This window comes from Mesocricetus auratus, unplaced genomic scaffold (genome assembly GCF_017639785.1).
Source record: "Mesocricetus auratus isolate SY011 unplaced genomic scaffold, BCM_Maur_2.0 Super-Scaffold_100011, whole genome shotgun sequence".
NCBI classification, from domain to species: domain Eukaryota; kingdom Metazoa; phylum Chordata; class Mammalia; order Rodentia; family Cricetidae; genus Mesocricetus; species Mesocricetus auratus.
In genome coordinates this window covers 46,277,280-46,349,368 of record NW_024429195.1, presented here as the reverse complement: position 1 = coordinate 46,349,368, position 72,089 = coordinate 46,277,280, and the positions used below count along the sequence as shown (strand labels likewise).

At 37.7% G+C, this 72,089-nt stretch overlaps 1 long non-coding RNA gene across 4 annotated transcripts; it reads left to right on the top strand.

Annotated features, from left to right (window-relative positions):
- Positions 1 to 21,478: 21,478 nt before the first annotated feature.
- LOC121143264 lies at positions 21,479 to 68,703 on the top strand. Of its 4 annotated transcripts, none has more exons than XR_005880458.1 (8): positions 21,479 to 21,532; positions 24,528 to 24,661; positions 57,349 to 57,467; positions 58,105 to 58,195; positions 59,237 to 59,426; positions 65,557 to 65,692; positions 66,548 to 66,657; positions 68,236 to 68,703. It is a non-coding gene; the product is annotated as an uncharacterized LOC121143264 (long non-coding RNA). The 4 variants fall into 4 exon arrangements; XR_005880459.1 differs by having other exon boundaries at positions 59,216 to 59,426; XR_005880460.1 differs by lacking the exon at positions 58,105 to 58,195.
- The last annotated feature ends 3,386 nt before the right edge of the window (positions 68,704 to 72,089 follow it).

Here is a 72,089-nt window from a genome sequence, read left to right as displayed (position 1 = left end):
GAGACATATGAGAAAGTGATCAACATCCTTAGCCATCAGGGAAATGCAAATCAAAACAACTCTGAGATACCATCTTACTCCTGTCAGAATGGCTAAAATCAAAAACACCGAAGACAATTTATGCTGGAGAGGATGTGGAGAGAGGGAGAACACTCCTCCACTGCTGGTGGGAGTGCCAACTTGTACACCCCCTTTGGAAATCAGTATGGAGATTCCTCAGGAAAATGGCAATCAATCTACCACAAGGCCCAGCAATTCCACTCTTAGGCATATATCTGAAAGATGCATATTCTTACAAGAACATTTTTTCCACTATGTTCATAGTAGCATTATTTGTAATAGCCAGAACCTGGAAGCAACCTAGATGCCCCTCAACTGAACAGTGGATAGAGAAAATGTGGTACATTTACACAATGGTGTATTACTCAGCAGAAAAAAACAATTGAGTCTTGAAATTCGCAGGGAAATGGATAGCACTGGAAGAAACCATCTTAAGTGAGGTAACCCAGTCACAAAAAGACAAACATGGTATGTACTCACTCATATATGGATTTTAGACATGGATTGGGATAGTGCCAATCTGCAATTTCACTGACAGAGAGTCTGGGAATCAAGAAAGAACCTAGGAAAGATATGCAAACTACCCCAGAGAAGAGGAATGAGGCAAGATTTCCTAAACAGATTGGGAACATGGCAGGAGTTGGCGGGGGAGTGGGAGCTGGGAAGAATAGAGGAGGAGAAGAGGAGGAGAGAGTAAGTCATGGGGGAGCAGGAAGGTTGAGTGGGGAATAGAATAGGGGGAGAACAGGATGAGAAATACGATAATAGAGGGAGTCATAGGTTTGAAGAGAGATCTGGCACCAGTGAGACCTCTAGTGATCTACAAGGATGACACCAACTGACAAGCTAAGCAATAGTGTAAAGACTACCTTAAATGCCCATTCCTGATAATGAACTTGATCTCTACCTTGTATGCCATCCTAGAAACTTCATACAGTGACTGATGGAAGCAGTGGCAAACACCCACAGTTAAACACTGAACTGAACTCATGGAACCCAATGACAGAGAGATAGGAGCAATGAGCAAATTGTCAAAGAATGGGCTGGCGAAACTAGCAGAGACAGCTGATCTGAACAAGGGGGAGCTCTTGGACCCCAGACTGACAGCTGGTAGGCCAGCATGGGACTGATCTAGAACCCCTGAGTGTGAAAGTCAGTAAGGAGGCCTGGGCAACCTATGGGGCCCTGGGCAGTAGATCAGTATTTATCCCTGGCATACAAATGAACTTTATGTGTCCATAACACAAAGAGGGATGTTCTCTCAGCCTGGACACTTAGGGGAGTGACTGGACCCTGCCCTAAGTGAAATGACAGACTCTAGATATCCCCTATGTGGAAGGAAGTGGGGATAGGGTAGGAGGGGGAAGGGGTATGGTGGGAAGGTGAGGGAGGAGGGGAGGGATATTGATCTGGGATTGTCATGTGAAGCAAGATATTAAAAAAAAAAAGATCTCATTTCCGAAGGCTCTATCCAGAGATTTCTACCTACATTACAACATGCAGGAGGGCATCATGAAGCATGTATGCCAGAGGGATGACAATAACTGAAGGAAGCTGGGGGACAGTTGTACCTGGGGCTCCTTTTTGTGGCAATGCTCCAGTGACCAAAGTACTTTTCCAAAGCACTACTGCTGCAACACTGCCACGTAGGGGACCAAGCTACTAACAAAAAAAAAATCCTTTGGGACACACTCTCAAATCCTGTCTTTCTAGTTCTTTCCCTCTCTGCACCACTTCCTCTAGCTAAATACTATACAGTATTACATAATATGTGTAATACATTGAATAGTATTACTAGAAGCAGCAGAAGTGATAATGGGGGCCGGGTGGTGGTGGCGCACACCTTTAATCCCAGCACTCGGGAGGCAGAGGCAGGCGGGTCTCTGTGAGTTCGAGGCCAGGCTGGACTGACAGCCTCCAAAACAATACAGAGAAACCCTGTCTCGTAAAAACCAAAAAAAAAAAGTGATAATGGGTTTCATTCTAGTGTCCATTAGGAAACCATGTATATTGTCAGTATAAAGAATCAAATAGTATATTTGATTTCTTTTTGGTTTTGTTGTTGGTATTTGTTTCTTATTTTAGATTTCAGTTCCTGTCTTCAAGGGAAGCTATGTTTCCCAGAATTCTTCTCATAGGATTTTCAGCTCAGCTATAAAAGTTGTAGCCAACAGGCAACCTCAAGATAGCTTCAACTTCAACTTCTGCTTCTGCTAAAAGGGAATTGTGTGTTCTGATAGCAGCTTCTTCCTACTACTGCTGCATCAGGTGACCAACTCACTGTGCCCAGTGTGAAACACTGCAGACAGGGTGATTTCTGTAATACATGCTCGCTGGTTTTGACTTTTCATGCTGTTAGAGCAATTTGACTTACTCATTGGCCCAATTCTGCTAATTCTACTTTCTCTTCTTAAGATATCAACTCCTAGATTTCTTGGTGAGAGCTATTTCTACTAAGCTATGTGCCCAGATCCTAGGTACCAGTGCCTAATAACTACTGTATGCAAACTTCTCTTAAGAATCTACATCAGTTCATCTCAGGAAGAATGTGTGGGCTTTGGAGCTAAACTAGTTACCAATGACTGACAATGAAGGCAACCATTTTCTGAACAATGTGGTGGCCCATTCATTAAAGCTGTTCCACAGTATTGGGAGAAAATGTTAGTGAAAACATGCATTATCATAAAAGAAATGCCAGGCTGTTTACATGTGTTCAAAAATAAGATAACAATGAGAACTTGGACTCCAGTGCAACAATGGATCTGGGGAAAGGATACCTGTGTGATAGGATTATGCACTCTAAGGGTGCTTAGTTAGAGAGATCAAGACAAAATTGGATATTGACAATAACTCTGAAAGTAGCTTCTACTAAAATCTAGGAACCACCAATCAGTAGAGAATGACTCAGTTACCAGGCAGTATCACTACAATGGCAGATTCTCATCCTACTTAAGTTACAGGAAGTCAAATGCCTGCCATCAGCTTTCCCCGGTAGCAGGCATCTAGACACTGACAAAGGGCAAAGCAGGCAGATTTACCTTAAGGAGGTGGGGGTGGTGGCAAGTCTGAAACATAAAGGGCATGCATCAGTGTGGAAACTGAGGGTAGAAAGGACAGATGTTGCAATCCAGAACCTCTGGAGATTTGAACCAGACTTTTGTCTTCCTCAAGAGTCTTGCATCAAGACAACTCTGTTTAATCTTCTAAAATTGTCAGTTGATTGGATTAGATCCCAGCCTTGTTTTCGAGGGTATCTCCTTTAGTCAAAGTCTACTGGTTAAATGGATTATCATTTTTACAAAAGATACCTTAACAGGGAATATTTGTTGTAATTTAAAAATAGCAGCTTGAGAAAGACACCATGTGACAGGATTCAAGCAGAGGGTTTTTTTTCTTTTTTTTTAATTAGGGAAAGGGATCATAAAAAGGGAAAAAGGAAGGGAGGAGACCAGCCTCCAGGGACATGATGGGCAGGAGAGAGGAGAGAAGGAAGAGAGAGACAGAGAGAGACAGAGAGACAGAGGGAGAGAGACAGAAAGAGAGATGGGAGGTAGGCAGGACCCTTTTAAAAGGGAGTGGGAATGTGCACAGGTGGTGTTCATAGTGGCTCTACAAAGAAATGACACTGCATATGAGTGGTTCTCAATCTTCCTTTTTTTTTTTTTTGGTTTTTTTTCGAGACAGGGTTTCTCTGTATTGTTTTCGAGGCTGTCGGTCCAGCCTGGCCTCGAACTCACAGAGATCTGCCTGCCTCTGCCTCCCGAGTGCTGGGATTAAAGGCGTGCACCACCACCGCAATCTTCTTAACGTTGTGACCCTTTAACACAGTTCCTCATGTGGTGATGACCCCAACCATAAGATTATCATCATTGCTACCCATGGTGTTCTGGTGGGAAGGGAGCTTCTACCACTGAAATATTCTCAGTAGCTCTCCTAAGTATAGGAGGAAAAGTTGTTACAGACAAACATTGCCTCCTTAGAACTTTCTGGGCCAATTGTGGTGGTTTGAAAGAAAATGGCCCCAATGGGAATGGCACTATTAGGAATGTGGCCTTGTTGGAGGAAGTGTGTCAATGCGAGGGTAGACTCTGAGGTCTCTTTTGCTCAAGCTTCACTTGTGTCAGTTGACTCCATGTTGCCTACAAGATGTAGGACTCTCAGCTATTCCTCCAGTATTATGTCTGCCTGCATGCCACCATGCTCCCAATCCTGATGATAATGGACTGAACCTCTGAAACAGTAAGTGAGCAACCTCAGTTAAACATGTTTTCTTCATAAGAGTTGCCTGGTCATGGTGTTTCTTCACAGGAATAAGAACCCTAACTAAGATGCCAAGGTAATTCAGATAATAGCGCTGAGATCAGGATATTGCAACTGTTGTCAAGCCCATGCTGTTTGGAAATCAAGGAGATGATTAATTTACCATGTCATGCCAAAAAAAAAAGTTAACAGGAAGCTGAAGAGTATATTCCTAACACTGAAGCAGCAAAAGAAATCAGAGTTGGGTTAATGTAAGGCAAAGATGTATGTGGCTAACCCTCACATTTGTATACGAAAATGTCACAAGGAAACCTATATATTGTATGTCAAGATAATTTTATAAAACTGTGTAATATAAATGTTAATTCTAACACTTAGAAACTCTCACCATTTCCACCTACAGCCAGGTTTGAGAACTGGAGCACTGGTGACTGGCTGCCAGGAGCAACAATTCTGCAAGACCAGGACAGTTATTCTCAAGTGAATTTTACAATCTTTCTCTGAAGTTACCTATGCCCACGTGTTAGGAGAAAGGAAACTCATATAACAAATAGACCGAGAAAGTGTACAAACTGACATGGGACCTAGAAATCCAGCGATTTGTCATTTGCCTATGTTGCCTTTGGGTATCTTGGTTCTAAACATTGTGGTACAATCAAAGTCCATCTCAGTAAGTTGTCTTTCTCTTTTGATCACTCATTCAGTGGCCATAATTCTATGAGATTAACATGCAGATGTCTTGGGTTGCTCAGGCTGCTGTGGTGGAATATAATAGATTGCGTGGGTTACACAATACACATTTATTTCTGACAAAAATGCAGAAGTAGGGGGCTACCGGCCAGGTACTTGATAAGAGACCGAATTGTGTTCAGATGGCCAGTTTGTAGTTGTGTCTCTACAAAGAGCTTGCTGGCAATCTCTGTGTTTTCCTAGAGGGCACTAACTCTCATCAACTTCATGGCCTCATCTACATTAAATTACCTTCCTATAGCTTTAGCTCCAAATAAGCCTCACCAGTGTGAGATAGAGTATCAGTTCATAGATTTTGAAAAGATACCTACATGCAGTAATCCCAGCTAGAAATAAAAGCAACTCCCATACTGAATCATTGTTATTTGTGTGTGTGAGGGGGTGAGTCATCATAGTTAGAAAGGCCAAAAATGAAGTCTCCGAACCTAGCTCACCCTCCTGAGTAAAGTTGATAAAGCTAAACAGTACCACATGGGGATGGGGGCTGCGGAGAGCTAAGGAGACCAGGGCCACTCTAATTGGTTTAAAGGAGGCAGGGGTGGTGATCTCAGGATAATAAATGTCAGTTCACTGAACTGGCTCCTAAAGAAAATGGATCATTTTTGAGGAACTATTATAAGCTACTACAAGCTCAACTGAAAGCAATAGCCCTTGGTACTGCTGCCATGAGGAATGGTGTCAGTAGATTAGCTCAGCTATGACTGTGCAGCTTACAGTCAGTGTTTGGAAGAATCAATTATTTTCTCTATCATTCAGAAGAGAATACAAGAGCCAGCTGACAGTCCTATCTAAAGGACAAAACTAAGTGTCTGGAATTTTTTCAAGACCATGCTAACCTTTTAATCCTCTTTAACTTATAATGAGTCATGAGGAAATGTATCTATATGAACATTTCACAAAACTGCATGCTGATCCAAGACATCAATAACGTGATACTACCAGGTTTGTTGAAGAGCATGTACATTTTATACCTGTACATTTTACCACATGCACATTTTTTACCTGACGAGCCAAGTGCACAATTTACAGGGCCCTCTCTCCTTCTAGACTCTTATTCATCTAACACTCATCTAATGTCAAGTAGACTCTACCTTTTTGTTGATTAAGTCACTCATGCATATGTGCTGTTTTTATTTTTACTTACAATAGTATGCTCACCTTTCTAAGTGAATCATGAAGGATTTTTGAAGTATGACCTCCTACCAAAATAATTCAAATATTTTAAGTGCATCCATTTGAGTTTTGGTAAACATGCTCATTACCTGTGACCAGTATTAAAATCATCCATCAGCTCTAGTTCCACCTCCAGATTTTGGCAACTACTGATTTAGGTTTTCATTTTGTTTTTATATTTTTCTAATCTTAAAAGAAAAAAATATCTCTTGTAGCTTTGTTTCTTTCTCTTGATAAATTATTCCATTACATGAGCATGCTTCCAATTCAGAGGCATCCCAGCAGCCCTTAGGAAAGTCTCAGGACAGTTCTAGAGGCTCTGACATTCACCTGAGAAGTTTCCACTGCGGCTCAACATAATGTGTTCATCCAGCTCACATGCTGCTATGCTCAGGGGGTTAAATTCTGCCATTTCCAATCAGTCAGGCTAGCTCCTTCTTTCTCCAAGGTTGCTGCTCCATGGTTCTCAGTCCTTCCCCTTTGCACTGAGTGATCACAATGAGGCTCTAGGATTCATGAGCGCAAATGAATTTATATTTCAACTCTAGTACCTCCAAGTGTATGGCCTGCTTTCTCCCTGTAACTGTTATATTTCGATGGCTAACTGCTTCATTAACTTCTAAGTCCATTTAGCAGGAAACACTTTCACTACTAGAATTTGCAGTAAGAAATGGTTAACAATAGAAAAGTTTATTTCCAGACAGTTTGAATTAATCCCAATTCAAACCCTAATCGGGCATCCCTGGGATGATTAAAATGTTCTTCTAAATGATCCCCGTGCATACAATCTTATTCCTCCCACAGAATTTCATTCTTTGTGAGGGCATGGTATTACATTTCTTCTGGGAAGCTTTCCTGGCAAAAGTGAAGGCCTGCAAGCAAAGACTGAGAAACACTCCGCTGTGTCTCTAACCCACATCACTATCCTATCACTATGATGGGATACAGCTCAGTTGTAAGACCTGGTTGTTTGTAACAATGGGGAAGGAAGTAGAAAACATCATTCTAAGTCAAGCAATCAGGTAAAAGCATCCCCGACTCCACTCATCAAATCTAAAAATGTTGACCTCATGGGAAGGACACTAGTGATCTTGAGAGAATAGGGTTGTTATGAAGATATTGCTCAAAAGATTAAAAGAAAATAAAAACACACAGGAGGAAGAAATTCAAGGAATCTGTTATATAGAATGATGACTATAGCTAATGACACTGAGGAACACTAAGTGACTAAATGTTATAGATTCTTACTATAGCAACCCATTATATATATATATATATACATATATGTATATAGGTATATATGTATGTTTCAAGACACCATGTTATACAGTAAATGCTGTTTTATTCACAAATTTTGTTTTAATTTTTTATTACTTTAATTTTAAGTAGCTTGTTTTACATGTCAATCCCAGTTCCCTCTCCCTCCCCTCCTCTTGCAACCCCCCATCCCCCCTATTGCCAATTCCTTCCACATAGAGGATTTCTAGAGTCTGTTGTTTCACTCAGTGTAGGGGCCAGGCACTCCCCTAAGAGTCCAGGCTGAGAGAGCATCCCTCTTTGTGTTATGGACACATGATGTCTGTTAGTATTCGAGGGATAAACACTGATCCACTGCTCAGGACCCCATAGGTTTCCCAGGTCTCCTCACTGCCTTTCACATTCAGGGGGTCTGGACCAATCCCATGCTGGCCTCCCAGCTGTTGGTCTGGGGTCCAAGAGCTCTCCCCTGTTCAGATCAGCTGTCTCTACTGGTTTTGCCAGCCCATTCTTTGCCAACTTGCTCATCGCTCCTCTCTCTCTGTCGCTGGGTTCTTGGGTTCAGTTCAGTGTTTAACTGTGGGTGTTTGCTTCTGCTTCCATCAGTCACTGGATGAAGGCTGTAGGATGGTTATAGACATCACGTTCATTATCAGGAATGGGCATCCGAGGTGGTCTCTACATTATTGCTTAGCTTGCCAATTGGTGTCATCCCTTTAGATCACTAGAGGTCACAATGGTGCCTGATCTGTCTTCTAACCTATGAGTCCCTCTTCCCCCTATTCTACCCTCCCCTCAACCTTCCTGTTCCCCCATGACCTACTCTCTCTTCCTCTTCTCCCCAGCTCTATTTCCCAGCTCCCCCCCCCACTTGCCGTGTTCCCCATCTGTTCAGAGAATCTTGCCTCATTTCTCTTCTCTTGGGTACCATGCATATCTTTTATGTTCTTTCCTGTTTCCCAGACTCTCTGTCAGTGGAAGTGCAGACTGCCACTCTCCTGATCCATATCTAAAATCCATATATGAGTGAGTACATACCATGTTTGTCTTTTTGTGACTGGGTTACCTCACTCAGGATGGCTTCTTCCAGTGCTATCCATTTACCTTCGAATGTCAAGATTCCATTGTATTTTTCTGCTGAGTAATACTCCATTGTGTAAATGTACCACATTTTCTCTATCCACTGTTCAGTTGAGGGGCATCTAGGTTGCTTCTAGGTTCTGGCTATTACAAATAATGCTGCTAAGAACATAGTGGAGCAGATGCCCTTGTTGTATGAATTTGCCTCTTTTGGATAAATGCCTAAGAGTGGAATTGCTGGGTTTTGTGGTAGATTGATTCCCATTTTCCTGAGGAATCTCCATACTGATTTCCAAAGGGGGTGTACAAGTTGGCACTCCCACCAGCAGTGGAGGAGTGTTCCCCCTCTCTCCACATCCTCTCCAGCATAAATTGTCTTCGGTGTTTTTGATTTTAGCCATTCTGACAGGAGTAAGATGGTATCTCAGAGTTGTTTTGATTTGCATTTCCCTGATGGCTAAGGATGTTGATCACTTTCTCATAAGTCTCTCAGCCATTTTAGACTCCCCTATTGAGAATTCTCTATTTAGTTCTGTACCCCAATTTTTAATTGAATCATTTGGTGTTTTGGAGACTTGCTTCTTGAGTTCTTTGTAAATTTTGGAGATCAGCCCTCTGTCAGATGTGGGGTTAGTGATTATCTTTTCCCATTCTGTGGACTGCCTTTTTGTCTTGTTGACTGTGTCCTTTGCCTTACAGAAGCTTCTTAGTTTCATGAGGTCCCATTTGTTAATTATCGATCTCAGGGTCTGTGCCACTGGTGTTATGTAGAGGAAGTAGTCTTCTGTACCAACTCGTTGAAGAGTATCTCCCACTTTCTCTTCTAAAAGTTTCAGTGTGGCTGGATTTATGTTGAGATCTTTGATCCATTTGGACTTAAGTTTTGTACAAGGCGATAAACATGAATCTATCTGCAGTCTTCTGCATACCAGTACCCAATTATGCCAGCACCATTTGTTGAAGATGCTTTCTTTTTTCCATTGTATAGTTTTAGTTTCTTTGTCAAAAATCAAGTGTTCACAGGTGTGTGGATTAAAATCAGGGTTTTCAATTAAGTTCCATTGGTCTACCTGTCTATTTTTGTGCCAGTACCAAGCTGGTTCAGGACTATAGCTCTACAATAGAGTTTGATGTCATGTATGGTGATGCCTCCTGAAGTTACTTTATTGTATAGGGTTGTTTTGGCTATCCTGGGCCTTTTGTTTTTCCATATAATGTTGATTAATGTTCTTTCCTGGTCTGTGAAGAATTGTGCCGGAATTTTGATAGGGATTACATTGAATCTGTAGACTGCTTTTGGCAAGATTACCATTTTTATTATGTTGATCCTACCAATCCAAGAGCATGGGAGATCTTTCCAATTTCTCGCATCCTCTTTGATTTCTTTCTTTAAAGACTCAAAGTTCTTGATATACAGGTCTTTCACTTCCTTGGTTAACATTGTCCCCAGATATTTGTTGCTGTTTATGGCTATTATAAAGGGTGAGGTTTCTCTGATTTCTTTCTCAGTCACTTCATCATCTGTATATAATAGGGCCACTGATTTTTTTGAGTTTACCTTGTATCCTGCCACATTGCTGAAGGTGTTTATCAGCTCTAGAAGTTCCCTTGCAGAGTTTTGTGGGTCACTTATATAAACTATCATATCGTCTGCAAATAGGGAAAGCTTGACTTCTTCTTTTCCTATTTGTATCCCCTTAATCTCCTTTTATTGTCTTATTGCTGTAGCTAGAACATCAAGTACAATATTGAAGACATATGGAGAGAGTGGACAGCCTTGTCTTGTTCCTGATTTTAGAGGAATTGCTTTGAGTTTCTCTCCATTTAGTTTGATGTTTGCTGTTGCTTTACTGTATATTGCTTTTATTATATTCAGGTATGTTCCTGTTATCCCTGATCTCTCTAGGACCTTTATCATGAAGGGGTGCTGGATTTTGTCAAAGGCTTTTTCAGCATCTAGTGAGATGATCATGTGGTTTTTCTTTTCCAGTTTGTTTATATGGTGGATTACATTGATAGATTTTCTAATGTTGAACCATCCCTGCATTCCTGGGATGAAGCCTACTTGATCATGGTGGATGATTTTTCCGATGTGTTCTTGAATCCGGTTTGCTAGTATTTTATTGAGCATTTTTGCATCGATGTTCATGAGGGAAATTGGTCTATAGTTCTGTTTTTTAGTTGTGTCTTTGTGTAGCTTGAGTATCAAAGTGATTTTAGCCTTGTAAAAAGAGTTTGGCAGTGAGCCTCCTGCTTCTATTGTGTGGAATACTTTGAGTAGTATTGGAATTAGCTCTTCTTTGAATTTCTGTTAGAATTCTGCACTGAAGCCATCTGGGCCTGGGCTTTATTTGTTTGGGAGACTTTTGATGACTGCTTCTATTTCATTAAGTGTTATAGGTCTGTTTAGATTGTTTATCTGCTCTTGATTTAGTTTTGGCAAGTGATATTTATACAGGCAATTGTCCATTTCCTTTAAATTTTCCCCTATTGTGGAATGCAGGTTTTCAAAGTATGCCCTGATGATTCTCTGGATTTCCTCAGAGTCTGTTGTTATGTCCTCTTTTTCATTTCTGATTTTGTTAATTAGCATGCCCTCTCTGTCTTTTGGTTAGTTTGGACAGATGTTTGTCTATTTTGTTCATTTTCTCAAAGAACCAACTCTTTGTTTCATTGATTCTTCTCAATGTTTACCTGGTTTCTACTTCATTGATTTCAGCCCTCAATTTGATTATTTCCTGGTGTCTGCTCCTCCTGGGTGAGTTTGCTTCTTTTTGTTCTAGAACATTCAGCTGTGCTATTAATTCTCTCGTATGACTGTTCTTCAGTTTCTTCATGTGGGCACTTAGTGCTATGAACTTTCCTCTTAGCACTGCTTTCAAAGTGTCCCATAAGTTTGCGTGTCCTCATTCTCATTGAATTCCAGGAAGTCTTTAATTTCTTTTTGTTTCTTCCTTTACCCAGGGATGATGCAATTTTGCATTGTTAAGTTTCCATGAGTTTGTAGGGTTTTTGTGATTTGTGTTATTGTTGAATTTTAATTTTAATGCATGGTGGTCTGATAAGATACAGGGGGTTATTCCAATTTTTTTGCATCTGTGGAGATTTGCTCTGTTTCCTATTATATGGTCAATTTTAGAGAAGGTTCCATGTGGTGCCGAGAAGAAGGTATATCCCTTTGTGTTTGGGTGGAATGTTCTATAGATGTCTGTTAAACCCAGTTAGGTCATAACTTCTATTAGCTCTTTTGTTTCTTTGTAAAGTTTCTGTCTGGAGGTCCTGTCTAGCAGTTAGAGCAGGGTGTTGAAGTCTCCTACTATTAGCGTGTGAGATTTTATGTGCAATTTGAGCTTTAGTAATGTTCCTTTCACAAATGTAGGTGCCTTTGTATTTGGGACATAGATGTTTAAAATTGAGACTTCATCTTGATGGACTTTTCCTTTGATGAATATGAAATTACCTTCTTCATCTCTTTTGACTGATTTTAATTTGAAGTCTAGTTTGTTAGATATTAGGATTGCTACACCCGCTTGTTTCTTGGGTCCGTTTGATTGGAAAATATTTTCCGAACCCTTTACTCTGAGATAACGTCTGTCTTTGATGTTGAGATGTGTTTCTTGTATGCAGCAGAAGGATGGGTTCTGTCTTCACATCCATTCTGCTAGTCTGTGTCTTTTTATCGGCAAGTTGAGGCCGTTGACATTGAGGGATATTAATGACCATTGATTGATGATTCTTGTTTGTGCTTGATTTATTGGTAATGAAGTTATTTTGTGTAGTTTCTCCTCCCTTTTTCTTTTGGTGTTTTGTAAAGTTGGATTATATATTGCCTGTGTCTTTGTGAGTGTAGCTATCTTCCTTGGATCTAGGTTTTCCTTCTAGCACTTTATGTAGAGCCTGATTAATGGATACGTATTGTTTAAATCTGGCTTTGTCATGGAATATTTTGTTTTCTCCATCTATGGTAATTGAAAGCTTTGCTGGATATAGCATTCTGGACTGGCATCCTTGTTCCCTTAGCGTTTGTAGGACATCTGTCCAGGATCTTCTGGCTTTCATCGTTTCCATTGAGAAATCAGGTGTAATTCGGAAAGGTCTGCCTTTATATGTTACTTGGCCGTTTTCTTTAGCTGCTCTTAATATTTTCTCTTTATTCTGCAGGTTTGATGTTTTGATTATTATATAGTGAGGTGACTTCTATTTCTGGTCCAGTCTATTTGGTGTTCTGTAAGATTCTTGTATTTCCATAGGCATGTCTTTCTTTAGGTTAGGGGATTTTTCTTCTATGATTTTGTTGAATATGTTTTCTATACATTTGAGTGGTATTTCTTCGTCTACTTTTATACCTATTATTCTCAGGTTTGGCTTCTTCACGGTGTCCCATATTCCTGGATATTCTGTGTTAGGGATTTGTTGGTTTTGAGATTTTTTTGGTTGACGACTGTATATCCTCTAATGAGTTTTCAGCACCTGAGATTCTCTCTTCTATCTTTTGTATTCTATTGGTGATACTTGCATCTGTAGTTCCTGATCGTTTACCCAGCTTTTCCATTTCCAGCATCCCCTGGTTCTGTGTTTTCTTTATTGTTTCTATTTCAGCTTTCAATCCTTCAACTGTTTGAGTTGTTTCCTTCATTTGTTTGGTTGTTTTTTTCTTGGTACTCTTTAGAGTCTTTGAGAGATTTGTTTATTTCTTGAATTTTTCCCCCATTTCATGGATTTTTTGTTTGTTTTTTCCTCTATTTCGTTAAGGGATTTCCTCGTTTCTACTTTGAGGGTCTCTATCATCTTCATAAAATGATTTTTAAGGTCTGTCTCCTCTGCTTCATCTAGGTAGTACTTTTCAGGTCTTGCTGGTGTTGGTTCCCTAGATTCTTGTGGAGTCATGTTGGTCTTTTGATTGCTGAGTGAGCTCTTATTCTGTCTTCTTCCCATCTCTTCTTCCAGTGGGTGCTGGTGGGGTCTTTCTGTCTCCACTGGTCTCCTTCCTTCCTGAAGCTGAAGCTGGGATCACCGGAGTTTTGGGCCTGGAAGGGCTGATGCCTTTCCTGTATGGGTGGGTCTTGTGAATGCCAGTTGTGGCTCCGGAAGATCGAGGGGATTTGTGTCAGGCAGAGGATAGGGAGTGTCCCCCTGAGACCCAAGCTCACATGGCTGTGGTTGCTGGAGTTTGGGGCCTGGAAGGGCTGATGTCTTTCCTGTGTGGGCAGGTCCTCTGGATGCCAGTTGCAGCTCTGGAAATCAGAGGGGATGGGTGTTGGGTGGAGGATGGGGAGTGCCCCCCCCAGACCCAAGCTCACCTGGCTGGGATCGCTGGAGTTTGGGGCCTGGAAAGTTATTCACAAATTTAAATTGTATGTACAAATTGGTATTACAAAGAAAGAGAAGGCTAAGTAGAAGCCACATGTTAAAAGTGGGGATGGGGTTTAAAAAGCACATATGTGTTTAAAGCAATGCCTTCTCTCACCTCCTGGAACACCATAGCTCTCAGTCTGGAAAACACCTTTATGTAAGAAATGAACATATACAGTGTTTGCTTTGAGATGATGACCGCTGTGTAGCTCAGGGAAGAGTTCACAGTCTAGCCAGTGTTGTAATAGCAAAGAGTGATTTTTGAGCTTTAGCTCAAAGTAGGTGAGACAGATATTACAGCTTTCCATAGTCTGCAAAAGGAGAGTCACATGTTCCTTATCTTCTGCCTGGAGTCAGAACATTCTTCATTAAAAGTCTCCTTAGGAGATTGCAGAGAGAATAAAGCACAGAGTTGGATGGAATTATTTTCTATGATTTCTTAGCAAAGAAAACTGTTTCTATTAAGAACAATAAAACACTCATAAAATAATTAGTTCTCAGTCCCAATTGATCTTATTAGATATTTATTCTTAATATTTCTCTTTTTAATTTCCTATCTTATAAATGTAATTAGCCTTAATGAGGGGGGTTGAGTTATTTTTCATTGTACAGATGGAAATACTGTAATATTATGGGTAAACTTTCAAATAAAGCTGAACTGAGTTCCTTCTGTATCTGCTGTTATGTGAGAATTTATGAGTATCCTTTGTATGTATAAGACTAATATGTCAGATAAAAGTAAAACTCGTTTCTTTACAAGTTCAGACTTGAAATATATGATTAATTACACAATATACACGAAGGTAAAAATTCTTGATTATAATTACATTTTATGTTTGTAGTCTATGACTTTAACTAGATGTAGCTCCTTCATGCTTTCCACCGGACACATTCATATGTATTCTCAATGACTAAATCAATTGTTTACAAATACTTACGAGCAGTTTATTATTCTCAGCCAGTAATAGAAGCAGTAGACACCCAGTATGTATCAGGACTTCCATTAAAATCAGTCTTCATAATAAATACAAAGATGTTCTTCCATTTTTCATGAGAAGCAAGTTTTACGTTCACTCAACGTAGACTTCAGGGTTTGTGGTGGTTTTAAACCTGCTGCAGGGAGACACTTAGATTGTAGTTCCACAGAGGAATGAGAAGGAGCTGTCTTTGCTTGAAAATACTTTGCAAAGTGGGGATTTTCAAGTTAGAACATCCATGTAGGCAATTATAGACCAAAACAATGAGATAGCTCATGTGGACATTCAGATCAAGTGGGTTAGCAACTCAGATGAGACAACAATTCAGTGATTTCTTTCTGAGGAAGGGAGCAAGGATAGCTTCTTGTAGAGCAGAAATGAATCTGAGGGCAGTGCTGAAGAGCACTGTGTAGCTGGATTTGAAACCTATTTCTGAAATTTAGGAACTAGAACACTGAGCCTGAACCTGGACCTAATTTATTTATCTATAAATTGAATATAATAATATTAACTGCCATGTATCTGTGAAACAGGTATGGTCATGCCAGCACATATCATGAATTGTTGGTTTACTCTTAAAGAAAAAAAGCAATTGACTTTAAAAGACAAAGGCATGAAATGCTTTTACATGGATAAATGTGAGATAAGAAATGAAGAGGGTTGACATCTTTTGTGGATGTATTAGATCCTCCAAGTCGCTATGGAAATGCAATGATGACATAAGTTTAAAGATTTTGTGATCCAGAGAAGAACAGTGTGAAAAATTAAAACAAAACACCTGTAATGTACCGAATTTGGGATTCACAAGTTCACCTTGATATTTCCCATACTCATCACTATCTTCACCTATTTCTCTTCTCACATCTAATGAGTCTCTTTATTCTGACACTCATGCCCTCATAATCACTCCAGAACCCATCTTCTCCTCTCATTCCTAAATGGTTTATTTTTATTAACAATAAAAAATTACTCCTTTAATTGATTTTCATAAGCCTCAAATTCTCTCTGTCTCTCTGTCTTTCTCTCTCTCTCTCGTGTGTGTGTGTGTGTGTGTGTGTGTGTGTGTGTGGTTTTGTTCCCCTCATTGACATTTAAAAGAACAGATTTGGACCTAATACTTTGCTGACCATATATATCTAAAAGCCTCACAAAATCATCCATGTAAAAAGCTAATTCTGCACAGACTGGCTCCTAAAGCAAATCACTCAACTTTGCATTTCTTGCCAGCTCAGAAGCATTGGTTGCACCTTCTTTCTGCATAATCGTTGGTTGCACCTTCTTTGTGAGGTCCACCCAGCCTCTCCTTTCAATGCTTTGAAATATGATCTAAAGGACATTCCTGCCAGTATTCATATTGTAGCTAAAGGAACTGAAACACTTATGAACGTCTGGCTACAAAATGGTTTAAAATAAAAAAGGAGGAGCTTCAGTGAGTGACCAGAATCTTAAGACTAGAAATAGAAAGTTAACGGGAAGGTTCCTTATGGGATTTTGGGAAACTAGAAGCCAATGCGATCTCTTCCTCTAGGGACCTTTCAATCAAAGAGTATGAAAGATTGGGGTAGTCTCCTAAGGATGGTGTAAAATAGATTCACTAATGTGTGCCTCTCAAATGCTTTCTGTGGCTGAGACTCGCCTGTGTTGTCTTCTGTCACAGCACACCCCTGCTTGCCTTCCTTCTTTGTTACACAAGCATTTTCAATTTTATTGAAATGGCATCTTCAATGACTATGGGTGATAAGATTTCATTTATTTTTTGTTTTTAAAGTAGGGTTTCATTATGTACCTGAGCTGCCCTCAAATTCATGAGCTGCCCTCAAATTCATGATCCTCTTATTATGAACCCCACCTGGTTGCTGGGTTTAGAAATGTGCACTGTCCCATCTGACTGGACTTTTACATCTTCATCCTGGATCACCATTCTCATTATTTCCTGTATTTCTTTAGCTTTATCACTTTTATCTGCAAGTCTATATGCTAACTGCTGTTTGACTTATGAGTATGGCCTTAACAACCTATATTCCATTTAAGGGGAATAGTTGAACTGGAAGGATTAAATGGATTAGAGGATGGGTGGGCAGAGAAGAGCATGTGGAGATGGATGACCAGTACTATAGGCCTTTTGAGAAGTCCATATAGGAATCTACCTCAGTAGATGGCTTCCTAAAATATACATATGTACATATTTAAAAGGAGTTCACAGCCAGTAACAGAGAGGGAGGACTGATGACCAAAGGAGTTAAGACTGGGCTGTTTTAACCCCAGAAACAGCTGACCTGACAAGGGTTAACTCTTGAATCCCAGGCTGATGCCTAGAAATCCAACATGGGACTGATCAAGACCCCCTGAATGGGCGTGTCAGTGAGGAGGCCTAGGTAATCTATTGAGCCTTGGGCAGTAGATCAGTATTCATTCCAAGTATACACATGGACTTTGGACTCCCATCCAACAATGTGAGATGAACTTTTACCCTGAACTCTTGGGGGGAGGGTCTAGGCCCTGTACTGGATGAAATGACAGTCTATGGACACCCCCATGGAGGGCCTCACCCTCCCTGGGGAAATGAGGGGATAATGGGGGAGTTGGGGGAGGGCACGGGAGGAGGGGAGGGAAACGGAGAGGGATGTGGGACTGACTTGTGAACCAACCATGTTTCTAATCTAAATTTAAACTTAAAAATAAAAAAAATTAATAACAAAAAAGGAGTTCACATGAAGTTACCCAAAAATGAGGGCTCAATACTCCTCAAAGATATCACATATTAGAAAACACAAATTCTAGCATCCCAAATGAGCTACCTTTAAAAAAATTGTTGGTCAGTGGGGTTGCATGGACCCTAAACATTACAAGCCATCACCATTGCTCTTGGTTACCCTACAAAAGTTAGTGATGAAATAATACTGGTCCTGAACTGAAACTCCCATTCCATGTAGTTAGCTTTCACATCACTGGTAGGTGCTATGCATGCTACCAGAAGGAAAAAGTCAGCATCAGTCTTACTCAGCTGTGATTCAATGAACTAGAATAATGCCTGTCATGGCAAGACATGTCCACTGGTACATTAGTGGGCACAGTGTATCTAAAGCCTCTTTCATGACACTTGTAGTGGTTTGATTGAGAATGGCCCTACATAGACTTATATATTTGAATACATGGTCTCCAGTTGGTAGAACTATTTGAGTGTTTGGGGAGTATGGCCCCCAAGGGGGGGAGGAGGTGTGTCACTGGGTTGGGTTTTGAAATTTCAAAAGACTTGCCACCATGTCCTTGTTCTACCATCATGGATCCTAATCCTCTCAAATTTTAATCCCATTTTTTTAAATGCTTTCTTTTACAAGTTGCCTTGGTCATGGTGCCGTATTGCAGCAATAGAAAAGTAACCAAGAAAGATTTAAGACTCCTGGCACCATTATCTGGCCAAGAACTCATGGATAGACAGGTGAGGGTCCTATTATTATTATTCTGCTGTGTGCGTACAGATTACAATAATTTCTGGTGGCTCATTGCTCCTCCCATGTGTCAATGCATCTCAAAAACCACCATCAGGGAAACTTCTTTCTACAGCGGATAGAGATCTGCCACTGAGCAACACTGAGAGGACACAGAATGTTCAGCCCTAAATGAGACATTTATACCACACCTCTTTCACCAAGGCTACTGGAACATTACATGCTGCAAACACAAAGAAAATATAAGTGCCCAAGGTAGCAGATTTATCAGATGTGTTTATCTGATTGTTAAATATCACAGGCAGGTATCAAAGTGTCAGCACTATAGGACAAAAAAAGGTGGAAGGTCTGTATGTTCTGAAGAGAAACCAGAGTATGTACACTGTACCGTAATAAATATGTACAAAGATTATATATGATTTTCTAAAAGAAAGGTCACTCTTACACATAACTTTTCTGAAAATGGGTCAAAAGACACTCATAGTCTTGCCCCATATCCAGAAGGAAGGAACTTCATATAAAGTGTCAACCAGAAAACATGGAAGCATGGGGAGGCGGGCACTGCTGAGCATCCTCAGTTTATTGCTATTCTATCTCACTTCTCTCAATTCACTGTGACCACACAAATACCCACATCCCTCGTCAGACCTGACACAAAAGTCAGCTCTCTTTGACTCTGGGTTCTCATTTCTAGAGCTTTCTTTGTTGTACAAAACTAATTAATTTGTCCTTTTACTAATGTGACTTTGGTTTTGTTTTTGTTACAGGACTGTTAGCCTTGATACATGGAATGAGTGCAGAAAACATACCAATTTTTCTTCCTTAATTTACAAAGTTAGAGATACAAAAATAAAATACATCTATTATTCTATGAGACTAGGCCAGGAACTCATGCTATATTACTTTTTTCTTTTCCTTTGTTTTTGAGTATAGAAAATTAAATATCATATTTTCACATATACATTCTATATATTGACGTAGTTTAGGTTCAACAAAAATGTTTTAATAGGCTTAAGTATGTGGGTTAAGAAAAAAGAGAGATGGGACTAAAGAGACGGCTCAGTGGTTAAGAGCACTGGCTGCTCTTCCAGAGGTCCTGAGTTCAAATCCCAGAAACCACATGGTAGCTCACAACCATATGTAATGATATCTGGTGCCCTCTTCTGGCCTGCAGACATACATGCAGGCAGGACACTATATACATAATAAAAACTATATACATAATAAAAAGGACACTATATACATAATAAAAAAGAAAAATAGAGACATTAAAAAAAGTAAGAGACACTGGAGAATAGGTCTGGGCTTTCTTCTAAGAGAGAAGTGCATGGAATTGTTTTTGATATAAGTTAATACTTTGTATTCTGTGGGAAGATCAAACTCTCAATCCTCTCACCAGCTGAGAGCTGGAATTGTGGGAGGGTGCTTTGGCAACAGGCTAAACATTTATCTTTTTAAATCGTTAATTAGTTTGGCATGTGATCTTAACTACCAAGCATTGTTCCTAATTATGATCATGATTTTAGCCTACCTACTTTTAGAATTTCAAATGATAATACATTCAATATGGGCCACTTCTAATTGTGAAATAGGCAACATTCACTATTGGCTATTATTAGGTGTTTCTAATTATATTAAACCTGAATTATTCCAGGACACTAGGGTATTCATTTACCCAGTAACTCAAGTACTATGTGGTTTTCCCAATTTGCCTCTTGACACCTCCCCAGCACTCACCGTAGTTCATTGGCTGTCATTCGTGACTTACCACTGCCCGCTGCCTTGGACGGTACCGAGTTCTTTCACATCTTCAGTTTATGCTGCCTTTCTTCTGTTTTGTGCCTGTCCCCAGAGATGCCATATTTCAACCAAAATGTCATTCCATTAATGTTAAGGATGCATGCCAGATTAGGTCTTCCTGTTACACACTAAGAATCTTTTCCTATATAGTGTTTATAACACATGTCACATTGAATTATATTTTTTGTCTTGATTTAATTAAAATCTTCCTTCTGCTACTTTCCACTGACATTGCTTGTCAATTCATTTTAGAGTCAATAAAGAACACAGAAATCTGTGTATCTGGATGATTCAAATGAAAAATATTTAAAGAACTGTACATGGTATCTTCTATAAGTTACTATATGCCTTCATATTTTCCCATGGCTTTTGAAAAAAGTCTGTGTTTTATTGTGTATATCTGTGTCCTCTGCACTATTCTTTGTTTTATCTGTGGCAAGAAGGGTAGATTCAGCAGTAGCTTGTTACTGGTCACTGGTAAACAGGTTCATACAAAATGCTTACTAAAACTAACCTACATTTATACTGAAATTTGTTCAAGAACAGAAAGGTTGAAAGTAATTCTGTAGGCTATGCATAATAACATCAAAGTTGAATATACTAAGAAGTTAACTAAATTTGCAAATCTATAAACAGGTTTCTAAAGTAAAATTACAGGAGGTTTCGATTTTGGGGTGATCTCCTTTATAAGATCCAACTAAAATGGAGTCATTTGGGCTCAGTCACAAGCTAGAAAATTGAAATGTCAAGGAAGGTACAAAATCGCCAAGGAACCCACATTTTACCAGAAATGTGAGATTCATATACACGAGTGAGAAAGACCCCAGCTATTCTGGGAACATTAACCCTTACAGGGAAGGTAACCCGACTATAACCAACATCACTTTCTACATCATTGCTTCCTTTGTCTGCTCAAGATTCCTTCAAAACCAACTCTCTCATTATGTGTACTGAGAGTTCCTTCTACTTTGAGAGGGAATCTGTCACATTCAGGAATTAGATAATGAAAGCCAAATGGATCAGTAACTTAAGATTATTTGAATTCTTTAATGGTTCCACTGAAAGAGATTCTATGTGATAAACATCAGGTTTGGCAATCAGTTTTCACCCAGGTGGGATTGGTAATACTTCCCTGAATTATTTAAGTAGGTATATTGTTTTTTTTTTTTATTGTTTCATCATTTTTTTCTCATAGTCTTCCTGGGTATCTTGAATTTTTTTTTGTTACTTGTTGGGGAAGTCTTATGCTAATAAAGCACTGTCTGGCCAATAGGAATCTAGATAGGTGGGGCTAGGAATCCAGGAGGATTCTGGGTAGGAGAAACACAGGAGAGTCGACATGTAATGCCGGGTAGGAGCCCGGAAACTTCTCCGGTAAGAGACATACTTAGATTAACAATTATGGGGTAATTACTTAAAGCAGAGCTAGCCAGTAAGAGACAAGCAAGGCCAACAGCTTCATAATTAATATAGCCTCCTGTGTGTTTATTTGGGACTATTGCGGATATAGAACCAGGCTGGCACGGCAGAGCCCAGGTGACTGGCGGGGGATAAACCAAAGTGGCTAGCAAAAGAAAAAGCTTCTCTTAACAGAATGGTGTCAGAAGTGGGATCATGAATTTCCACGCAAAATAACAAAAGCTTTAAAGGAATTTTAGAACAGAAGAACAGAGAGAAGCACAGGTTATTGGTAGCAGCATTTTTCTCAGGTGTGCTCTGTTTTGCTATCAACAAGCCGAGATTCACGTGGCTCGTTTACCGGAGTCTTCCTGACTCAGCATAAAAAGAAAAAAAAAAAACAGCAAGGTTGTTTTAAGAGACTCTGCTAACGATTGAAAAGTGTGTACGTACAGCTGGAAGTGGCAGCTTTTGCTGGATGTCAGCATGGACTGAGGCGGTAAGCTGAAATCACGCTTACGCCCGCCATCTTGAAACGGCAGTTTAAAACAGCCACGGTTTTACAGATAAGACACGTGGCCAGAAAAATGTAAAGATTTACAGTAAAGTCAGACTTGGATAAAGGAAAGCCTCTAAAGGTTTACAGTGTGTTTAAAAATATACTTGAGATTGAGAGAGAAAATGAAACGACAAAGTGGTATATAAATACAAAAGCCGCCGTTGTGGTGTCGCACGCTGGTAGGATTTACTCCAGAGGCAGAGGCAGGCAGATTTCCAAACAGAAATCCTGTCTCAAAGAAAAATAAATAAAGTAATAATAGATAAATAAATAAGCCACGTAAAGATGGAAAATACACAGAGAGTCTGGATACTGTACGCTATTGCGTTTTCCAGTTTTTTGCTTGCTCAGGAAGGAACTGCTACTAAAGTACACTTGATTATAAATGCTGCTAAATTAATACAACTTATATCTTTTGAAAATACCTTGACTTCAAAATTTAAGCATAAGGATATGTTACTCGGAAAAGGAATTTTTATTTATGTTTCTACAGAAAATGAAAAGCTAAGGATTCCTTCCAGGCTTTTGTGGTTTGACGAACCAAGACCCCTGGAAGCAGTGGACCAGGTGTTCCAATAATCGAAACAGCGAAGATGATGCAGTCTTACAGACCCCGAAAATATGGACTTATACAGGTTTCTGAGTTTTGTCATGATCCCCATGGTATAAACAGCGCCCCCTTCCAGCAGGAAGCAGTTTGGAATGAGCGACGTCCCAATTCCCATCTTGTTTATAAATCTTTGTTTTCATTTAAATGGGATTGTTTATAATTGGCTAGTGATCACAGCCAATCTTTTTTAATGGTAAAAAGGGGAATTATGGTATGGGTATTGTTTTTCATTTATTGAGACAAAATCAAGGTCAATTTTGTGATGCTTATATTTCTCCTCTTGATTAAGTATTGTGCTTATACTGATTTTTTACAACATAATGTATAATTGAATACAGACTATAGATAGTTACTTATAATAGAATTTCTAGTTACATAAGTTAGGTTTCTAGATATACAGAAATATATTTGAGATGGACAGTCTTCAAACCTCTCAAAGACCTTCAGAACATGGCATTTAAAATGGTTTAGGGTTTGTCTTGACAATGAGAAATGTCTGCTCCTGGCAGCACCAATTACGTCTGAGAGGAAGATGGGCATCAAAGAAACTCGTTATAAAGCTTGCTTTCAACATGGCAAGATTAGCCATTTGGGCAAGAAACTGCTCTTGCCTAGATTGTTTGACTGTTGTTGTATCATCTGAACATGCAGGACCCACAGGAAAATGACTACTGAACTCAGTCTTACAGGGTTCCTGCTTGATGAAGAGTCTACGAGACTTTCTGCAGGACAAAGAAAAATGACTGACAGACTGCCAACGCAGATGGACAGTTTGAAATTTCCTGCTTTGCTGAGAAGTGTTCCAGACACATTGTGGCCTATGGGCTGAATATGGATGCCCCAACGTTACAGAGGAACTTCGGGTGACTGTCCAGGCAGTAAGATGTCTCTGTCAATCCTAGTGTTTATATATTATCCTTCTGTGGTCTTTGATGGAGTTGAAGACAGATAGTTATAATTATAGTTTTACTTAGTTATGATAAAAGATAAGCTGCATATAGGACTTTGGACTCACAAGGATGGGATGGATGATATTTTCTTTAAATCTTGCTAAAATATTGTAACTATGTTCTTATTTGATAACTGTTCTGTTATATACAATTTGACTGTGTTAAAGTTAAGACCTTTCTTTTTGTTTAAACAGAAAAGAGGAGATGTTGGGGAAGTCTTATGCTAATAAAGCACTGTCTGGCCAATAGGAATCTAGATAGGTGGGGCTAGGAATCCAGGAGGATTCTGGGTAGGAGAAACACAGGAGAGTCGACATGTAATGCCGGGTAGGAGCCCGGAAACTTCTCCGGTAAGAGACATACTTAGATTAACAATTATGGGGTAATTACTTAAAGCAGAGCTAGCCAGTAAGAGATAAGCAAGGCCAACAGCTTCATAATTAATATAGCCTCCTGTGTGTTTATTTGGGACTATTGCGGATATAGAACCAGGCTGGCGCGGCAGAGCCCAGGTGACTGGCAGGGGATAAACCAAAGCGGCTATCAAAAGAAAAAGCTTCTCTTAACAGTTACTTTTTCTGGATGCTCATAAGAGTAGCCTTGGTAAGGCTCTGGTTGTTCATTAACTATTTTACAAGAGAAGGTTCTTATCATGTAACCTAATGGACTCTTACTTCTACTGTCCAAGTGTTCTTGAACTCTTAGAACATAAATTCTTATCATGGAACCTTAATTCTATATTTTACTCTCCTTGGGTTGTCTCTTTGTTTAATCACTAAGTTAAATTCCTTAACTATTTCTACTGTTAATTTTTACATTAAACCCCGCTTCCTTTTTCCCTTGCTCCTTTAGTAACACCACATACCCCCACAAGCTTTGGAGACCTCTTCATTACCTCCTACAGTCACCAGAGCTGTTTCTCAGACAGAAGGATCATAATGAATCTCCCAATGGGCATTTTGTTCACTTTGTTTTCACAGTAAAAGGTAAAGTGGATTATTTATTCCTCTTTGTTTCAAGGAACAAAACTGAGTACAAAAGAGTTCTGAAGAAAACTGCTGTGCTGGATATTTTTACTAAAATATTCAATAATTATTGTTTAGTTACATGACTTTATGTGTGAGTAAAGATTATTCTTACTGTGGATAATAGCTACTATATTAATAGGAACCAACAGTTGCTATTTTGTGAGCTTAAATAGTTTAAATATCTTTAAGAGTTTAAATTTGTGAATAATCTATGATTTTTTGTTATCAAGGTTACAGGTTAGACTATAATTTTCTGGTTTAAAAACAATGCTAACTTTAGCCACAGTTAACAGAGAAAGCCAATCCATGGGCTCTATCCATGGATCACAAGTTAATAATTCCTTCTTTTAAGCATAATGGGTCTACAGCAAGCAGCCATGCAAATAATGCATTCATCCTATAAATATTTATTGTACATGGTAATGTACTGAGGATTGAAGCTTGTGATTGGTTCTTGAGAAATTTGTATTCGAGTGAAGATATACATGCAAATAAAGCATGAAACCAGATCTTATAGCTGGGTTTTTTATATGCTGTTAAGTATTAAACATTGCTTAAGTGACAGGGAAAAAAATACAGAGAAGAAGAGAATGTTAAGTAGGCATCTGGGTTGTATATTCAGGCTTGCCTTTTCAGCGGGGAACACTGGCAGAATTACAGAGAACCAAATCATTTGGAGACTAATAAAGATAATAAGAATTATGATAATGATGATGATGATGAGTATTTAGAAGAGGAGAAGATGGGAAATGTTGCTGATAGAGGATAAGGAACTAAGAAAAATTTTCCAGGTTCTACTTGGGCTAATGCATGGACAGTAACATGGTTTGTCGAACTCAAGCATGTAGGAAATTCTGGCAGCATGGAAAAGTAATATATTAGATTTTGTAAGTGGAAATTTGAAGCATTAGATGGAAGTGTTCAGAAACTGACTGAAATGACAGAAATGAATATGGACAGTGTAGGAGTTCATGTTATCTATTTCATTTTAATCACTAGAGAGGGTGAGGTTATTGAGTAGAGAAAATAGAAAAGAACAGAGAACCAAGGGCGGGGCTGGAGAATGCAGTGGCGTTTAAGGAGTAGCAGGGGGAACAGGAAACCGTGAAACCAGCCAGTGATAAGGGTAGGAGGTAGACAAGAGCTGGGTATCAGCAGTGATTTTCACTTTGTCCCTTCGCTATTATTTCTACCACTACCCCACTCCTTTCACCCGTATTCAGTGTCCACACTTGAAATTGTGAAAGTTCCTATCGGGTATATTTACAAACAACCACTATCAAAGAAATCGGCAGAGATTTCCCATAGCAGCCTACATTCTTAGCTTGTAAACATGTGATATGTGTGCACAAAACACTACTATTTGATTTGTGAAAAACGAAAACAACAAAACAGGAAAATAAAGCCATGATGTAGATGGCATTATTCTCTTGTGCATGTTCTTTTGGCCACCATATTCTACCTTCTGTGATTAGTTTTGCAGATAGCTTTTGGACATTTATGATTTAACATTTTCCTACCAAGTGCTATTTCGTCATGAAGACACAATTTCTTATTATTTCCCATTTGCATTGATAAGTAAAAATAGTATTGGCATCACACTCTCTTGTGGTTGCAGCTGTTTATTATTACCTTGTTCAGCTTCTCAGTCATCATTCCTCATACTAGGAGACAAATTACTTTTCTGTGCACACTCAGAAATAGATGCTGGAGGTCTCTGCATATGATATTTCTTTTCACAGATGTTGGTATGGACATGAATCAGATTTGACAAGACATCAAAATGGCAACCTGCTAAGTCCTTTTCAATTGCATATGGTATTTAAAATAGACTTTAAATGTTCTATTTATGTAAGGTATTGGTTTGTCTTTGCTGGTCTATCAGTCTTCTCTGAGTCATTTGTTTAGTTTTATTTTTAAAGTCTTTATAACATTTTGATGATTTTTGTATATTAATCTCTCTTTCAGAGTTTTTTCTAATAAGATTAAGTTTATGTAAGTAGAAGTATAGACATATCATAGATATATATAGCCTCACAGTCTTAGGACATGAAGAATAAATTATCTACATCATGAAAATATGGTGAGTTCACAAAATTTCTAATTTTCCCTCTTCTATTACTCAAATTCCTTTATTTATGTACAGCCAAATATATTCCTAAACAAAGTAAAACAGATTTAGCTTTTAAAATTTTTATGAAAAATTAAATATTTCTAATGAGATTTTATTTTCAGGGTTAGTCTCTGCTGTTTACTAGTTCTTTATGTATCCAGTGATATATCAGGCCTATTCATGCTTTCCATGTATTTTACTCCATTGTACAAATGAATCAAGACACATGAATCTGCTTTATCATTGATGGAATTTTATTTTTCTCCTGCTGTGTTGTTATTGACATTTGTGATCCACTTCCTAACATACACACTCTGTATGAATAATTTCCATAGTTAATATATAGATTAGGAATAGATTCAGTCTCCTGAGGTCCTGTGTATTTTCCACTTCAATAGATCACACCAGGAATTTTTCTATAGTAGTTTTACCAGTTCATTATCCTACAGGCATTGAAGAAGTCCTGCTAATTTACATTCTAACATAAGATGTCATCAAACATTTCTAGAATTGAACACTTTATTAACTCCTGCTTAGCAAGATTTCATATAGAGCCCATAAGAACTGACTCGGCTCAATGGTCTACTTTTTCATGTGCACAGTGGCCAGCTACAGATTTGTGTTAGGAAAGGTGCAGTTCTTCATTTTCCCACTTTTTATTTTGTGATTTCCAGGGATTATATTATTTAAATAGTTTCCCCTCCCACATCTCCCAGATCCTACCAACCTCCTCTCCACCCATCCAGGTTGATTTCTTTTTCTCCTGTTTTATAAACAAAACAGACAAATATTTTTAAAAAAGAAGTAAAACAACACTACAAAAAATCATAAGAAACACCCACACCACAAAAATAAAAAAATTGTAAACTATAATATACAAGCAAAGACAAGTAAGATTTAAAATTATGTTCAATCAAAGTGTTAGGAGACAAAAAAAAATCTTCAAAACACTATTGGGTTAATTTTTGCTGCCTATCTACTGCTGGGCACAAGGTCCACCTTGTTTTATTTTTTTTTATTTTATTATAAATAGCTTGTTTTACATGTCAATCCCAGTTCCCTCTACCTCCCCTCCTCCTGCACCCCCCACCATCTCCTCCATCCTCCCACCCTATTGTCAATTCCTTCCACATAGGGGATATCTAGAGTCTGTCATTTCACTCAGGGTAGGGTCCAGGCACTGCCCTAAGAGTCCAGGCAGAGAGAGCAACCCTCTTTGTGTTATGGGCACACGATGTCTGTTAGTATTCGAGGGATAAACACTGATCCACTGCTCAGGACCCCATAGGTAGCCCAGGCCTCCTCACTGACTCTCACATTCAGGGGGTCTGGACCAGTCCCATGCTGGCCTCCCAGCTGTCGGTCTGGGGTCCAAGAGCTCTCCCCTGTTCAGATCAGCTGTCTCTGCTGGTTTTGCCAGCCCATTCTTTGCCAATTTGCTCATCGCTCCTCTCTCTCTGTTGCTGGGTTCCTTGGGTTCTGTTCAGTATTTAACTGTGTGTGTTTGCCTCTGCTTCCATCAGTCACTGGATGAAGGCTGCAGGATGGTTATAGACATCAAGTTCACTATCAGGAATGGGCATTCGAGGTGGTCTCTACACTATTGCTTAGCTTGCCAATTGGTGTCATCCCTTTAGATCACTAGAGGTCACAATGGTGCCTGATCTGTCTTCTAACCTATGATTCCCTCTTCCCCCTATCCTACCCCCCCAGTCAACCCGTGGAGGAACAGGTCCACCTTGTTTTATATGCCCTGAATATAAACCTTCGGTCAACCGCACACTATAAAAATCCTCTGCCATTCTTATACTTGCAATGAAGCTTTTGATAAATGAGAGTCTTAACATTAGTCAAGCTTTCACATTTATTTTACTATTTATTATCATGTCTTGTCCACGATGGTATTCTATTGCAGTATCTTTATTCCTTCTCACATTTAGTTCTACACACTTTAGAAGTGTGAAGTAGGTTTTGATATCATTTGTCCAAATGAACAACTTCGCAGTTGTACTATGACTGTTTACTGTTGTTGTTTTAAAGAGCTCAAGATTCACATAGGCACTTGTATTTGCTAAGCAAGTGCAAATCACTACACTTCAAGCACTCGGGACCATTTATTGATACTCTGCAAGGCAGTCAGCTTTGTCATATGACAAATGTTATGTCACAGGGCTTGTAATTGGATCATCTGTTGTAGTCCTTGGCTCACAGCACCCTATATACTACTAAATGCCATTGAAAATAGGTAGATTTAACTCACCCTCTAATTAGTATTGCGTCTTTATTTAATTCCCATATTATATTTTTTATTATTATTGGATGTGTCTCTGAGTTATGAAGGATAAGACATGGCAGTTACCATGTAACATACAGCAGGAAGAAAGTTTAGGAGACTAAGTGAACTGGTTACTTTTGTTGTTAATGCGGCAAAAATATAAAATAGCTGGGCGTTGGTGGCACACGCCTTTAATCCCAGCACTCGGGAGGCAGAGGCAGGCGGATCTCTGTGAGTTCGAGGCCAGGCTGGACCGACAGCCTCCAAAACAGAGAAACCCTGTCTCGTAAAACCCCCCCAAAAAAATCTGTAAATTAAAGAAGAAAATTAATTTTGACTCATAGTTGAGGGTACAGTCCCTAATGGTGGGCAAGTCAGAGTGAGGTGAGTCATGCTGGGTCTTCAGGAAGAAAGCAGAGTGGTGAATGTTAGTGCTTACTTCACGTTTCTTCCTTCACTCTGGAAGTTAGGCTAGCTCTGCAGACTTCATTTATCCTAATCTAGATAACTCTCACAGGCATGGCCTTATGTCAGGCTCATGGGCCCTTTAAATCTGGACACTCAATGTTAAAAATCATAGTTGTTACTCCTTGTCAACTTGACCTCAAGTATGTCACGTTTAAGTCTTAAGCTTCCACCCTTAAAGTATAAAATGCTTATCCCCATGGTGTCTCTAGATTCCATGAAATTGACAGTCCATATTATCAATCACACTAAATCCACTTACTTAAATATTCTATTAAAATATGATTCTAGACCTAGAGCTCAGACTTTCTTTACTTTATTACATTATTTTGTGGGGTTGAATTTAAAAATGTAGAGATTAAACCATAGAAAATATTTGTAAGTCATTTATTTATTACATAATTTTAACATTCTCCACTAATTGATAATTGTGAATATAAACACTGTATTTCCCTATTTTTTAAATGACATTATCTGTCATGACTTTTATTGTCCAATGGAAAATCAAAGTGGCTACCCTTGATGGATTTGAATTTTGTAAAATGATTCTAGTTGCTGATTTTGTCACAATTAAGTTAGCTCAATTATTATTAAATATATGAAGAGTTCTTATTAACTTGTGCCTCATAGGGATGAGAGTTGAGGAAATGTGAATGTGGGGAGTAAAACATTAAGAATGAGAATTTCAGAAAAGTTAGTATGAGTGTTCAGTTACACTTACTCTCTGAAAATTTACATCATTTTTCTCATGCAACTGACTGACACCAACTGACAGCTTTGTGAATATTTCTACTGGAAAGTGTGATTCAATTGGAAGTTTCTGAATTAGGGAAACCAAATTTTCAAAGTAATTCCTTATATTGCATCAAACTTTCATGAAGTTATTCTTTTATTATGGGAAATAAATAAATCTGAACTCCTGAGTGTCTACCTGAGGCACTTTATAAATGTCTAATAATATCTAGTATGATATTCAAAGTTCTCTAAATGGATTTTTACAGCTTACGTACTGTTAATATATATGTATTTCTCGATGAAAATTCTTCAACAAAACCTTGTATGAAGATTGTAATAAATGTAAACAATGGATATCTATTGAATTGGACTTTGTGGAAACAATATTCCTATCTCTAAAGTCTCACAAATTTTAAGTTGGTACTACATGTAACAATGTACCTTTTTTGAAATCACATCAATACACTCATTTCCAAGATATAATGCAAGGTTTTACAGAGGAACAAAAATTTTGAGGCTTCCTAATATATCAAAAGAATTTTATGAAAACATTTATGAAACATAACCTTATATTTTATATAGAAAAATACTGCTTATTTTACTTAAAATATTTAAGTAGAGTTAATGATGATACCAATTACACATTTACATGTTTTCATGTAATAACTTCTTAATATCCATAAAGATAAACTTTACTGTTCCAAAATTGTTTCTGAGGAAAGATGAATCATGTATTAAGAGTCTTAATTTATATCATGTGTCAGTAAGAAATTAGTTCAATTTAAAAACATTAGACTGAAATAATTTGCATGAAATAATTTACTATTGAACATCAAGAGTAAGTGTGAAATGATCGATTGAAATTATATTCAAGGAATGAATACCAGCTAGGAGTTACCCATCACTTTCAAACAGATGGATATATTTCAATGCTACAATATTAAAATGACCAATATATTCGTATATAACTGTATTTCATTGCATATAGCATTTATAAATTTCTACTCATTTAATTAAAATAAATCACACCATTTTCTATTCTCCCTTTTCTCCCTCTAATCTCTCTCATGCTCTTCTATTCTTTCTCAAATTCATTGCCTCTTTTTCTTTATGTTACATGTGTGTGAATAGTTATATAAATAGAACCAACTAAGCCTGTTTATTGTTGCTTGTATTATATTTTTATGCCTAACCATTTGGTAGTAGATAAACATTAAGGGACTCATCCCTGGGAAAGATTAAAACCCCTTCTCTCAGTGGTCACTATTTGCCCTTAGCTCTTTAACTAGGGACCCCATGAAACTTTCTCTCTACATATTGGCATGTGTGCTGCTGTTGCCATTGTTCAATCTAGTATAAGCATTTATATTGTGCAGATACCATGGATGTAGTTTCGCGGTCCCCTCTTCTGCCATGACCCCTATGTCTTAGGTGTGAGGGTTGTGTTATGGTTGTATCAGCTGGGTCTGAGGATGTCATGACCAGCTTTGCTCTTCATTTTGACTATCTGCTGTGATCTCTGTCTACTGCAAAAAGATCAAAGATGAGGGATAAGAGTTACTCTTGTCTGGTAATATAAAGATGAGGATTCAGAGTGTGTTTAGCAATGGCATAACAGGATACCGGTACTATGAAGAAGGTAATGAGAGAAGGTAAAACAGAGGATAGATTAGGGAGGAGAGAGTGGACGATGCAGATACAGAGGAAAAGTGGGAGAATAAATAACACTAAGGATGTTTGAAATATCCATAGCACATTACATTATCTTACATTATCCTGAAACTATGTGTGTTTAATGAAGCTATGCCACCTAGGATCTTAATGCCTATTTCAAGAGCCATGGACTTGTCTGACAAAACAAAACAAAAAATAACTGGGCATGAGGAATCTCTTTTTGACCCATTGGTCAGGGGAGTCCAAGAGACTCCCCAAACAGCATAAACCATTGCTATTTCCCTCGGTTGACTCAGAGGTGTTGAAGCAAGTTCCTTTTGCTGAAGAGACCATGCAATTTACATACAGGATTTGGAGGAGTTAATTTGGATCTGAGGGCTAACTTTCAAAGTACAAGCTGCTAAGGGAGGAAATAAATTGTCCTACCCAGCTGATGCCCATGTCCCTCAACAATGGCCAGCGTGACAAGATATCTTAAAGGTGCAGTAGTGACACTCATATTTTGTTGGTAAACAACATCTGTCTAACTGGACTTACAGTTAACTCACCATATATGAAATAGTGCCTGGTACTGTAATCCTAGTCAATCACCTGTGGCTACTGAGGCATTGATCAGAGATGAGAACACAATGCTGCCATTTTCCTAAAGATTTTATTTTGAAGAGTAGTTTGTAGGAAATTTAAGGAAAAAGTGATTTTCTTCTACAATCCTTTTCCAACATACATTTAGCATAATGATTACCAGGATCCCCACAAGAGAGATAACTTTTTATATTTGATGAGACCACACTGACACACCATCATCATATCATAAATTCCAAAGGTTACACAAAGGTTTATCTTTGAGATTGTATATTTTGTCTTTGAGCACATATACATTAACTTTTATCTATCATTTTAATATCAGATAGAGTTTTTTCAAGTTCTTTGTTTTACTTTTATTATCTTACTTTGTTATTTTATTTTAGAGAGGGTCTCTCTATGAAGTCCTGGCTATCCTGGAACTCACTATGTAGACTGGGCTGACCTCAGACTCACAGAGATCCATCTCCTCTGCCTTCAGAGTGCTGGGATCAAGGGTGTGTGTCACCATGTCTGGCTCAGGTAAAGTCTTTTCAATGGCATAAAAATCAATCATGAAAATGCCACATGAGCTCACAGGCCAATTTTATGGCTCAATTCATCAACTGAGGTTCTCTCTTTCCCTTGGATGTCAGGGTGGCAGCAGAAGTTAGGCATTACATAACCCTTCACCTCCACTCTCCACTACAACCTGGAAAAATACAAGTCTTAACTGGATCAATAATCGTTTTGCTGAATATTTTGTGGTTAGAATCATACAACATATAGTCTTCTCAATTGGTTTCTTTCTTTTAAAGTAGTAAATTTAACATTGTAATAAGCTTGTATTGATATTTAAATTTGATTTAACCAACCCTTATGTGTTCTCTTTCACCATTGCTCTTATTTATCTTTACATTTCCATTGAATATCCTGTCATGCCTCTTTTGGATTTGGAAACCTGTAGTTGAACAGATATATAAGATTTCTTTGCACCTGAACCTACATTCTAGTAGAGTGCAATGTTCCAGTTGAAACAAATATGATTGAAATTTAAATGTTGTTCCTAAGTGGTAAAGCAGTTACCATGCAAGTATGAGGACCTGCATTCAAATTTCCAGAACACATGTAAAGCCAGATGCAGTATACATGTCTCTAAGCCTAACACTACTACAGCAAAACAGGTGGAGACAGGAGAATGCCTAGAAGATTTTGAACCAGGTATCCTGGGTACTCAGAAGCACATGAGATCTTGTATCAAACATGGTAGCAGACAAGGACTGAAACCCAAGGTTGTCCTATAAAAACACTTGCAAGTCATGATAATACACACACACACACACACACACACACACACACACCACATACACACACACACTCACACACACACACATGAAAGATATTCTTTTTTTATAAAAGAAGTGGATGTTAGTAGATGTGGAAGAGGTCATAGTTGAAGTCTGATAATCAATTAAGAAAGAGGTGACATATTTTATGGACAAAACAGGAGTCTATTTAAGAAGAAAAAGGAACTCAATGGGGCGGCTAGAATAACTCAGAAAACATTCCCAAAGATCATATGGCTTTAGTATTAAATAGGCTAAAAAGAATCCAGATCTTATGTTAGTAAGATATATTCTGTGGTAGATATATAGCTTCAGAAGGTGGTGCGGGTGATTGTTAGGTGGTATTAAGACACTAGAAAAAGACTGTTGTCTGGAGATCACTTTATAGAATAATTCCTTTATCTTAACTTCAAACAAAAACACTTATGTGTTCCTATAAGAACACAAGCTGAGAAACTGCTTATTATTACATATAAATCTCTTCCCTCACTTATTAAGTTATATAATTTGAGTGAACATAGGTGTTTACAACAATACTCTTAAAACCTCTTTATTAAGTACCCTAGCCATCTCCCCACAATCTACAATGTAAAATGATTGCTCCAGGGATGTAGAAATTCTATACTATCACTGATCAAGAGTCATAAGTAGCTCTAAATATGGAAGCAAATGTGTATTTGTTTGGTCTATGAATCGATCTGGGATTTCTGTCTATAAATACTTAAATAGAGGCAAAAAGACTAGTAATGAAAATGCAAGAAAAATGAGCATATTTGTGACATATTTGTAGGAATTCTAATGGAAATTACTAAAGAACAAGTATAATCTGTGAGGGGAGAAAATTAAGAATAATGTCTAGGTTGGAAAAATGGAGAGTCCTAATGTTTTTGCTGGAGTGAAACAAACTGTAGAGTGAGAGCTAGAAAAGTTATGGGGATGAGATCCAGATGTACTAACTTTAAGAAATATTATACATCTCCAAGGTAATGCCACAGTAAGGCACCCAAGTACAGGATGAACCCCAGTTATGGATTTGAACATTGGACTAGTTATGATCATCAAATGAGCATATAGAGAAAATTGGGTCCATTGCTGAATATTATCTCATCAGAAATCTCTGATAAGGACACACAGACATTAAACCTACTCTAAATTTCTAATCTTCCCGAATTGGAGTTTTTCACTTGTATAATAGACAGACTCCAGATTCTAGGGTAGGAATTTCTAGGCTTACATTTGGAGACTCATATTCCCCCTTTATCTATTAATCCATTTTAATATGTGTTGCCTTGGTGAGTGCTGTTTTCTTGTCCCTCCAGGACCCGCTGCTTCAGCCCTAAATGGACACACAGAGACTTATATTAAGCATAAAACTGTTGTCCGATGGCTAGGGATTCTTATTGGCTATCTCTGTCTTAATTATTAACCCATAACTAGTAATCTATATAGTTCTACATGGCCTTATCTTATCAGAGCACTTCTGGCATGTCCTGTCTTCCCAGTATCTACATGGCGTCCTCTCTGCCTACCTTTCCCAGAATTCTCCTTGTCTCCCAGTCCTGCCTGTCTTCCTGCCTCCACTGGCTATTGGCCAAGCAGTATTTTATTCATCAACAAATAAGAGAAACATATATACAGAAGGACGTCCCCCACCAGGCTTCCTGATTTTACCTCACTTCTTACTCTTGGATTCCTGGTTTGTGAGTCACCCAGCTCTTTAGATGGCCTGTGCTTTGACAATGGTCCTGTTACTCTTGCCTACTCATTGAGCTCATTGCATACAGAAGCATTGCCTTCTGTGTTGAAACCCCATAAACCAGTCACTTACAGACTGACCATGAAGGGTTCGAAGAGCATCTCATAATAGCTCCTCCTGAAGATGTAGGGATGGTCTACATGGAACTGAAGCTGTCACCTTGTGATGACAGTGGCTGATGGGGGGGGCATCTCTCCCAGCCTCGGCACTACTGTTGTGGAAAGGATTTATAAATTTATGTTTGATATCCAGTGCTATGTTAAGAACCCCCCAAGTAAAAGGTATATTTCCGCAATATTAAAGAGAAAATAAATTTAGGGATTTATGAAGTAGATTTCATTACATAAAGTCATTCACAAAAATCTTATAAAACTTTGGAAATGTGAGTTTTATCATCCCTATCCATGATAACAATAACCCTCGGGGCTCACTAAGCAGAATGTGACAAGCAGTGATGCCCTCTTAATGGGATAGTTAAAATGTTGCTTTCTAGTAGTCAAGAGATAACACCCCATCAGTCTACCTGTACAGTAATCAATCTGATCCCCTTTTGTATGTCTTGGAGGAATGTGTGTGCTAGAAGGGTGAATCTCTTCTATGTACTTGTTTATTCATAGTCTATTTTACAAATTTATACAAAGTACATTAGTTCTACCCATATATCATTACCTCCTGTATGCTTCCTTTACTGTCTCTAACCCAAAATTTTTCTGCTCCATTCTGATCTTCCTCAAGATGCTTCTGGTCGTGATGCATCATGGCAGCAATTGTAACCCTAAGACACCTTCCAGCTTTGCATTTTCTAATTTCTTATTATTCATAATCCCTTGTGTTTTCCATATGCACATGGTTATGGGGTCATCCACTGGGGTACACATACTCTATCAGTGGTCCTATACCCCAAAATGAGTGTTTTAAGTCCAATCAAAAGGCCTTGATGAGGAGATTCTAGGCCCTGTGCAATGTGGGACCCACAGCTGTTTTGGTAAATGAATCATTTTTGTTATTGCTGGTGAAAGGTTTCATCTTTCTGATTTGGAATTTCATGTTTTTTTTATATCTCTAACTTTGAGGAAAGGTTGTCAAGGTTTATACTATGCAGGCAACTTTGGCTGGGCCAAATAAACCACCTATGTTGACCAGTATGTGAGACCATAATGTTTAGAGAGACTCAAAGCAGTAGGTGAAACATAATTATGAGATGAAGAGATGAGCAGCAGGAACCTGGGTATTATCAAGTTATGACCACAGTGACCAAATCATCCATGATAGACACGCGGTTACCCAGAAGTTCTAAAACACAGCTGGAGAAAATGTTATCTCAGGTTACTCAGGAAAGCAAATCAGGCTCTGCCTGGCAATGAGGGAGTGAGTGATTCTCTGAAAACACTCGCGTGAGGAGACTTAGGGTTACGTTATTTGAGAGTAATTAAAAGTAATGAGCTAAGACCCTCCTGAACATATTGAATCCTTAAGGAACATCTTAAGCAGAAATGTTTGGGACATTCCAGAAAAAAACAAAAGCGAGAAGCAATAGTAAATAAATAAGCTCATTTATTTTGTCCATTCATTTTCATTTCATGCCTTCTCTGCCATCACCCCCTAATGGGAGATGTCATTCTGAAATCTGTCTCTTATTGGTTGTTGAATAAAGCACTGTTGGACAATAGGGAAGCAAGATAGGTGGGACTAGGAGTCGAGGAGGATTCTGGGAAAGAGAAACACAAGGAGTCACAATGTAGCCTCCAAAGGAATAAAAAGTCCAGATCCTTTCTCCGGTAAGAGAAATACTTAGATTAATAATTATGGGGTAAATACTTAAGTCAGAGGTAGCTAGTAAGAAACCAAGCAAACAGCCAACAGCTTCATAAGTAATATAGCATCCTGTGTGTTATTTGGGGACTGCAACTGTGGCAGGGCCCAGGTGGACGGCGGGGAAGGGAAGGCTGCATTCTATAACCCCCATCTTGGTCTAGTGTGTATAGACACCTTACTTTGAAAAAAAAATCAAAATTATCTGGAAAATTTAGCCTACTATTTCTTTTCTCATTTAGTCATCTTAAAAACAGTTATAAAAATAAACACGGGTGGCTTGAAGGCAGCTGCATCACAGAAAATCCTAACAGTGTCGGTGACAACACCCAAAAGCTACATTATTATAGTACTCTGCATAACTGGAGGAAGCTGGACAAGTCAGAATCCTCTTTCCTAATCAGTCTTTATTTCTCTTATCACCTTGGAAAGGATCCTTGTGAATCATTAAAGTTTTCGGAACTTTGTGAGACTTGTAAGGTGTTTACTTACTTTGGTTTAATGAGCCATTATCCAGCATAGAACCTTTGAATTTGAAGAAAACTTTCATACGGTGGCCTTATGATAATGGAAATAGATTGTGGACATGCTGCTCTTTGATACCAGTACAAGTTTCAAATTTTCTCTTTCCTGAGATATCTTGGGGGTATTCATAAACCATCATCAAGTCTTCTATATGTGCTGGCATATATTTAATTGGCTTTAACATGTTTTACATTGTTTTGGGAGACTCATTCTCAAAGGTTTCTTTAGAATTCAGGGCACAAAACCAAAGCAGGTGTGTGAGGTGCCTTTTCACCAACGTGGAATTGTAGCATCACCTTTCCCTGTTGTCTTTAGTCCTGTCCTCTCCCTAAGCATACATGGGTAATTTAGAGCAAATGTGAAGTATAATGAACTATATTAAGTTGGGAACAACTTCATCAATTGAGTTTTCCCTCAAGTAAACTGCTATTACCTAGTTTCTCATATATTTTTAATTAAAAAAAATTTTGAGATTATAATAATATCATTTCCCCCTTCTCTTTCCTCCTCCCAAAATCCCCCATATCTCTTTGCTTTTGCTCTCTTTCAGATCCATGGCCTCTTTTTCTTTAATTGTTGTTGTTTGGTGGTGGTGGCGGTGGTGGCGGTGTGTGTGTGGGGGGGGTGTGGGTGTGTGTTTATAAATACATAGCTACAGGCTGCAGAGTTTATATAATGTTACTTGCATATGTGTGTCCTTAGGGCTGACCATATAGTACTCGATAAACAATTGGTATGTGCTTCCCTAGGGGAGACTATTTTCTCATTCTCAGCATTCCTCAGTTGCCTGTAGTTCTTTGTGTAGGGTTTAGGCCATTTGGTCTTTTCCGTGTCCACTTAGCATGTCTATCGTCCTTGTTCAGCACATGTTTAGGCAGCTGTCTCTTTTGGTGAGACACCACGGGTGTGGGGACTGACATTTCTAGGAGACATAACCTCATAGCAAACTTCCTGTTCCTCTGGCTCTTTCAGTTTTTCAACCACTCTTCCACAAACATCTCTGGCCCATTTTAAATGGGCTTCAAACCGAAGTCTTTTTCTATGACTCAAAGTTCTTAATTGTGAGAAGTAGAATCAAACTGTTCTGTTTATTCAGTGGAAGGGAACATATTAAAAGGGCATTAGACAGTTCTCAGTGTCTCTTGTAGAGACAGTGAACCAGGATTGACTGTACAGAAAAGAATACAGTGGGTTTTTTTTTTGTTTGTTTTGTTTTTAATCTGCATCTTCCTGCATCTGAATGAACTTTGATTGTTGTCACAAAAGATGTTTTCCAGAGTACAAAACTCTGTGTGAAAAGCAACTTTCTACCTTTTAACCCAATTTATAAGGTGTAGAATTTCCCAAACAATAATAAAGTTCAGTGACAGGTATCTTGACAGACAATGTTCTCTATTCAACTTTAAACATGTGATTTTTTTTCTGCAACATGTATGAATCATGATAGTTAATTTTCTATGTTAACTTGACTGGACTTGGGATGCCTATACAGGTACTGATACATTATTCTAGGCATATCAGCGTATATCCTAGAGGAGATCAGCATTGAATTTAGTATATCACTTGATGAAGTGTATACCCTTCATTAGTGTAGATGGGCATCTTCTCATCCACATAACAGAAGAAAAAGATAAATTCTCCATCTTTCTGAGCTTGAGAAACTGTTTTTGCCTGTCCCCAGAAAGGAGTTCTAAGCTTCCAGACTTTGAACTCCAGGCTGAAATGGTAGGACTCCTCTTCTCCCACCAGCGTTTCACACTTTGGTGTTCCACAGCTCCTGTAATTGATTGATCAACTTCCAGAATAAATTTATTCTCATATCCCATTGATTCTACCATTCTAGAGAAGCCCGACTAACACTGAGTCTTTCCTTTGTATTAGAATTATACATATATGTATGTTGTTTATTCTACAACATTATCCAATCATGGTAAGTTAAAGAAATAAATGTACTTGTAAAGCATGAATTTTTTAAATGAATAAATGAAGACAACAAAATAATGTCAATTTGAAAACGTCAAACAACTCCTGTTAATATCTTTAGACATTTGTTATATTCTAGACTCTTAAACTTTTGATAGGGTAAAGATTTTAATATGTGACAGTATAATATATCATCATGATTATTCAAAGTAGATTCAATACACTTCCATGTGAACAAAACAAAATTCCCCAACAAAACATGTTTTCAAACTCTACTTCTAGTCCACTGATATATGGTGTAGGGTAGGCTTCAGGGACATAAACTTTTAGAAATATGGGTGATTTTTCTCCATGATAATATCTGCACATTAAATACTAATTATCTAGTTGCTTAAGATCTTTTAGCAAAATTCTTTTCTAAATTGCTGCTATGATTAAAATCAGACATCTTTGTAACAGATGTACTTTTCCATTGAAAATAATCAAATGACAAAATTGGACCTATTTATTTATATATTTTTAACATTCAATCAAATTTAGCTTTTAAGTAGGCAGTAATTCCTTAAGTTGGTTCAGAATCAAATTGTTCTTGCTTCTACTCTTGTTTACAACCTTCTAAAATCATTTTTATTATGTTTTCATGTTCTATTGTTTCTGAGCAGATAACTTTATTACCTTTGTTGTCTTCACAGAGAGTGACAAACCATATACTGTCCTGAATCTTGTTTCCGTTGCTTGAGAAATACATCTTTTGGGGCGGGGGATGGAGAAATGGCTCAGTAATTCAGAGTGCTTAGAGGGTTCAGTTTCTAGTCCTCTTATGGCAGCTGAAAACTTCTGACCTCTCTGCCTTCTTAATACACAGGGTGCACATACATATACTCAGGAACACACATAGCATAAAATACATAAATATTACTAAATATCACATATGTGTATATGAGCATATATATTCAGAAGCTAGAAAGATGGTTCAGTCTTTCAGAGTACTGTCTGCTCTTCCAGAGGACCTTGGTTTGATGCCCAGCATCTACATGGAAGCTCATAATCATCTTTAACTCTAGTTCCAGGGGATCTGCCATCTTCTTCTGGCCTCTGTAAGCACCAAGTATACATGTGCTACATAGATATGCATTCATGCACAACTCATATGCACATAAAACAAAACTTAAAAATAGAATATATATCTATTAGATATATAAGTGTTACCACCATTTAATATTTTTAATTACCCTTTTAGTCTAAATCACTCCAAAGATATTTGGTAATATGTCACATTGTAGAATTTTTTTGAAACTTGCTCTTCTAAAAGTCTTGGGCAGAATACCATAGCTATCAAAGGAATGAACAAAAGGCACAGAGACAAAATGGATAATGGGAACAGGGCAGTAATAGAACAGCACCAGTGTAGACTCGAGTTAGTAAAGGAAAATTTCATGTTACATTGGTTTTTCTCTTTCAGGAGATTTGCGTATTCTTCTACTAAATATGAACCTTCTCTTAGTACCAACTTAATGCTAGATCCTGTTCCCTAAATATAATACTTTTGAATACTCATGGACAGTATAATATTTCAATACATACATTTACATCGTCTGTTGATCTGCTCAGGGTCACTACTGTATCTGTTATTTCAAACAATTGTCAGGCCTTTGTGTGGGGAGCATTGAAATACTCTCTTTACTAGGCACTTTGAAATGCAAGACTGTTGTCAACCACAGATACTCTGCTATGCCATAGAATATTGAACTTATTCCTCCTACCAAATGATTCCCCTGTACCTGCCAACCCTCCTCTCTTTTCATGTCCCATATCATCTTCCCAGACTTTGCTAACTGCAATTCTACTCTTTATATCTATGTCTGTCAGTTTCCACAAATAAACAAGAATATGCTCTGCTTGTCTTCCAAATCCTGTCAGATTTCATAACACCCGTTAGTTCCATCCATATTGTCACAGTGGCAGGGGTAGGTCTGTTATTACTCATGGAAGAACTGTATTACATCATGCATGAGTATATTATTTTTTTAATTTAGGCATCCACCTGTTAGTGGACAGTCCAGTTAATTCTTTATCTCAAATGTTCTGAATGTCTTTCAGTAAACACCAAAATATGGATATCTCTTCAATATGCTACTTCCATTTCCTTTGGACGCACCTGTGGTAGTATGGTGACTGCATCAAAGGACAATTGTGTTCCTGTTAATTTTGGAAATTCCACACAATTCTCCACAGCAGCTGCTTATTTCAGATTTTAACAGCAGAAGAAGGGAATGGAGTCAGTGGTTTTAGCAGTTTTTACTCTTGCTGATCTTTTTCATAGCATCCCTTCTAACTTGGGTGGAAGGTCTTATTTCTTTTGGTTTTGACTTAGATTTATTTAGTAATTAGTGGTCTTGAACACTTTCATGAGCCTTTTGGTTATCTATGTATCTTTTAAAAATATATATTCAGATAATTTGCCCATTTAATATTGTTAATCTTTAAGAGAAAGTGTGCGTGTGTGTGTGTGTGTGTGTGTGTGCGCGCGCGCGCCCGCGTACATGCGCACACATGTTCCATGGTGTGTGTGGGATGATCAAATGACAGCATTTGGGAATCAGTTCTCTTGTCACTCTGCTGAGGAAGTACCTCTGTTGTTTTTAATGCTATTTACTCTAGGCTAGCTGGTCTCAGAACTTCTGGATAATTCTTGGTCTTCATCTACCATTTCAACATAGAAATGCTGGGATTACAGATGGGTACTGCCACATCTGGCCTTTTTCACTTAGGGATCAACTCAGGTCATTATTCTTGAATTAAATTGCTCTGAATATAATTAGAGGTATGAACTGAGGTCTTCATTTCATGAAACACTATTAGGCTAAAAAACAAAATGAAAACAGGAAAAAATTTGAAAGTTCTATTTTAAAAATCAAAAATTTTCAAATGGCAATAACTTAAATTGCTTATACCAAAATAGCTCTTTGAACTATTTTGTTTTTTTCTCCTCTGATTCTATAAATAACTACATGCCACAATGTACATCATGTGGCTGGACTCTGATGAGGTCAGGGCCTTCTTATAGATGATGCCTTTTCCCCACATTCTCACATCCTTAACTAGACAAACAGCCCCCCTCTGGACTTCTTTTTATGAGGACACAAATCCTCAGAAGTTACATGCTTGCATAAAACCTCACAGCATCTTATGCACCATTTACTACTGTTTTCTTGCACAATTTATGTCACCTAAAGATTACTTTTAATATCTCATACAAATAAATGCTATGGGCATGGATATATACTATATTGTTAAAGAATGACAAAGAAAGACACCTGATAAAACTTAATGCAAATAAAAATTTTTGACTAATTTTGGTTTAGAATTGGTTGACCGCATGGATGTGGGGCCAGTAGAGATGGAAGGCTGAAAATGCAATTGCATTAATATTAATATTACAAATTTCTGATTTTTTATATTCCCTTTCTGCTTTTAACCTGGCAATTTCCGTAGACCATTCCTAGTTTCCTTTGTATGTTAGGATATAAAACCCTTCACTTTGATTCCTGTATATGTGACTTAACTATTTCCACTCATTCCACCATCAGAACTTCGCACATATTAAAAGGTGCATCTTATTGCTTTCCTCTTAACTTCTTTTTAATACATATTATATCTTGATTATATTCACTTCCTCTTTCCCCAGCTCTTCCCAAACCTAGATCCTCCTCCTCTCACACACACACAGATTGTGTCTTGTTGTTTTGTATATTAACTCATCATGAACAATATTCATTGCCTAATCTTGTTAGATGTTTGACACTGAGGTGAATTGTGGCCAACTTATCAAGGGATACACCGTTAAAAATAATTTATTTTCTCTCTCCCAATTTCTTGTACTGAGGGGTGGGACCTCATACCCACCTCCTCATTATATCTTGGTCTGATTTGAGTTTTCACAAGACTTGTGAAAGCTATCACAATCCCTATGTGTCCACATGTCCTTGTAGTCATCTATTTCCTCTGGGTCTTACGCTTTTTTCTGCCATCTCTTCCACAATGATCCCTGATGTTTGAGAGGTAGTGGCATGATATAGATGTTCCATTTAGGTTTGAGCACTCAACAGCATTTTATTCTTTGCACGTTGGCCAATTGCAGGTCTATGTGTTAATCTCCAAGTACTACTAATAAAAGCTTTTCTAATGAAGATTGAGAGATGCATTAATCTATGGATAAAACAGTAAATCATTATGAGTCAGTATAATTTTATATCCATTTAGGAGGGTAGTAGTAGACTGTCTTCTAGAAACTATGACTGATCTTGCTATAGATCCTTGACCAGATAGTGGTGCTAGATGTGGTTTTCATCATATGAAATAAAATGTATATCTTCCATAACTTTCATTCTTAAACAAAGTGCTACAGGAAGAGAATCTATGTCTCCTCCTCATTTAGATATTATACTTTACTTTCTTTAAAGCTATGTTATCTGATATTCAGCTACTTAGAATAAAATTACAGAAAATTGAAATTCAATTTCACAGTCACAGAAACTGCATTTTAAAGTGCTATGCTGAAGTATCATTTACATGTCTCAACATAAAACAGGATATCATATTTGACAGAATGAGAGCTGGGTCTCAAATATGGTTATTTAATTATTTTCTCAATGTCATTATCTCCGATGACTTTGAGGACTTATCTTTCCTTTGTCAATACCAAAATGAAGTATGATCAAAGCCACTTTTTTGAGTTTTGACTTTTTATTTTAGACAGGACAAATCTACATTTTAAAAATATAACTACTTAAAAGCACAATGATGCTGATGTAATGATGGTCCTTGGTTACCAACCTAAGAGAGGACAAGAAAATTGGTAAAGTGTACTCTGATGGTGCTTCCAGAATCAGTGGGTAGGTACCACACTGGGTATTGAAGATCTGTACTAGATGTAAATGACTCCACCACAAATCCTGGAGCCTGGATGGAACAAAAAGTAGAAGGAGACAGGGAGGGGCATTAGTGTGTAAAAGGCTTGGTGTACTAATATATGAATCTGATTTCCCACAGTTACACACATGAAAGCCATGCACAACAGTAAGTGCTTGTAACCACAGTCTGGGAGGTGTGGCAGGGAGGTGGGGAGAGGGGGATCCCAAGGGACTCTTTGGCCTTCTAGTCTAGCCAAGTTCAGTGAGAGACCCAACCTCAAAAATGAAGAAGAAGAAGAAGAAGAAGAAGAAGAAGAAGAAGAAGAAGAAGAAGAAGAAGAAGAAGAAGAAGAAGAAGAAGAAGAAGAAGAAGAAGAAATAAATGAAGGTGCATAGAATTGGCATACAATGATGTCAGGTGAACCCCTCTGGTCTCCAAATTCACGGGTCACAATATTCATGCACATACACATACCCAGAGAGAGAATGAGGAGAAAAGAAGGGAGGGACGGAGACAGAGGGAGGAGGGAGGGAGAGAGAGAGAGAGAGAGAGAGAGAGAGAGAGAGAGAGAGAGAGAGAGAGAGAGAGAAATTTATGAAAATTTCCTTCAGATTGAATCATTGCTTCCTGGAGGGAGAAGGAAGGATCATGAAGCACGAAGCAAACAAACTTAAGAATCTAGGAAAATTGGAGTTTGCAGGATTTACATAAGCCCTCAGAAAAAGAAACATTAACCCTTTATATAAACGGTAAGCAGATTCCAGGAAGAGGAGAATGACAAACCTATCTGCCTGCCAGTCATGAAGGAAGCTCCAAGGATGCAGCTTTTATGAGTCCTCTATCATTCTGGGGCCGACTTTTCATCTACCTGTGCAAGCCAACCTAGCAAACGTTCATTCTATTGATTCTGGTCCTCCAGAGAACCTTTATTAATGAGTTTGGAAAAATGTTCTGAAATAGTTGTAAACCATCCCAACCAAGTCAATATTGCTCCAGAGAAAAAGGACAAGGCAATAGAAAATCACTTGCATCTCAAATATCAGTGTGTCCTTGTTTTTTTATATTGTGGTTATCACAGACTTGATTTTGTGTAAAATTATAACAAATGCATTTTCCAAATATGATTGTGATATTCAGAAATTATGTGAGCACAGATATCAAAGCCATTTATCTTTTTAAAACTCCCATTTACCAGGGAATACTGTCTGCATAATGGAAACCATCACTCCATAATTTTTCCATGTTTAAAATAGGGATTATTTGTCAAATACTGGAGGAAGTAGGAGTGAATATTTTCTTCTCTGCTCATTACTGCTATAAATACATACAGAGGCAAAAATGTTTCTTTTTCTGTGGCCTAAAATCACAATTACCTTCTTTAAAACTGGGTTTCTTTTCATATTAAAACATAGTAATTGTTCATATTATAGAATCAATGGGGCATAGAGTATGTCACAACAGGGAAGTTGTCATATTTTTTATCAACTCCAACATCTAGCACATTTTTTGTTAGAAACCTTAGCAGTCCTCTCTATTAGTTATTCTAAATACTGAATTGAAGGATGTTAACCATAGTTGATTTTCCCTATCCAGTTTCATTTCTGTCTATGAGCCAACCTCTTTCTAGCCCCTTGTTCCACATGTTCCCAAGGCTCTGATGATCACTGCCTTACTCTTCACCTTTACAACACTACTCTCGCAGCTTATTCTGTAGCTCTAGCAACTCAACAACTGTTCTCTCTCCCATTCCTGACTTCGTATTACCATTCCTTCACTCTGGATCTCTAGGGTAGCCTTGCTGGATCTTACAGCCCTACTCTCAGCTACTTTATATATAAGGCACCCTGTAAGTCTCACTCTCTCCAACTTCAAACTTACTTTTTTCTGTTAAAATGTAGCTGTATTGCCTATAGCTTTTCAGTTGGGGTCTTTGCACTCAGCTTTTTATGTAAGTTCTGTGGATACCAAATCCAGTTCTCGCACTCATATGGCAAGTGCGTTATGAACTGAGCCACCTCCATAGCTCCTGTGCAAAATGTTTAACTATGAAATATTTTACAACCATCCTGAGCATTCTTCTTAAAACAAACATGACAGTACAGCCTGTCTTCACTTGGAATGTCAGATTGAAATTTAAGGTCCTTCTTGGGGAAGACTCAGTGGTGTAAATCTTCCATGCATTTTTCTCCATTTCTCTCCTAAATCCTCTCTCGCTCACTTTGCTCTGACTACACTGATTTTCTCTTTACAAACCTTGCCAACCTTAGTGTCTTTGATATCTATTATCAATTTTTATAATACATTTCCCACCAACATGCAATACTATAGAGTATTATGTATTAATTTATTGTCTGAATATTTAAGAAACCTATGGGGCATGTCCAAAAAGGAATGGACCTCTTCTTTTATCATTTATGATGTAAACAGAAGCCATCCTTTTAAGGTCAGGATTTCCATCCTTATCAAAGTATTCAACTTCCCCTAAAAAAAGGGTTTATTGTACAAAACAGGACAATGTGGATTTTTGTTGTGGAATATTTAATTACGTAACAATGTGCTACATTTGTTTATGCTGTGGTATATTACTTTACCTGTGTAAAGGTGTGTTGCATTTGTATATGCTGCATTTGTTTAATGATGTAAGGGATGTGTGCCTAATTGTGTAAAGATGTGTTGCATTTGTTTCACCTTGCATGCCTAAGGTTTAATAAGAAGGTGAATGGCCAATAGCTAGGAAGAAGAGGGATAGGAGAGACTGGGAAGACAGAACAAATAGAAGGATGAGAGAAGATGGAGGAGGCGAGAACAGGGAGAAAGAGTGGGACTTGCCTGGGCCCAGGCAGCCAGGCAGCTGCCAGGTAGACACACATGGGAGATGCAGGAAATGTAAGACATACAGAAAGAAAAGGTTAAATGCCCAGAGGCAAAAGGTAGATAAAGAGAAGCAGGTTAATTAGAGTTAAAAGAGCTAGCCAGAATGAGCCTAGCGTTCATAACTAATAAGTCTCCATGTCAAGAATGGGAGCTGGTTGGTGGCCTAAGAGAAAGCCTGATACAGATGTTTGCATTTCACAGATTGTAAATAAAACAGATTCCATGGTAACGTCAGTGATTAAGAAGGGTAGGGACTAAAGATTGTCTTGGCTCAGAACCATATGGAGAAAACCTCTAGAACACAACCTATTCAGAAAAAAAGTGACAAGAGCAAGCCCAATAATGCCTGAAATATTAAGTGATAAGGTGAGATTAGCTCAGGGGAAAGGGATAGAAAGGGAGTCATTCAGTCTTTGAAGTATCATCCAGAGATGAGCCCACTAGAATGAAGTTTAGAAAAGCAGTCCCTTACATCATCATATAGGGGATCCTGGCAAGAGGTAAGTATCCAGTATTTCCAGACTTTAAGTCTTTTGGTATAATTTGCATTTCAGTTGACATGTGTGAACTTCAACAGCTGGAACAAGGGATGAAAATTAGTTATTTTTTTCCTTAAGGAAAACATAGACAATTTCTTAGGGAGAATATAGATGCCCACAAAGGGTATGGCTCACTGAATATGATGACTACTGTCAGAAGCCCTTCCTCTATGCATTTACCTAAGCAGTATCTACATTCATACCCTTTGTGAACATATATGTGGCTACAGGAAGGCAAAAGTAACTTCATACCCTGCTGTTTTGTATTTATTTATTATGTGAGTAAGGAGGTGGAATTTTACATCAATAAGGCAATGTGCTGATTTTTTTTTTGCCTAACTTTCTTTGGTTAAAATGAACCTTGATATTAGCAATATTAGCATTTTCCTTTTACCTTAGCTTATTAGAAAATATGGTGATTGTCTATTTCTTACATTATAGGTAAAAACACAGATACAATCTGACCCCCACCGTTCACTCATTAAAGAATAATTTAGTCCCATCTTTCATAGATACGAGCTACCTCTACTACTACTTCTGTTAGCTACAACATTTTTGACCATTTGACACAAATCCACATCTAACCACCCAACCCCAAAATGAAGAGGAAAGAAGACTCAGTGTGCTTGAATTTTGTTCTACAAATCCTCATTTTGACCACAGCCATATTTAAGTTCTATTAAGAACAAATTTCTGATCAAGAGGATGAAATATCTGGTCTGGGTTGAGACCTAACATTCCATGTCAGCATTGTCAATGAATGACCTGAACAAGGTACCACTCCTTGGAAGGCAGACTCACCTTTAAGCCACACTAAAGAGATGGGTGGAATAATTATCCTTTTAATGAGATAGTGTACTTGTTTTCTTTCCAAAGTTCCTGCCTTCTACACAGGCAACAGCATGATAAAGGCAGGGTGGTGATGGCTGTGTGATTTACTAATGTGTAGACAAAAATACAATTATAAATTGTTCTCACTTGTAACAGTCTTTTAAACCCAACTGCAATCACCACTCAGAGCCACCATTTTTATTCATGGTGGCAGCCATCAAACTGAAGAACACAAATTGTACATCAGTATTTCTGAACAATACCTAAGTATTCTGTGTCCATCTTGGTCAAATAGAAGTCTAACTTGTTCTTGCTTCAATTGACACCCTTATCTTCCAGTCATAGTCCTATCCCCATCCACAGAAAGGGTCTTCTCAGTTTAAAATTACCTCTTAAAGTTAGTATCCATATTTCTTCAGTTGTATGGAGATTTTATTTACAGAATATCATGAGTGTAGTATATTCAAGATTTTCATTCTTGCTGCCATGGTGTCCAGAGGAAGATAGTGTATTCTGGTAAGGTTTTGGACCATTAGATAAAGAATTTGTAAACTTCAAGACTTACTGGCTACCTGCTCAATACATTACCTCCCTCAAGAAAGAGCATTGGATTGACTGAGGTTATCTTGATCACTGAACAAAGATAACTCTGAAGTGTTTCTTAGACAAGTTAAAGATTAGAAATAATGCTAAGAATCTGAGTGTCCTTTAGGGCACCTGGTGCCAAGCTGGTCAATATTGCTTAGGCATAATTACTGTTTGACAGTTTCCTATTGCACAGTCTTGAGTTTATGTAAGTGATAGGATAGAAAATGTCCATGCCTTCAACTTATGCTTGGATTCCATTAAAATGAAGATAGTATATACATGTTTTCATTTTTATGATATGAAGGCAGAGTGCATTTGCATGTGACTGTGACATGTTCTTGGGGATAGAACCACCAATGACTCTACTTCTCTTCAGCAAGATCCTTGAATTTTATAGATGCTAATATGAACATATCTTAGGAACTCATGTGTACCTTTTAAATTATTAGTCCTGTGTAAACAATCAAAGGACATACTCAGAAGAGGCCTTTTCATCAGCATATTTTAATTATATGTGGCAATTGGATTCACTATGACATTTCCATTCATGTATACATTTTTTTGCTGTATCCATACCCATTACCCTCTCTTCTTCCCATCTAACTCATCCTCTTCTTCTTATCCAGTCCTTCGTCTATCTTTGAATCTTTTTACTTGGATCCAATTAGTTCACTGCTGTAAGTCTACAAGTACTATAACAATGTCATGTGGAAGACAGCACCCCTTAACTTTTGTCACCTTCTTTGTGCTCTTTGATTATTTCTCCCCATTTCTGACATTACCTGATTCTTGGAGGAGCTTCCATAGATGCCACCCTTATGGCTGAACATTCAAGTATAATTTATTTGCAAACACATTAACCAGTTATTAAGACCTACTGCAAAAAAGAAATGTCTCTGACCAAGGCTGAGAGTAGCTCAGGTTCGTGGGTATAAACATAAATATCTGTAAATCCAGCTCCTCAAGATGATATGCCCATGCAGAGAAACAACAGAATTTTCCTCAGTAAAGCACATGACCACCAGAGCCATGGAATTTTGGCCAGGTTTATATGACCAGACACTAATCCTCCTCTGTGGATTAGTCCTCATTTCTAATCAGGAAGGGCTGAGTCACTCTCCACAGCACTCAAGCAGCAGTATGCCAGAAAGCACATCACGCTTGGCTAGTGTAACACACCGGATCTACACCTAGGTAAGTTTGTTGTTGACTTTTCCCCCTCATTAGCCTTCACAACACTGTGAAAACTAGCCAACAAGCTTCATTTACCTCTTCCTGCAACCAAAGTATGTGGCGTCTTCAAAAAGTATTAGTCTCACTTTTTAGTGCTGATGAGAAACCAAAAGCAACATCCTGTATGGTTTGTGGACCTCCACAGCTCCTAACCAAGAATTCAGAATGAGGGAGCCCACTGTTAGTACATGATCATTTAGTAGCTTCTTGCCTGTAGGATCCAGCTTTCTCCACTCAGGCAGGAGGCTTCTGTTCAAACTCTTACTTTCCTTTACATTTTTTGTTTTTAACTAGCTTATAAAGTAGCAGACTTCCTTATGTATTTTTTTCTTCATCACTAGTTTAAGTAGAGACTTTACCCATCCCTCTTCTCCCTTATTGCCCCGCCCAGTCCTCCTCACTTAAACCTGTAGGAGGAAGAAAAAGGGAGTCACAGAACAAATTTTTCAGTTTGAATGTGAAACAGTCATTTGAGTATGAACACTGTTACTGAAAGATTTTATGCACTAAGGAAAAGGTTATACTGTCTAGAGACTTGATTTATTCTTCACTGTGCTTTTTCTCTATTTTCAATATGACAGCCATTTAGTGAATTTTTTTCAAATTCTATTTACACACCCAAAGATGTGAATGACAACATATATATTAAAATATGGTGTCCGAGTGAGGCTTGCATTTTCTAAGGTCAGAATACTAATTCTGACATTTACAAGTCTTGGATTCATAGTGAGTATGCATTATCTATCAGATATGCCTCAGTCTCCATATTTTTAAAATGTAGGTACCAGTAGTAGACTGAATCAACCCTTGCTTGCCTTGTAGTAAGTATTCAGAAATTGTTCTTATTATCCCCTTCATCTAAGGTATCATACACACAAAACTATAAGGAAAAGAAATCAGAGCTGTTCTTATAAACTGGGAATTTGGCAGATTAGAAGTATAGCCTATAATACAAAGGACACTTTCATTTTGATATTCCCATTATACAACTGCTTATTATTCTGATGTTATTAATGGAAAAGCATGCCTGTGGGTGTGTTCTTTTCAGATGTGAATCGCTCTGTGCCTGTGGAATGTGACAATGTGGTATTCTACAAAACATTAGCATGATGCTTAATTCTAGTCCAGTGACTAAGTGATGCTTTCTTGGGGCTGGCTATCTCCCGTAGCGCATCTTTGGAGTGAAGATGTGTGAATGGTTCTGAAACTCCTACAGTGTGATAAACACCAGGAGTGGACTAGTTCAACATCTTGGTGTTTCGATTTCTTGATAAATCAATCTCCAGACTCATCTCATTCACCGAGTGAGGCTACTTACCTGTTCAAAGTACATCGCTTTTGTCCTCCAGTTTTCATATTGGCTTCCTGTCAGGGTTCCCATTGATTTTAAAGTTTTATCGTGGACATTTAAAGCACTTAATGGCCTGATACCTTCTTATATTAATGATTTGCTTATCCCCACAGGACAAGAATAAATTTTGAGATCTTCTTCTGCTAGCAGGATGTCAGTCTTAAATGTCACCTTGAGAATTAGAGTGAAAGGGCTTTTTGCTTTCTGTTCATTTATTTTTGAGATCAGATAAGACACCAAAAAAAATGGCATGTATCTTCTAAAGGTCAGCAGGGCACATAGGGACATATGATATATCAAGACCTTTGGTTTATCAAATTAATGCATCTTCTCAAATTCTCAAATAATATTTGCAACATACCAAATTAAATTATCAAGTCTCCCAGAGACGCTATGTTGAAAAACTAAATCTATGAAATCTAGAAATTATCAAAATGGCATTTGATATCTTATAACCTTAGAAAATAAATGTTAATTGTTAGAGTAAACTAATAAACATAAAATTCAGTTAGTAATTAAAGTAGTGGCTTTAATGGTCTGGAACACAAGCTCTATTGTATGGACTAAAAGGACATGTTTCCTTTTCCTCTCTTCTATGACAAACAAAATTATAATATAATTCTTAAGGTCAGTTTCTCACAGTGTTATTTTTATATTTTTCAATATTTATGGCAAACTTTATGTGTGGAGATCAATGATAACATATCATTAATCATAGGTAGGTCTTTTGGGATTTAATATTTAATTATGAAAACTGGTTTAGATTGCTTGGTTAATGATATATGGTTAATGCCCAAAGTAGTCTGGTTGTTTGAGAAGGAATTAAGTGCTTTAAAGAATTAAAGTATAATATAGGAATAAATTTGTTGTTATCTAGGCTACTCTATTAAAAAAAACTTTAGTTCGTGATACAAACATATCTATTTTGTATGTTCCTACTCTATCTATCATGTATCTATCTATCTATCTATCCAGTATCCACCTACCTACCATTCATTGATCCATTCACCAATCCATCCCAACTATGTATAGGTTACTTTATTTCAGTCTTACATATCGTACTGACAAATTAACATTTTACTCAAAGAATGGATTATACAGAAAATCTAATGCAAATAATATAAGATAAAGGAAGTATTTTCAAAACGTTGAGTGCTGAAAAAGTGACTGGTAAGCCTAATTTTACTGCATTTTATTTCCTAAATGAATTTGTCATCTGTGAAAACGAACAAAGGGAATTCAGGAACTCTTTCCCATTCTATCATCTTTCCCATATTTTCATCCTCTAGCTGCACAATGGGATTTCTTCTTGTTCATATAAAAAATGGGAAACTCTTCAAGGTCTATGATATGATAAAAATCAAACAAAATCTTGTTTCTAGGCTATTGCATCTGTGAGTTTTTAAGACTATTTTTGTGTCATATGCATGTGCATTTGGTCATGTGCATGCGTGCACATATGTGTATGTATGTGCATGTGGGTGCTGAAGGTTTATGTTGGGTGTCTTTGTCACATTCTATATTTTTTTACTGTCAAATTTGTTCTTGGATGTTTATATACATACATATGATGAATTCTGATTGTTCCTGCCTTCAAGTATCTACCTCCTTCTCCTACCAACTGCCTATTCTCCTTCCAAGTCTTTTTATTATATTTACATGTTTTTGTTTTGATTAGAATATCTGGCCAGTGAGCTCCAGGGATACTCTTGTCTCTACTTCCCAGAACTAGGATTAATGAATTCATAACAAAAAATGCAAGCTCCCTAATCTGCATGTAATTCATGTAAATCTGGTTACATGGACACCACATTGATATGGCTTTTAGGAGAGTGAATAGAAGCAAGAAGAAAGCCATGTTCCCCCTCTAGTTTTCTCCTGTTGACAGAGAACACAGGTAGAAACCTTGTAAGCTGCTGAATAACTTGTTCTTTTAATTCCCTCCTGGGTGGTGGTGGGTGTCTGATTTTTCTTGGTGGGTATTTGGGATCCAAATTCAGGTCCTCCTGACTGAACCACCTCTACAATCTCTAGGTCACTGGCAACTAGTCAAAGCATATAAGACCGATGAAAGATTAAAAAAATCATATTATGAAATGTTTTGTTTATTCTAGGGATATAATTTATTTATTCTAAAGACATTATTTCTTGATTATCTTCCCATTAGAAAAAAATCTCATTTGCTGCCTAAGTGATAAAAAAGAAATATTAATAACCTTATTAAATTAATAATCTAAGGAAAAGAGAAAATACATTAAAATATAAGAAATACCACTTTTAATTCTACTTCCACAAAAAGTAAAGTTACAGGAATGCATGACAAGGCAAGGTTCCTAATCAGTATGCAGTTCCTATAAACTTGATCTAAGAATACCATATTTTAGAAGAGAAAATATAAAAAAGAAAGACTTTTTAAAATAAACATTTTCAGCACTAACTAGCTCATTCCTTTGACTCTCCAAGGAATCTTTTGAGGAACAAATTCCCTACACTTGATGGTACTAGAGATTTACAGCATAAGGAATACTGTGGGTTCCTTGATAAAATCCTATATTGCTTTTCTTTTTTCTGGACAAGTAATGAGGAAATACTTTTAGAAGAAGTGCCTAGTTCTTGTTGATGATGTTTTTTTCACATTGGAGTCCTTAGGGTTTCAGCGATGTTTTCCTGAAAACCAGGAAATTGAAAGTTTTATTATAACAACATTATTGAAGGTTTAATTAGTAGACATTAAACTATGTATACTTAAAGAGTATATATTTTAACACATGTATAGCTGTCAGGTCATTATCACAAAAATAAACATAATTCTTCTTGAAAGTGATACAGGTTAAAATGATACACCATAGGTATTGATTCTCAACTCCCGCATATCAGATGTTTATATCACAATTCATAACAGTAAAATTACAGTTATAAAGTAGCAATGAAAATAACTTTATGATTGGGAATCACTACAACATAAGGAACTGTACTGAAGTGTCACTGCATTAGGGAGGTTGAGAAACACTGGTTTTAGACTTTTAATTCATTTTTGCTGATATTAATATTTCTTAATTTTTTGATAAAAAATTTTATGTGTGTTATGAAATCTATATCCATCTGTTGGTAATGCTTTGGATGCTTCCTGTTGGAGGCTATTAAAATATAAGCATTTATGAACTCTTGTAAACGGTTCTTCCATTTCCTGTGTGTGTATATGTAAGACTGAGGTAGTGGTGCCATGTGGTAGATATATGTTTGAACATTTTATGAAAGCTGTCATGTCTATTGAGTTTTGTTTTATGCCATAAAAATTCTTCTTCCTTGGTAAATATTTTAATGTACTTTCAATTTTTCTTGGGTGGACCATTGAATAAACACCAAGTGGGGAAACTTGCTTGAAAATGATATTCAGGTTTTCTATATTCTTACTGATCTTTGTGAATACTTAGTCTAACAATAATTAAGATAATAGATTGATATTTTCTACAGTAATTATGGATATGTCACATTGAAAACACACCCAGGAAGCAGGAGGTTCTGAACCTATAACCCTGCTTAGTCCCCTTTCTCACATAACAGTGCAAGCCATCAGCCAAGCTGTAGTGCTTCTTACAATGGACCAGTCTTACACCTCAGTTAAAACAATCAACATAATCTCCCACAGGATTCACAGAGATCTGTCTCTAGTGTCATTCTAGATTCTGTCAGGTTAGTAACATTAAACATCACTCTTAGCTGTAGTGTAGTGACGTCTTCATATATATGGTTAGCAAATATTTAGATGAACTAATCTTTATTAATTGGTTAATTTATACCATTTATATTTAATATGATTGAGATACAATGACTTTAAGTCAGATAGATATGTGGCCATTTTCTTAATTCTATTTTTGGTGTGGTTTTTCTTTCCTGTTGTTTTAGATTGGAAGCTGTTGATAAATTTAATATTGTATAGTATCCTTTCACTGGTTGCTTCTGTGTTATCACAAACACCTATCTGCTTTTGTTAGGCATTTGGTCAAGGGTTAGCTCTTGTTCTAACAAGCTCCACCATTCTCTAAATGGCCAGTTTAGAATAATCGGACTCTATAGTTTGTATTTTAGGGTTTATAGTTCTATATCTCTAAGCTTTTTTTTTCCTCCTATTCTGTCTGTTGTTTCCACTGTTTCTGAGCATGTGGTAAGAGGAGTGATAAGGATGCTGCCCTTCATGCAGTCAGGAAGCAGAGAAGCAATGTGGCCAGACACATTGTATGTGTTTTGAATGCAGGTCAACAGTTATCTACCCCCTCCTAGCCACCCAACTGAACATGAATTCATCAGTGATAAAGTTACCATCCTCATTGTCCAACCATCACTCACAAGCCCATTAACTGGCAGCTAAGCCTTTTGCATAAGAAGCTTAAAGATACCAACAAGTGTAGCATGTATTCTGGAAACTTGACTGCTTTAGATTTCATTTTCTCTTGCTCTCATTATTGCTATATGTATGGGAACTTTACTTTTCAACTAGACACAGTGGGTGCTGTAAATATTTAGGGCCTAATGGAAGACAGAACTGTTCTATTTTCACCAATTTCTGTTTTTTTTTTCTATTATGTTGTTACTTATTGAGGATAAGAATATGCACTTCTTTTGCATTTCCATCAAAAGCTTCATAAAAACAATAGGGGATTCTGAATGAGAATTAATCTGGAGAAGGCATGTTGGCAAGCAAAGGAAGATACACCTCACCATCTTCTTCGATGAACACTTTCACTGAAACATGTGTTTTCCATCTTTTTAAATTTCACACATAAAATTCTTCTTTTCCTTCTGTTTTAATTTCTGGCACTTCATAGTTAGTAAATGTGTATAAGATTTCTCAGTGATTCAAACATTTATCAACATTTGTCTGAACCTTGTCTTTTCTATGAAGTGCCCATAAGAGATCTGCTCCTAGATATTCCACAGCAAGTGAAAATATTTTGAATTCTTTGCTAATCCAGAGATAGAGTTCAGTTTCACAATGCAAAATTTGATTTTTCTCCCTCTAGGCAGAGCAGTAACAAAGGACAGAAGCATATCACTAGATGGATGACTTAGAGTCTCAATAAAAACAGATTGTATTTTCTGATAACTTGTATATTTCAATATTGCTTTAAGACAAGGAACGTAGAGGATACCCTACGTTGTGTGAGAAACCCTAACCTCCTGAGAATCATCTAAGGCTGATGTCATTTCTCAGAATGCTGGCTCAAGAATCACATCAGGGAGAGAGACTGGTGAGTTGTGGGAGGTCAGGGGTGGGGGGGCTGTGGTGTGGGGAAATGGGAGGTGGGGTGTGGGGGGTGGGTTCTTCATGAGATCTGTGAAGATCAATTTAATATTGTTCATGAGGTATCAGAATAATTTACTATTTTTAAGGACAATTCAATGGTATTAGTCATGGTCAAAAACTGGCCAAGGCATTTCAAGGAACTCTTGATTAAGGTGATCTTGAAGAAAGGAATAGTTGCTTGTTGGAACTTGAAAGAGAAAGGGTATTTTGAACCTACAATACTTTAATTGATGATTTATTATAATTTTGTATAAATGCCTACAATGAATTTTGAACATTTTTGCTACTTATTCCTCCAATAACTCTTCCCATATTTACCCTCCCCACGCTCATAACATCATGTTATCACTTGGTTCTCATAACCCACCGAGTCTAAATCGCACAACCAACATATCCATGGGTGTGGGGCTATCCACTAAGTATGGTGGACCTATTAAGGAGCCACACATCCTTAAAGAAAACTGACTATCATGCTTGCCTCAGAAGCCATCAAGTGTCAACAACTCCTTATTCAGAGGTGGGGGCTCAGGAAGCCTTTGTCTCTTCTATGCTAGAATGCTGACTATCTTACTCTGGTGCAGGTTTTATGCAGGTAACAGCCTCTGTGAGTTCATGAATAAAATAGTTCAGTCATGCCCAGAAGGCATGGTTCCGTTTCTCAGTCTCACCAAGGTGAGTACACTATAGATGTGTGGAAAACACTGGGTGCTTCAGGATCTGATATTATTTTCAGCTTGACTTTTCAAGTTTTCTAATTTACCCAACAGAAAATGCACCTCACTATCAGTAATAGGAGCCAGAACCTGACACAGTCTCTCACAGCCCAACTATTTCTTTCCTGACATTTCAAGAGCCAAAGACAGTGAGTCTTTGAACTATCTCCGTTATAAATGTGAAACTCAGAACACAATTTCCACAGATCCAGAGGAAAATTTGTTTACACAAGATGTTGGCAGGGATATAAATTTCATCTTCAGTGTTTAAGGAACTGAATTTAAATTCATCAAAGCAAATGTTACACATTTAAATATTTTAATCACTATTAAAGCATTTCATGGCATAAGAAAAAATCAGCAAACGTGGAAGGAACTCAGGCATGCTACTAGCCTGTGTAAGGTACTAGAGGCTATTCCATGTAGATTTTTATGGGGCTTATGCTTTGGACATTTTTGTAACTGGAAATTCAACTTTATTTTTCACATTTTTGTTTTTAAAAGACAACTAAATGGCTCTTACATGAGAAGCCACTGGAGTTGAAATGTTTAATATCAACCACTTACAAGTAGCATTGTATATGGTAAAAGATTTATCAAGAGATGTTTAGGACTTTCTTAAATTTTTAAAAGTTACATAAAGTCTTTTGTTTACAACACTTTTTCATTGTTTTATTCCTGATCATTTCATCTCTCATGGCTGCTGCTCTCTATAGAAAAGCCTCCTTAAAGAATGCCCTTAATAAAATGTAAGCCCGCATGTCACACCAATGAATAATAGTGGATTTTCTTCCTGAAAACTCATTATTTCTGAAGTGCATCTACATTTATAATATCACGTCTCATTGGTATATGGAGTTCCTTGCCAAATACAAAAGCACGCACAGGTGTAAGAGCTGAGATTTATGTGCAGCTTATAGCATGGTCTGATGCACAGTGCCTTGGGGTAAGGAACTGCTCTTATATCTTCTAATTCCAGCATTAAATTTATTTCATAAAGCATCCTGAATAATCCTACAATCCAGAAGAAAATAAATGCACCCTTTGAGGAAACAGTCTCATTTATCACTGTTGACTTCTACAATTTGACAAATATGTGGAGTTTGGGACTGAAAACACCACATTCCAAAGTGGATTATGTTGAGACCCTGGTCTTCAAAGTGGCATTAACAGAACACCTGCTTTGGTTGGTAGGTTTGATCAAAATGTAAATTTCTGGGGTCATTGCAGAAGTTTAATCAGAGATCAGTGGTGGAGGCCTTGCACTTTATGTTTTGATTAAGCTCTCTGGATAAAGACAGGACATGAAACACCTCCTCTGATTTATTTTTACCTCACACAACATTTTAGCCTAAAAGTTGGAATATATGTGATTTTCGTATGAAGATGCTAGAAAATTGTGCTATAGATTGTATCTTGGATATTTAGAATTGCAAGCTCACATTCACAAGGAATGTCTGTATTCCTTACACTTTAGACATGATATCCAATGCAATGCTAACCATAATCTCACAGGAGTAGATATTTATTTTATAGACATGGTCAGAGGTGTTAAACAACTTGACCAAAATTAGGCAGGAATTAACCACAAAATTAAAAGTTAAGTCAAGTTTCTTCAAACTGTTAGCACTCTACTGGAATAAAATTTATATATGGCAGAGAGCGAGGTAGAAGAAATAATATTTTGACACAAATCCATCCTAGATCACACATCCATCCTAGATGATATGTGTTTGCTATACTATTTGATAGAACACCTTGACAGTTTAAGTTCAGATGAAATCAAAGAAGTCGTGTTATTTATAATACATATTGATTCATGGATTTACATGTTTGTTGTTCATTGACTAACATGTTAAATGCCCATAAAGGGCCATACATGGTATCGACACAGAAAAACATCCTCAGGGTCTTCTCTCGTGGAACTGATGAGCTGAAAAAGCAGAGAAGTTGAAGTGCATCATAACTTACATAGCTGTCATAAGAGAATAATAAGAAGGAAAACGTCCAGTTTAATCCCTGGCACTAAAGTGTCGGGACTAATGTCATATTTTAGAAATATGCCTCACCTCAAACCCAGAATTCTAGGAGCTCAGAACTTCTATTGTTTTTTAGAGGTCAGCTGGTTACCTCGAGATGGCCAGGTCTGGTGGAGAATGACTCCTAATTTGTGTAACAAAAGACCTAGGCCCTGGGTGAATCCATACCCACCCTGAGGGCTAGTGAGATTTGCCTGAAGGCTAGTGAGTACATGCAGTTTTAGGAGTGTCTCTAGGATTAAGGGACATATTTGATATCAGCTCTATAGATGATAAAATATGTCTTCTGCCAGTTACAGCCCACCCACCCCCTGCTTTTGGAGAGTTATTTAAGATGATGCAGGAAAAAAACATGGTCTCCAGAATATATTGACTGAGAGCCCTCCTGAGATGACCTGATGTCTCTGTCTCGTCCTTAACATCATTGGGTTGTTAGGTTTTCCTTCATCCACACTTACCCATTCAGGGTCAGAACCAGGGCTGTTCAGCTGGTTCTCATCACAGCCCCAAAGACATCTGGAATAGATAGCCCTTTCGATATAGGACTGATACAGGTCGGACCCAGGCACTAAAGGAGCTTCCATGAGGAGGCAGTGCAAAATAAGAGACAAAGAAAACTCCAAAAGACAGAAGTAGAGAATTATTAACCTGGAAACAAAAGGATGGGGGGAAATCAGCAGATTGATGAAGCCAAGGAATAAAAGGCTCCAAGCATGGGGTGGTAGTTTATGGTGTAGAGTATTTCAGTGAGAGCTGATGAGAAGGAAGAGTATTCTCCATCCACATGGCCAAAAGCAATGGGCTGTTTTCTGCCTTATTCTATATTTCAAAGTCTTCACAGAGAATCAGGCTAAGAGTGGAGATTAGTAAACAGAGGAGGTAACATTTGGGAGATAGAACGTTTTAGTATCTATTCATGTAACCGTAGGAGGTACAAAAAATGAGAATGATAGGTTGGAAAGATAAGGAAATAGAAAGCCAGTATTTTTAGAAGACAGGACAGTTAGAAGAACAGACACTTTTTCTAACAGGAGAATGTACTAGACGAAAATCATGAGGATGGCTTACAACTATTTTTGCTACATGTTAGATCTTTTTCTGATATATGAATAATTAATTTTGCTATGTTTCTTGAATTGATGCAACATATTACTAACTTTGAAAGGCTGACATAGTTACCAGCACTGTACATCAGACACAAAAGAAATAAGCACCACCTTAGGTCTCAGAGTTAGTAAATGTTGAAACAGCATTGACCCGGAAGGGGACTAAATGTGGAACAGAGCATTAATGATGGTTTGCTTCCTGTTGATTACTTCCTGCCTGATCATTTCCTCCTACAGGATGCACAAAACAAAGGCATGAACTGAAAGGTGTAGGCACCATGGTGAGAAAGACAAAGGAAGATTTAAAAATATGTAAAACACTAGTTAGGGAAAATTGGAGAGCAGATTTAGGGACACTGGATAGGATTCTCATGCAAAATTTAGCATTTACCTGAGTTTTGTGAGGAAAACAATACAGATAGCACACTGCCTTGTTGCATGACTGGGTCCCTATCATGTTGAACTAGACAACATGAAGTAGATGGGTGGGTTCATCAGTCAAGGATACTATGTTTCAGGCATTTTTCTTCTGGTCAAGAGCTCGAGAGTATTTTTTTTTTTTTTATATTCCATTTGGGATTTTTTTCCTTTTTTTTTTCTTTAAGTTAGAAACAACCTTGTTTCACATGTCAGTCCCAGCTTCCTCTCCCTCCCCATCACTCCCCACCAGGCCCCCCATTCCCCCACCCAATCTCCACTCAGATCCCCAGGGAGGGTGAGGCCCTCCATGGTGGATCTCCAGAGTCTGTCATTTCATCCAGGGTAGGGTCTAGGCCCTCCGACAAGAGTCCAGGCTGACAGAGCTTCCCTCATTGTGGGATGGGCACTCAAAGTCTATTTGTATGCCAGGGATAAATACTCCCCAAGCCACTAGAGATTACCTAGGCCCCCTCACTGACACCCACCTTCAGGGGGTCTGGGTCAGTCCCATGCTTTCCACACAGCCATCAATATGGGGTCCAAGAGCTCCCCCTTGTTCAGGTCAACTGTTTCTGTGGGTTAAATCAGCCCAGTCTTAACTTCTTTTCTTATCAGTTCTCCCTATCTGAAAACTGGATTCCAGGAGTTCAGTTCAGTGTTTAGCTATGGGTGTCTGCCTCTGCTTCCATCAGTCTTGGGATGAAGGTTCTGTTTCCCAGACTCTCTGGCAATGGGATTATATGCTGGCACTCCCCTGATTCACGTCTAAAATCCATAAATGAGTGAGTACATACCATGTTTCTCTTTTTGTGACTGAGTTACCTCACTCAAGATGGTTTCTTCTAGTGCCATCCATTACCCAGCTCTTGTTATGTTACCCCAATGAATCATTAAATTATTCTAGATGGGAAAAATTAATAATAGTGTTTCAAATTGTAATTCCATAGGATTAAAATCAGAAGGCAAGTATTTAAAGGGAGGAGACAGAACTATGATACATTGGTAATCACCTGTACAGGAATAATACCTGACGATCTCAGAAGTACTAGTCTTCGAGTTTATAACAATATGTTCAGAATACACTTCTAATGTGCAAATCTGCCAGGATTCAGAGTCCTATTATGCTTCTCGTACATTGCTAACATTTCCATGAATTTCTTCCAAGACATTTAACTTAAAAAAAAACTATTTTCCCTACAGTTTTATCTTTATTTCCCATTAATGTTTCTTTTCTTGAAGTGGTAGCCATTGTTAATGCAGACTAAGGAATTTACAATCTCATGAAAACTAATGTTGATTAAAACAGATTTCCTATCATTTATATAGGAAAGACATGATCCATAATTGCTGGTAAAATGTAAGCCAGTAGTCATGTGTAAATTGACCCCTTTAAGAGAAATACATGGATTTAATGTCACTATTTCTAACATGCATCATTCATTACCCATGGTGACACTACATTGCCTATTCAAAGTTATCTCAAAGCCAGAAGCAAACAAAGAGTTAGGCCTAAACTGGTGAGAAATGCAGCTGATTAGCATTTTACAGGCTCTTGCTAGTAAAGTTTCACTAAATGAATCCACATGGGAAAGGCCTTGAATAGATCATTTTTCCCACACCTTTCATGGTAAGATCAAGGATTATAAATTTTGCAGCCATAGACAAAATTAAATTTATTTTATTCCAATCTCAGATACACATTTGTTTTTAAATTTTATGCAAAATCAGCTACTGTATATTACATGCAAATGTTTTTTCGTACCCATATTATAATTGCAAAGTAGGATCAGAAATCAATATATAAAATCTGTAAAGAGCATACCTCTTGTATACTAAAATTTATTCACACATCAACATTTGTTGTGATAAAATACAGTACTAGTACTGATGCTTGCACAGTTCTATAAAAATGGCTATTATTTTAAAATGTCCAAATGTCTTGACAATAAATATTATACAAATTGTCATCTTTAGTGGATGGCTTCACACCCATGCATATGTAGGTAGCACTACATTTTGATTCAGTGTTAAATGAAAAGAAATAGGACTTAAATTTGCAAGAGGGTCATTGGGAAGGGTTGCAGGAGCAGTGTGCACTGGAGAGGTGTGCATGGGTGAATATGATCAAAATTTATTGTGTACCTGGGTCAAATTCTTAAGAAATGATACAAAAAATTCAAAACTAAAGAATGAAAACCATCAAATAATTTTGGGTGTCACTGGAGTGTGATACAGGCTGTGGGAATGCAAGCATAGCATAGTATTAGGTTGGGAAAAAAATTCCTAGGTCTCTGCAACTGAAAGTCAAGAGAGCCTGAGGGGATAAACATTAAACCTAAGAACAGGTCTTTCCAAAGATGATGGAAGACAAGCAACAAAAACAGAGTCCAAACCAAGGAGCAAAGTAGCTGAAGTCAGTGTGTCTGCAAGTTCTGCTAAAACTAATTGTTAAAAATTAAAATATGTCCATTAACCAATAAATCCTTGGTTATGCCTATCAAGTGACACACATGCTACCATAACCCCATGATGGAAAAAAATGAGAAACTCCATGGCTATAGGGATTTTATATCCATATATAAAATAATAACCATAAGGACGAGGTAGACTGTTGGAAAGTAATAACGTCCATGGGAAAGTCAAGCGGAAGGGAGGGCAAGGCAAGAGAGATGGGAGTTAGTTAACATGGGGAGGGTCACAAACCAAGTGGGACGATGATGACAGGTCTAAGACCAGGAGATAGGACATCCTTTGAGGGAGAAAGGCAGAATTTTTCTTTAGAATATTAATTCTAGCTAGTTCATTGCCTCCTTAAAACCAAAGTAAAAAGTGTATTGCTTTAGCTTTCATTTTACTTAAATATTGTGTCACAAATGTAAACAAGTATCAAAGACAACTGAGTAAATTCTAGGGCCCAGAGAGACCAGCAGAATGCTTAACAGGGCATCAAGCAAGATTTAGGCAGAGTCACCCGTCCTGCTGGATGCACTTGGTGTTTGGTTCAAACGCTAAAGCCACACCCAATCCTCCTTGTCAGTATCACTTATGCTTTTAATAACAATTGTGTCTACTTAAATTTTCAGATAATGCAAATATTTGAGTCGTTGACTTGAAATAAAATCAGTGTCTGACTACTTGTGAATGAACCTTTTTCATACCACTTTCTGTGTGACTGTATAGAAATGGTCATTTCTTCAAAATAATTGACCAAATTTTAACAATAATTAACCAAAATTAAGCACATGTTCTTCTTTGGGAGACAAACTTCCTCCGCTTATTTTCCCAATGACTGAATGCCATTTGGATTCAAGTCTAACTATTATGTGATAATCCCATTAGAAACATTTTGGATGATAATTAAAGCTATAACATTAAAGTAATAAGCCTGGTTTATTGCATGCATAGCTAATATATGTGAGTTTCTGAGAAAGGGCATTCCAAACAATAATGGGTAAAGGGTAGCATTGGTTTTTATATGTGACGATCTGAAGGAACACATGAAATTTCTGATTAGACTAATGCTATTGTGTTCTCAGTCACGTGTGACATAAGGCATAGGAAGTTAAAGCAAAGACAGTTGAATCAACTAGCCTTAGAAGATTTTTATCACAAGCAATGCTCATCTTGGTTTTAAATTGGTGTTTGCACACATGCGCATGTGCATGCACATGTGTGATATACATGTGTGTATGGGTGGGGTGGCTACATGTGGAAGATTCCAAGTGTTTTTCAGTCTCTCCCTGACTCATTCCTAGGGACAGGGTCTGTTACTGAACCTGGAGCTCACAAATTTGGCAAGACTTGCTGTTACCCATCAAGTTCCAGGGACGCTCCTATTGGTGTCTCAGCATTGCTGGAATTATAAGGGCATCATCACATCCTATATTTTCTGTAAGTTCTTCAAATCCAAACTCAGGTCTCTATGCTTGCATGGTGGGCACTTTACTGGCAGCCATATCTCCAAACCTGTGTATTGATTTTGAAAGGGAAAACCTGTGTGGTACAATCCCTTAATGTTCTGTTTTCATTTCTCCCTGCCCCAATGCAGCACTCAAAAGACATAGAATTATTAAGTGATTAACTCCTTTTCTTAAATTTTGAATGTGTGTGTTACTCAGAGTGAAGTTTACAGTGCCTCCTGTAAACTAAAAGTCCAGAAAGATACATGCATCTCAGAGATAGTATCTTCAACATAGGCATTCTTTTTGAAAAGTAGGAAATTAATTGGCTCTTAGACAACCTTCCTGGTTTCTTTATTCCTGACCCTCAGATGAATCACCACAACATTTCTTCCATGAGAACAATCCAGTGTTGTTTATAAATACTCACTACTGGATATAGGTTCTATGATGACAATTAGGGCAGTCACAAATCTGATTAAAGGGGAAGGCCATTCAGTCTTTCCACTACTGCTAGGAGTCTTAGCTGGTATCATCCCTATGGATTCCTGGGAATTTCTCTAGCACCAGATTTCTTCCTAACCCCATAATGGCTCCCTCTGTCAAGATATCTTTCACTGATAGCCCCATCCATCACTCCTCCAACTCAGCCTTCTGGTTCCCTCATGTTCCCATCCCCCATCCCCTCTCTGCTACTCACCTCCCAATTTACCCAGGAGATCTTAACTATTAGGGAAGGGGAACTGGGGTTGAATTTAAAATGAAAAAAAAAAAATAAGCACAAAGAAGAAAAAATAATTACTAGCTGTTGAAAGGTAATGGAAATTTAATTTTGTGTTACTTGCAGGTATATAATAATAAAGGATATAAATAATAAAAAAGAATACTGAATACTGTGTGATGAGCATCTTTCCTAGAAACTAACTGTGCTGTTCATGAATGCAGAGCTCTAGCCAGGTTAGTGACATTTTCAACTATTTCAACAGCAGTTTCTAAACAACAAGCTAAAATAGTAGTGAGCTTCCGGCCTCAAGCATAAAACACTCACTCCTACTGTAAATCAGCTATATTTTAGCCTTATCAAACCATACTTAATTAGTTTGCCTTTTCGTCTACATGTGAGAAATTAAATGTCTTCCCTTCTCTGAATGGATTTTCCACATAACTCTAATATTTGAAATGTATTGCAAAATTAGTTCAATCTACGACTTCCCCTTCTAGTGAATTTATGCCTAGATTGCCTTCAAATTAATTGCCATTGGAAGGAAAAATTATCCAGGAGGATAGTAATAAAGTAAGACACAAACAAGCTTCTAAAAAGAGCTATTTGTTACTTGCTTATCACAAACACAAAAAGCTGATATAAGCCTCAGAATCTTATTTTTTTTCCACTCTAAGGACTTAGAACACAGAGTATATTTTTTAAATAGACGTAAGTAAACTCAGCATGCCACACCTGCAAATCCTCACGCGATGTTGCAGAATTATATCCACGGGACCTCAAGTGCAGCATGGTGTAAGAACACAGAACATCCCCCACTCACACCCTATAAAGTAGTAGTTATTGCTGTGGGCCCTGGGCTACCCATTTTGTCCTTGATCATTTTCTTGAGCAAATTATGACAATAACTTTTACAAATGTGATGTGAATATTGTGGTTGTAAGTAATTTTAGAAAAGCAACTGAGGAATCAGAGACTCAAAGTGGATACAATAAGGAAGGGCTTATGTCAGAACAGCATCAGAGTGATGATGCTTTTACTCCATCACAAAGTAGGCACTGATGACCACACAGGAGATCAAGGAAAGCTCAGCCATTGCTGACTGCTCTGCTAGACAACACTAGGGCACTACCATGAGATTTCTTCCCATTACATAGCAATTATTATATTATTTTACTTCGTTTGCATATTGTCTCTCTCCTCACCAAAATTCAAGCTTTTTAAAAGCAAGACACAGCCATATCTCCAAACATGGGGTCTTGACTGATGTGTGGTAGGTACTCAATCACTGGTTGACAAAAGAGCAACAGGACAAAAATTAAAATCTTGTTCTTTTTTCAAGACAGGGTTTCTCTGTGTGGCCTTAGCTGTCCTGGGACTTGCTCTGTAGAGAAGGCTGTTCTAAAACTCAGGGATCCACCTGCCTCTGCCTCCCAGGTGCTTTTTGTGTGCTTAAAAAGTAACAGTTATTAAGGCTAACTGATGGCATAGCAACAGCACATGTGTATTTCACTTCTTGATACTATTGTATCCCAAGAAGGACAAATGTGCAAGTGCCAAGTGATATCTTCAAGACAGCAATGGCTATTGTGCCATTGCTCCATCATATACTAGCCCTTTTCTCACTGAGAAACAGTAAACTAAAAATGCCATCCTGCTGTGTGGCTTTTGTACTGCTAGTCTCTGAGGAAGAAGAAAGGAGACACTGTTTATAAGGGTTTATATTAGATAAAGAGACAGATTGGAAAAATACTGTTTCAAACTTTCAGTTTCTATTTCTTTTTCGTCCATTCATCAATGGAATCAAATTGAAGACCCAGACAAGAATCCATGTGCCTATGGACACCTGATTTTTTAATAAAGATGCAAGAAACACACAGTGGGAAAAAAGACAGCACCTTCAGCAAATGGTGTTGGTTACACTGGATGTCTGCATGTAAATAGTTCCACAGTTCTCACCCTGCACAAGACTCAACTCCAAACAGATTAAAGGACCTTAACATAAAACTAGATACACCGAATCTGATAGAAGAGAAAGTGGGGAACAGCCCTGATTCATGGGCACAAGAGAAGACTTTCTGAATAAAGCACAGACAATATGGGCACTAAGATCAGCAGTTAATAATGGGACCTTATTATTCTGAAAAGCATCTATTTATTTTCTAAGTGCATATGAAGAATGGACTTGTTGACTGAAATTGCCTAGGTTTGATCCTCAAAACCAACAGCAAAAAAGAAGAAAGAGGAAAAAGTAAATAAACATCAGGAACCATTTTAAATCATTCATAGTCTGTTCCATTAATACTCTTGTTATTAATTGAGTGGCACAGAAGGTAATTTCCATGGTAGTTCAACTTAGACACTAGTCAATCAATTTCGTAAATGCCTTTTACAAGTATAGTTTCTATTTTACACAGGGAAAACAGACACAGGAAACCATTCTAGAAGACTTACAAGAAACCAATTCAATCCTACTTCCATGATGCCTAGCCCCCATTTTCAATTAGAGTTTTGAAAAACCAGAGGAAAAAATTAAATTGCTTAATATCAAAGTGTCTTAAATTAACAATTCTTTCAAGGAAAGTTCTGTAAAACAGAGTTTTGTTAAGGGAAGATAGGTTATGCTTCATTTTCTCCTCAGTATTTCAGACATGGGGCTAAGGAAGGGCTGAGTGAGTGAAGCCCTTGTCCAGCCAGTGTATGAAATTGACTTCAGATTCCTCAGGAGGTGATGACAAGGAAATGCCCAAATTAAACTGGCTAGTCTGACTATCCAGACTGGGGAGTTCAGCCTCTCTCTCTCTCTCTCTCTCTGTGTGTCTCTCTGTCTCTGTCTCTGTCTGTCTGTCTCTGTCTCTCTCTGTCTCTCTCTCTCTCAAACTGTGCCTCTGGAGTCTACCTTCATGAGCACATACACAAATATGAATCAGTTCACACATCATACATGCAAACAACACACATAAACATATGAAAACCAAAATGTCAATGATAATTAGTCTAACGCTCATGCTTCATTGCTTTTGCAAATAATTTCTTTTAAATCATGATTATCTGGAAAGCCCAACTTAATTTTTGATACTGATTTTTCTGAGACAGGGTCTCACTTTTCAACCCAACTGGGCCTAGATTCCTAGTCCCCCTGACTCAGCCTGTAAAGTACCAAGTACAACTACACCAAGCCATAGCTATTATTTTGTGTGTAGTAAAGCAAGAATGTAATTGCAGCCTTTAAAAGACATTATGCATAGCTGAAGCATTCACTTTTAAAAATTACAATCAAAATGTGTCAAGTCAGATTTGCCACATCCTAGCATAGAGAGAATAATAAAACTCTATTTTCTGTGAGTCATTTTTGCATGTCTGCTAAAACCCTCATTTTTCAAAATTCTTGTCAAGTGTTCTCTCCTCCATGACAACTTTTGATCATTCCAGCTAGACAAAATAAATATTCCTTCCAGATGGCACTGGTAATCTGTATCTGTTTTATATGAACTTGCAATGATATTATTTCCATTTGCAAACATGTCATTTAACCATTTGGAGAACCATTGTTTTGAAACATCTTGAGCCAGAAATGGTACCCAAAATATATTAGCTGAATGTTTTTCTCTTAAACAATATGTCCTGTGGTGAGAGACACAATAGAAAATGACATTTATTTTATCCCTTAACACAGGTAAAATCCACAGTAAGTTGGCATAACAAAGGACATTTTACTATTGGGATTAATTAAACCAAAATCTATTTACAACTTGGGTCATTGGTTGTTCATGGCTGCAGAGAGAAGAACAGTCATTTTTCCTGGGGGTCAGTGTGGTCACTGGTAGGTTGATCATGTCCTAGTGGATGGTCCCATATTTACATACATATGGGAAGCAGTAATCACACTTAGTGTATTATTTTTTAAAAAGTAGATTCACTGAGGGGCATAGGACAGTCAGAGCATGGAATGTAAGGAGGGAGGATCATCAAGATACATTGTATATACATGTAAGAGATTTTCAAAGAATAAATAAAAAAGCCTACTTTGATGCAAAATAGTGGAAACTATTGTTCTGGTAAAAAAAAACCACAAAGAAGGAAAAGAATAAAGAATTTTCTATAGATTCAGATAATATTCAAAGTATTTCCAAAATAGATGAATAGCTGATAAGGCTAGTTGTACTGACTTGGAAAATACATGGGATCTTTCTTAGGAAGGTAAGGTTCATGGACAATGCCCCACATCAGAGTAGCTGAAGAAGGCATCCCACTCTTGCAATGAAGAGGCAGATTGAAGGGGATGCTACCAAAGGGTCTTCTGGGCAACCATGAAAATAGTAAGTGATTTGTTTATAAGGAAATGACCTTTATATCTTCATTTGTAGATATACCAAATTTCCTTTCATGCACATTCTATTACTGATCTACAGCCATATGTACTATCCACAACCAAATCCTTGCCCCCATGCCACTTTACCATACAACTTCTGTCTAAACCACATATACATTTATCCAGAAAACTCACTCATGAGAATTTACTGCCAGATATGATCTAACAATGCAAACACCATTATGCCAAAGGTTATAGATGCTGTCCTTATTTATAACTGCAAAATAGTAGAAAGTATCTATATGTCCACACTTAGATTAGTTGAATACAGAAACAATGGTCTCAGTTAGGGTTCCTATTGCTGTAAAGAGACACCATGTCCATGGCAACTCTTATAAAGGTTAAAGGCTCAGCTTGCCTATTCATATAATCCAGGACTACCTGGCCAGAGGTGGCACCACAGTTTCACAGGCTTAGCTCATTGTCATCATCATGGAATATGGTGGCTTGGGGACAGACATGGTATTGGAGCTGAGAGTTCTACGTTTTGATTAGCAGGGAAAAGGAAGTGAACTAAATTGTGTACCTTGAGTGTATATGAGACTTCAAAGGTCACCTCCACAGTGACACACTTCCTCCTCCAAGGCCATACCTATAACAACAAAGCCACACCTCCTAATAATACTACTCCCTATGAACTTATGGAAGCCAATTACATTCAAACTACCACAAATGGCAAGTAAACCCAATGAAATAGTGGTAGAGTTAGGAAATAATTGAGGAAGTATTTCATTAATTAATATGAAGTCATTTCTTTAAAATATTGTTAAGCATAAATAACAAACTTCAAAAAAAGCATTATAGTACACTACTTAGGTGCAAGGGAAAAAAGGAGAAGTACTGGAAGTTATGTGTGCTGCTTGTATTGGCATGGGAAACTCAGGGACCAGAAGACAGTGAAATTGGTCAGCTACAAAATGTGGGAGAAACAAGAGAAAGTGGAAAGGAAAGACATGATCTGTGCTCTCTTTTCTAATTTGACTTCTGGTACATGCCGACTTAGGAAGGAGGCGAAGATAGCTAAGTCAGAAGTTAGAAGAAGGAAAAACTGAAAGAAATCTGAGACAAAGAACTCCAACTGTGTGTCAGCTGAATAACATCCCCTCGTCAATGGAAAGAGAGACAGCCTTCTCAATAATATATGAGTAGAATATTTTATGAGGTTGGAACAGAATCCAAAGTTACCCAAAACAAATTTTGAAGTCTTTCTTTCTGAAATACATGTCCTAGTTTGCTTCCCGTTGTTGTGACAGACACCCGGACTAAAAGTGACAAGGCAAGGAAAGAGCTTATTTC